Source organism: Notolepis coatsorum, assembly GCF_963971535.1.
Source record: "Notolepis coatsorum genome assembly, chromosome: 17".
Lineage (NCBI taxonomy): Eukaryota > Metazoa > Chordata > Actinopteri > Aulopiformes > Paralepididae > Notolepis > Notolepis coatsorum.
Genome location: NC_140181.1, coordinates 43,178,981 through 43,244,084, shown reverse-complemented (window position 1 = coordinate 43,244,084; position 65,104 = coordinate 43,178,981). Strand labels below are relative to the sequence as shown.

At 44.2% G+C, this 65,104-nt stretch overlaps 1 protein-coding gene across 3 annotated transcripts; it reads right to left on the bottom strand.

The window, feature by feature from the left end:
* Positions 1-4,524: 4,524 nt before the first annotated feature.
* LOC311243784 (mitochondrial carrier homolog 1-like) lies at positions 4,525-54,215 on the bottom strand. 3 transcript variants are annotated; one of them, XM_084333127.1, is made up of 12 exons: positions 54,025-54,215; positions 53,413-53,497; positions 53,210-53,316; positions 52,796-52,873; positions 43,452-43,509; positions 43,008-43,059; positions 42,503-42,562; positions 42,290-42,383; positions 32,836-32,883; positions 22,316-22,383; positions 8,955-9,030; positions 4,525-5,087 (listed from the first exon to the last, which is right to left on the bottom strand). In XM_084333127.1, the coding sequence occupies exons 1-12, from the start codon at positions 54,184-54,186 to the stop codon at positions 5,019-5,021; spliced, it is 957 nt and encodes a 318-aa protein (XP_084189253.1). In that variant the 5' UTR covers positions 54,187-54,215; the 3' UTR covers positions 4,525-5,018. The 3 variants fall into 3 exon arrangements, with proteins under 3 accessions (XP_084189253.1, XP_084189255.1, XP_084189254.1); XM_084333129.1 differs by lacking the exon at positions 22,316-22,383 and adding an exon at positions 22,048-22,115; XM_084333128.1 differs by having other exon boundaries at positions 53,231-53,316.
* Positions 54,216-65,104: the final 10,889 nt, after the last annotated feature.

Here is a 65,104-nt window from a genome sequence, read left to right as displayed (position 1 = left end):
TTGTCAATGGAAAAGGACTGGTAAAGGCTCCAGAAGGCTCCGCTTCACCCTCTTTTCAGAGATCACACGTTTACGGGGAGTTTGAGGCTCACAACAAACTCACAACAGAGAGGGAACACTCATGGTAACACGGGACACCATACTCATTCACCTTTTTAAAGTGCTTAAATAAGAAGAAAATAAAACATAAACACAAACGGTCATGTTTGACTGATTCATGCTTTACCCTCCAACATACTTGTTTCATTAAATAAATAAGTGGAATCTATACCATCAAAGACTGGCTGACAAGAGGCGTATGAACACATACACACACACACAGAGACAGCTCATAGCTAACAAAGATCACTTTGGGCATCAAGTCAACACTTGGGGGAAACACAGACGCTATGTTCTTTTAATATTCTCCACTATGCTGCTTTCAATGGTTTATGATCAGTCTTGGGGTTAGTTACGATCATTGATTCCTCTCATGGTAAAGGGCTCAGTGATCCAATTAATGACTGTCGACAAGTACGAGCTACTCAACCTTCTCTGTTGCAGGATAATGGAGTTAAGAGGTTTGACTTAAAATGCTCTATGTGAACTGTCCACAACAATGACGACATCATGCTATACCTGACAATAGGGCTGCGCTAGTATTGGGGTACATAGGAAGGCTCCTAAATGGCAAAAGAGAACTATTTTAAACGAACATCGGGCATATTGAAAAAAGCCATATATTGAACCCATCTATACCGTGTATAAAAATAAATGTAATATGAAGTTTGTAAATTTGGTAACACTCCTCAAACCATATAAGCTAAATGGATTAGAGTAGTTTGTGTGAGTCATTAAAAGCTAATATAGCAGTTTATAGCGCGTCATGTCATCTTCATCAGGGAAAATGGAATCTTATTATGGCTGTAATGTAGTCTGGCCGTTGACATGGCTCTTGGTTTTGGTACATTTCTACAATATAAGGTCCATGATGTTAAACCAGTTAACAGAGCCTTCTGCAAAACAGCCAGTTTCACTTCCAAAACTATCTTTATTAAATATATATATATATAGCCATTCAATTACACATGTCATCTATCAATGACATTATTATCAATTATTGTAATATTATATATTCAGTTATAATCACACAGGAGTAGCTACTAATGATAAAATGTCTCACAAAGTTCAGCAATCTTTTTTTCCATGAGCTGATATTTCATCTTTGTATCTGTAATGTTGTTCTTCATCCAAAACAGATTTATCAAAGCATACTAAAGAATATTACAGTGTGAAATATTTAATATTTCTAATCCCATTACTGCAATTCACTCTATCATGTACACTACACACAGTGGTCGTTTGTGGTGTTTGGTAATTTACATTTATGCATGTTTTACATCTCTGAGCAAGAAGGTAATTGAGGTATTGATTTCTGGGTGAAGAATATACCCTTTTACTGTTTGCAAACAATGGTGTCTTGGTCCCAAAGTCTCCAGGGACAGTCTGGATGAAACCATGCAACATCCAAATACCTGTCTTTGTGTATGATTACAAAAGACCTGTCTGTGTGTATGTTTTGAGTTAAAGACCTGTCTCTGTGTGTATGTTTACCAAATACCTGTCTCTGTGTATGGTTATTAAAGACCTGTCTCTGTGTATGGTTATTAAAGACCTGTCTCTGTGTGTATGTTTACCAAATACCTGTCTCTGTGTATGGTTATTAAAGACCTGTCTCTGTGTGTATGTTTACCAAATACCTGTCTCTGTGTATGGTTACCAAAGACCCGTCTCTGTGTTTGGTTATTAAAGACCTGTCTGTGTTTGGTTATTAAAGACCTGTGTCTGTGTTTGGTTATTAAAGACATGTCTTTGTGTTTGGTTATTAAAGACCTGTATGGTTATTAAAGACCCATCTCTGTGTTTGGTTATTAAAGACCTGTCTTTGTGTATGGTTACTGTCGCCTAGTTAAGTGCTTTCATCCAGAATGTCCCTGTGTGCAAACGATAAAAACGTACTATTCATTTAGCAATTGAGTCATTGAGTTTACATGACTGTGTTAACTGTTTTAAGGACCCTAAGAAATGTGCCAAAGCAAGAGAGGAACAACTGTAGGGTAAACATACCTATTAAGCTCATTATCACATTAAGGTCACTGCCTTGTCATTGACCTCAAACTAAATAAAGAAATACAACTTTTCTTCTGTTACGTGACATATTTTGCAGTGGATAAAATGGTTATTTCCATCCCCCATTCACATTTTTCCAATTTCAAAAATTGGAAATATCACTACTTAGATTAAGAATAGTTTAACTAAGAACTGTGATTTTAAGCACGGCTTACAGCCAAGTCAAAAGATTATTTTAGAAATTCTGAAAGCAGCACAGTAAATACATAATATAGACATTACTTATAAACATTTCTATATAAATTAACCATATATTAACTTAGATTAGCTGTATATTTCTTAATTCTTTATTAAATATGCAATATTTTCAAGCAAGCACACAGTAATATAAAATAAAGTGTGTACGATTATATTTAGAGCCAACTGCGCTTGAAAGGTAATATATCGCCTTGCCATTTTTATGTCTTTTTAAATCTGAAACAGCTGCTGCCCCTATTAAGATCAGCAAGCATACAGTACCTCCTGCATGCAATGCCAGTGTGTGTAAACCAAATAATGAAATGTTTTGATAGGAATCATATGGAGTTTATCTCATAGACGGTGAATATATTATGTTCCCTGTATTAAGATGAGCAAAACACAGAAGAAGAACATCACATCACCGTCCAATATGTTTGGAATGTACAAAGAAGGCTTTGAGCCAAATCGTCAGTCAGTGAAGTATGACATGTCAGAGAGTTCTCCTGTTCAATATCCCCATTAAATCCCATAGTCAAATTGGACAGGAAAAATATGTGATATTGCACTTTCCGTATTTTCACAATACAGACTTGACTGGACTTGGAATACCATCCATACAGGTAAGTCAACCACTCATCCCATATTGTGCTTGAGCATTCTGAAGTGTAGTTCACACTGTGCACCGTGGAGTCTAGTCCCACTAATGTACAGAGGGAACTCTCCGTCTTGGTTTTGTTGGCAATAAAGACAGAAATGAAACAAACTTGAAAAGCTAATTTAGTTCAAAACCCAACCTACAAATGATATTGAGTAATATATAATGTTGCAAACATTTTAAATGAATTTGACATAGTGAGCCGTGTCAAATGTTACCCACTATGCTTAAGCTAGACTTCACATATACTGTATATTAAAAAAGGGAAAATAAAAAACATTTGTAAAAAAAATATACTGTATATTTGTTTCAGATAATTATCGATTTTAGTGAGCTTAAAAAGGTACATTTACCCTATGTGTTGACATACATTTTTGGTGGCAGATTGTCTGTCCTATATTGTTAACTGCCAGCAACCTACTGATTATCTACTGGCTACTCGGCTACACACACACAAGCTGCCAGGCTGGGATTTGATCCCTCACAGAGAGGTGTACAAACTTCAAGCTGCAGTTGTTTGTGAAACAGGTGCTGTGTTAGAACAGAGCAGTGTCCTACAGAGACAGGCTCTTACCTTTAGATTCACTGCACAAGAACCTTTCAAAAGGATATTTCAATTATTATAATCTACATCCTAAAGGAACACGCCAACATTATAGGAAATGTGCTTACCGTCTTCTCCAGTGTCGGACAAGAAGACAGATACCAGATTCCTCTCTGTGCGTTTCCATTTGTGCTAAGCTAGGCTAGCTGGCAGCCGGATAGCTTTCTACTGAACGCACAGAGAGGACATTGGTATCTATTTTCTTGTCTGACACTGGAGAAGATGGTAAGTGCATTTCCCATAATGTTGGCGTGTTCCTTTAACTTACCCAAATGACCCAATACTACTTGTTGTTTGGCCAGTGGGGCGGCGTGGCTCAGGGGTAGAGCGGGTCGTCCAATGAGCGAAGGGTTGGTCGTTCGAATCCCGCTCAAGCCCATGTCCATCCCACTGCCGTTGTGTCCTTGGGCAAGACACTTAACCTACTTGCCTCGTATGAATGTGTATGCATGTGAATGAATGTTGGTGGGGGCCGTAGGCGATGATTATTCGCCACGCTTCCGTGAGTCTGCCTCAGGGCAGCTCTGGCTGCAATTGTAGCTTACCACCACCGGTATGACTGTGTATGAACGAATAATGGACTCTGTAAGCGCTCTGGGGTGTCATGAAGAGCGCTATATAAATCCAATCCATTATTATTATTATTAAGCTGTTGTTCAGAATTAGAGTTTGTAATGTCACAAGCGGGAAACAAGCAATAATTTATGTTTAATTAATCAATTATCTGCGCTTTATGGAGCCAGGAACACTGCCTACCTAATGTACTGCCCAGTCTGTAAACATTTCCTACTCTTACATCTATTGATTTAAAATGTAGTGTGAGCTACACACCAAACACAGCATGCTCAATACAAGGGCTGGAAAATAATTTATTCATATTCGATTCGAATTCGATATTCGAGTTAATGTTCCACAGATTCAAGTCAATAGAAAATAGTTGAAAAGCTACATAATACCTTTAAAAGATAAACAGAAGTGAATGGGTATTTTTACTTATATATGTTCTACTAGAATGAATTAATACAAAAGGTAGTGCAAACTTTGGGCTGGTAGAGTGAGATACTGGTAGAGTGAGATACTGTAAGTCATAAAGCACTCAGGGATAAAGCTTTTCATGTCAGAACGAGCATTTCTGATTTGCTCACACCAGATGGCACTCCAGGTTCTCCTTTTCTCAGCTACATTTCATCTATCTTTTGAGCAATGTTACATAACAATCCTTTCAGTAAAATAACAACAACTGTAAAAACACATTCAGTGGCTCTCTGAGATGTTGCTGTTCCTGCTACATCCACACGGGGGAAATAGAGGGAGGAAGCTCAATTCTGGGAGGCTGCTTGAGAGATACTTATCCGGAGGGAAGGAAGGGGGACAGTGGCACGGCTTGAGAGGCGGGTGGCGATGACAATGTTACTCCTCGGTGATGGCTGTCAGAGGCACACGGCGAAAGAAGAAGCTAGACCCTCGGAAGAGGTGACCCTAGGGTGGGGCAGGACTTAGGTCAAACATTTGAAAGGCCACACAAATAGATGCACACATGCACGCACACACACACACACACACACACACACACACACACACACACACACACACACACACACACACACACACACACACACACACACACACACACACACACACACACACACACACACACACACACACACACACACACACACACACACACACACACACACACACACACACACACACACACACACACACACACACACACACACACACACACAATAAATATTAGGCCTATCTGTGGAGCTACAGGAGTTTTATTGGTTGTTATGTTTTAAGTTATGACTGAGTATCTTATGCTGTCTTGTAACATTGTCTGTCTCCGTCTTTTGATGTCTTATTTTACATTGAGGACCATGCTGGAATTAAGTGTCTGAGGGCGTTTTCACACCTAGCTCGTTTGGAGCTGTTGTTCCGGTACCTGGAGCGTTTACCCCCTATTTCGGTTCATTTGGGCATATGTGAACACAGCAATCACATTCTGTTGCAGAACAAAACAAGCGGGCCGAGACCGCCTAGAGAGGGTGGTCTCGGTGCACTTCCAACCGAACTTGCCGTACTGTATACGCCTGCATGATGACGCTTTCGCATTGAATTGTGGGCGGGATCAGTTTGTAGTCTTTAGGCAGCTAGATCGGTAAAGTTAACGCACTATAGACCACTACACTTCCGCGTTACATTGAAATCGGGGAGGAGATAGCGGGGGGAGCAAATGAATGAATGTGGATGAGAGCTGTGATGTAAGTGGTTGCAGATACGGCTGTGGGGGTGCTGGAGACATGATCGAATAGACTTGTATGCGCCTGAATCTCCTGAACACGGCACAAGCCATTCCTAATCGATCAGAACTAAATCGGCAGCGAAAAAGCCCAGTTGTTAAGCAGCTATTCCCCATGCACATGCGCAGATTGCCCACGGATTGTGACGCAACGCACACGCGCCCTGGACTGTTCCATCAGAGGGGGGAGCTTCGGTGGCCAGTGTGAGTGGCTACAGACCACTGCACTTAAATATAAACATTAGTCTACCTGGAGACTCAATGAGGTAATTGTAGATGTCGCCATAAGACGTGTCTGGTCATGACTGTGACTGGTATGACTGTGTATGAACGAATAATGGACTCTGTGAAGCGCTCTGGGTGTCATGAAGAGCGCTATATAAATCCAAGTCATTATTATTATTATTATTATTATTATTATTATTATTATTATTATTATTATTATTTAGTGGGATCATTGTTTCATTATCCTGTTCGGCTGAAAGGACACTGGCCACCGAAGCTCCCCCCTCTGATGGAACAGTCCAGGGCGGGTGTGCGTTGCGTCACAATCCGTGGGCAATCTGCGCATGTGCATGGAGAATAGCTGCTTAAAAACACTTTTTCGCTGCCGATTTAGTTCTGATCGATTAGGAATGGCTCGCGCCGTGTTCAGGAGATTCAGGCGCATACAAGTCTATTCGATCATGTCTCCAGCACCCCCACAGCCGTATCTGCAACCACTTACATCACGGCGGCTCTCATCCACATTCATTAATTTGCTCCCCCCGCTATCTCCTCCCCGATTTCAATGTAACGCGGAGATTCAGGGTTAGGGGGGGGGGGGCACACCCCAAAATCTGACCAATGACAGTTTGCTCGCGCGTGCGTTTGTTTTGGTCCGCTGTTAACACAGCCATGTGAACACAAACAAACTAAGGGACAAGTGCAACATTGTATCATTATAGTGTCTCCCTGAATCGGAACAAAGCAAACGAACTACAGGTGTGAAAACGCCCTTATACTACTTCCGCATCTCGTCTTGTTTCTTTCTTTAAGGCCCCCCCTAAAAGGTTACTCCATGCAACTGAACAAAGCACCAAAATCAGGAGCAGTTAGGGGTTGGTTAACACATTCGGGGCTATTTCGATTAGACGGGCCCCCCTCTAGGACGCCAGCTTTTCATTACAACTTTTCACTGTGCGTGAGGTTGTTAAGCTAAATCTATATTTTATATTATTGCTATGTGTCCATTGTCATTGTCAATTGACAGTATAAACCTTTCCTTCAATATGCCATAAAGAATTTTTTTTTTCATCAATACGTTCCCGTTTTATAGCGTCGTGAATATGAATGTTATATCGGAATGGTCTGGGATAATTCCTGCAAGGCTAGTTATAGGGCACTAAGCTAATAACGTTAAATCGATTGGCGTTTCGGCCCTACACAAGCTAGAGTTAAAAATCAAAATGCATATGATCTGTATCATGTTCCACCATGAATGCATGAAAGGGGGGGGGGGGGGGGGGGGGCGGGGGAAGTCGTTTCTGATTATTGATTACCAATAACGGCATTCGTTATTGCAACAACATATGCTGACCGGGTGGATGGCCATGAGAACAAGGCCCGATCAGGCTGAAATTGACATCAAATCGGTCTTACCTGTGGCCGGTTGGATTCCAATAAGAATTTCCCAGTTATTTGATCGCCATCTGGTAGATCGATATGTCCATTGGCTGATGCTATATTCCTTTACTGCATACTGAATTCGGCGTCGCAAAAAGTATTCCAGGCGATCTGGTGAAGCCATAGCTTTAGGCTAACAGAAAAGTCCACCCGGAGCGAAAAGAAAGTGACACCCAGTCTGCAACAGGGGAAACGGCATTCTCGAGACAGCGCCAATACCAGGATCTGGCCGGTACTGCACTTTCGGAGTCCCAATATGCCTTTTCCAGCCAAAATACAGCTCTGTGACAACATCCGGGATATTAAAATGGAATAAAAGCAAAAACGAGTTTAACACGTATATATACGTGGTTGGCCTTCAAGCGACGGCTCCCAAACACGTATATATACGTGGTTGGCCCCGAACCAGTTAAGTGTCTTGCTCAAGGACACTTTGACAAGCTGCCGGGAGGAGCCGGAATCGAACCGGTAACCTTCTGATTACCAGACAACCGCTCTACCTCCTGAGCAATTGTCCCACTCCATTGGTACCCCCGCCCCCCCAAAAAACACACAAAACAAACACGTGCAGCCCCACAGTTACCATACTGACATATTGTGTGTTGTGTAGAGTGAGAGTGTGTGTTGTGAGGAGTGAGTGTGTTGTGAGGAGTGAGTGTAGAGTGAGAGTGTGTTGTGAGGAGTGAGTGTAGAGTGAGAGTGTGTTGTGTGGAGTGAGAGTGTGTTGTGAGGAGTGAGTGTAGAGTGAGAGTGTGTTGTGAGGAGTGAGTGTAGAGTGAGAGTGTGTTGTGTGGAGTGAGAGTGTGTTGTGTGGAGTGAGAGTGTGTTGTGCGCAGTGATAGTGTGTTGTGAGGAGTGATAGTGTGTTGTGATGAGTGAGAGTGTGTTGTGATGAGTGATAGTGTGTTGTGTGGAGTGATAGTGTGTTGTGTGGAGTGATAGTGTGTTGTGATGAGTGAGAGTGTGCTATGTGGAGTGAGAGTGTGTTGTGAGGAGTGAGTGTAGAGTGAGAGTGTGTTGTGAGGAGTGAGTGTAGAGTGAGAGTGTGTTGTGTGGAGTGATAGTGTGTTGTGAGGAGTGATAGTGTGTTGTGATGAGTGAGAGTGTGTTGTGATGAGTGATAGTGTGTTGTGTGGAGTGATAGTGTGTTGTGTGGAGTGATAGTGTGTTGTGATGAGTGAGAGTGTGCTATGTGGAGTGAGAGTGTGTTGTGAGGAGTGAGTGTTGTGAGGAGTGAGTGTAGAGTGAAAGTGTGTTGTGAGTGAGAGTGTGTTGTGTGGAGTGAGAGTGTGTTGTGCGCAGTGATAGTGTGTTGTGATGAGTGAGAGTGTGCTGTGTGGAGTGAGAGTGTGTTATGAGGAGTGAGAGTACTGTACCTTTTCACTAAGGTGGCTCCAGCAGTGCATCCAGGATTTGAAGACAGGTGAGTTTGGAGGAAGACCGGCCGCCAGCCTGTGAACATAATGAACATCAACACACCAGAGACCACACCCCCTCCACCAGAGACCACACCCCTCCACCAGAGACCACAAGCCCTCCACCAGAGACAACAACCCCCTCCACCAGAGACCACACCCCTCCACCAGAGACCACACCCCCCTCCACCAGAGACCACACCCCTCTCCACCAGAGACAACACACCCCCCTCCACCAGAGACCACACCCCCCTCCACCAGAGACCACACCCCCCTCCGCCTTTTTCTGTAAAAGTTGCATTTGCCTTTAAATTTATGAGGCTCTATTACTGGGCAGCACAACTCAGGGCAGCAATGTCACTGGCAGCAAGGCCACTGGCCATGACAACATCCCCTCCAAATTCCTCAGAGACTCAGCAGCAGCCATCACCCCAGTCATCACACAGATAATAAACCTCTCCATAAAACAGGGACACGTCCCCAAGGACTTCAAAATTGCGAGAGTAACACCCCTGCACAAAAAGGGCAGCAAATTAGACCCGGGCAACTACCGCCCTGTTTCTATCCTTACATCCATCTCGAAAGTCATGGAAAAAATAGTATACGAACAGATCGAAAAGTACCTTGCGGAAAAAAATCTAATCTACGAATTCCAATCTGGCTTCAGAACATCCCACTCCACTGACACATGCCTTCTCTACTTGAACGACCACATCAAACAAGAGGTGGACGCGGGCAAATACTGCGGCATGGTCATGCTGGACCTACAAAAGGCCTTCGACACTGTCAATCACACCATTCTGATTGACAAGCTAAAAGCAATTGGTTTTGATAGTTTATCAGTGAGCTGGATACAATCCTACCTGGAGGGGAGGGAACAGATGGTGGAGGTAAACGGTACCCTATCGACCCCCCTCACAGTGAGCTGCGGTGTTCCACAAGGAAGCATACTAGGACCGCTACTATTCCTAATTTATGCAAATGACATGTCGTCAGCTTGTGACTGCAACTTGTTCCTGTTTGCGGACGACTCAGCCCTGCTGGTCTCTGACAAGAACAAGTTACAGGTTGAAAAAGCCCTCAGCTCGGAACTAGGCAAAATCTGCATATGGCTCGCAGACAACAAACTATCATTACACATGGGCAAAACAGAGTCCATTCTCTTCGGTTCAAATAACAGACTCAGCAAGACCGACGGCTTCTCGGTTACAGTGGGTGACAATATTGTCACAAGGAAAGATGAAATTACCTACCTGGGTTCCATCCTAGAGGCTAATCTTTCCTGTGACAAAATGGCATCCAATGTAATAAAAAAAGTCAACCAACGAACTCGATTCTTGCACCGGATCTCCTCTCTGGTAAACAAGAATACCCTGAAGACTCTAGCAGGAGCACTCATTCAAGGGTACTACGACTATGCTTGCACCTCATGGTACCAAAGCACCTCAAAGGCACTAAAAAACAAATTACAAACATCTCAAAACAAGCTAGTCAGACTACTGCTTGACCTGACTCCTAGAACCCACCTCACCCCTGCCCACTTTGACAACCTAGGATGGCTTAGAGTAGACGACAGAGTACAGCAACTTGCAATGGGCCTGGTCTACAAGATACACTACGCGACCAAGGTACCCATGTACATGTCAAAATACTTCCCAAAGGTCAGTGAATACCACGATCACAACACCAGAGGGAGCTCCACAAATCATGTTAAACCCAGATTCGGCTCAAACAAGGTGTTGTGAAGGATCAGATTAAACCGAATATATATATTTATTTATGGATATATATTTAATAGTATTTGTATATCGTTTGATATCCCCTGTATATTCCTTGTACAATATGCACTGAATATCCCTTTAGTCTACTAAACAGCCCATAATAGTTTCATTCTACCATTGGACGAGAACCTGGCACCAGCAGCCATACCCCTAGGTTCAAGTTCAATCGTGCCGACCAACATGTCGTGGCAAGCCCGGTTCCGCGTAGGAATACGTCTGGCGAAATACGAATGGTACTATTTGTTCACAGCGCATATATATATGGCGCAAGTAAAGTAGAACTTTCTTTTAGTCCATTAGTTCTTTACCCTCCAACCTAGTAACAGACGCGAAGCCTCACCCACGACGCACGTGTGGTGCAGTAAGGCCTACTTGGCCTCAGAATAGGCATTGAGATATCGTGTGGATTAATAGTTGAATTGTCATAGTTTGGCACTATACCGTCGAGTTGGACGTATTTCTATTAAGCTAATAATAGTCTATTATGTATGGTGCATCGTTCGGTTAGAGTTATAAAGTGAGCAGCACCCCCATCGTTCCTGACGTTATCTGGAGTCTTAACCAGGCTGGGCAGACCACTTGTGGTGCTTGCATCCGAGGAGCTCCGGGCCAGGACGAGTGGACCTGTACATTGGATTACTTTACCCGGACGACGGCGAGCCTTCCACGGCTTGGATTATCTACATGCTTTGGGTGCTTTGATTATTCCATGGATAACGGCCAACACTGCTGAGTGTTGGAACTACCCCCCGGAGAGGAGTCCAGGTGAGACGGCGCTCTACACCAGTGAGGTCGCCTCACGTCTCTCCGTTGTGGACCGGCAGCTACCGTCCACCAGAGGGTCCAGCTGTATTCATCTGCGGACCGAGGTTCTGTGGGCATCGTGTTCAGGACTCTGAATTCTCCCAAGAAATCGTCGGCCAGATGGGATACCGCCAGCGGCTCTTCTAACCCCCCCTCCTACTGTCTTACAACCAGCGGGACCCCCCCCCCCTTAGTGTATCCAGCTATAATCATTTAAGTACCATCGCTATAGTTCCCTAAAGAACCGGGTTGTATACTTACTCCCTGCGTAACCAGAGATTGGACATTCAATGTTGATTTACCTACGAATACTCATTTGCCATACAAGTGCATTTCAAATCATAAATGTCATCAAGTGAACGTTGTATATACCCTTTGCTATATAAAATATTCGATTTGTACATTTGTGTGGACTTCGTTTCATCAGGTGGGAAAGTGTTCATCATATCTATATCATGTACTGGATGGCCAGAAGTTAAAGTACAAGAGGTAGTGGTTTAATAATACCATACTTATCAATACAGTCAGGGAATTGTACCCCTCAGTTACAATTGGTCCTTCGAGCCGGAGGGTAACTAGTGTAATATTAATATAGTGTTATTAATATTAAAATGGCCTATGATGAACACTCCACGAAACGGTCCTCCTAACGTAGAACGCCCGCAGCGCAGACGACAGCCACCTCAGTACTTAGAGGATTACGCTGTCAGTCAACTACCTAGCCTTCGACAAACGGTAAACGCGGTAAAAGTAGAAAGTAAAATTATGTCTGACCTTAACGACCAGGTTTCCCCGACCACAGAGGCCCTAGTAGGTTCTAATGTAACTGACCAAGCTCACGGTGGGGACCAGGAGAGAGCTGACATGCCTTTACCCCCCGCCAATACCGAAGAAGTAGTCCCCGACCAGCCCCGGGAGGAAGACAACCCCACAGAGAGAGAACTCTGCACGGAAGAAGAGGAGGAGAGCGCCGAGGAAATAGAGCTCCAGGACTCCCCAACGAGTACACCCAGGAGCGGCTCACCCAGGAGCGGCTCACCTCCACAACCGCCTTCCCCCAGCGAAGCGGAGAGGATGCTACAACAGGCGTTCCTCGTCAGCCTGACAGCCTCTACCGAACGCGATCGACTTCAGGGTGAACGCGATCGACTTCAGGGTGAACGCGATCGACTCCAAGCACAGCAACGGAGCGAAGAAGAGCGCATACGCCTGGAGATGAGACGCCTTCAGACGGAAGAGAATATGGCAAGAGACCGGGCCGACGCCCAGCGCGCCGCTGCCGGTGCCCAAAGAGAAGCAGATCTCACCAAGCGCGAAGTCGAGCGCGACAAGTTACAAGCGCAGCTAATGGAGCAGCTGATCCTCAAGGCAACACCCTCTCCCTCCGCCAGGGGTTCAAGGAACTCGTCGAGACAACAGTCAAGGGCAGCGTCTCCTAACCGAGCAAGCGACCCTGAACTTGACCAACAGACCAAGCCTATACCCCCCGCAGACCCCCTTCCCAGACCGGTCCAAGCGAGACCCAGCTACAAGGAAGGAGCGGCATACACTGCGGAGAAGCTAAATAAACGACTACAGGATCTGGAAGACCTGATAGAGGAAGAAGAGGGAGAGGAGGAGAACCAAGCCCGACGACAGCACAGTACTCCACCGGACCAGGAGGTCCAGTACAGCCCAGGCTATACCCCCGCGGCGCTGCGCTACAGACCCCCGACTCTATTCACGGGTGAGCACGACGCACGACCAGCCCCGAGGAATAGCACCTGGACCAGCGGGCCATGGTACCCTGTCGGTACCAGCCCACAGAGAGGCGCAAGAGGAGACTCGCCTAGGAGGTCTCTCCCCCAACGCTCGCCGATGTATCAGCCATCCACGGCGTCATACATTGCCACGCCGTCGTTTCCAGACTTCACCTATGAGAATCGAGCACAGTACACGGAGCTCCGGATGTGCTTAGAGACAATGATGGTGGATGTCGCTGATGAACGCCACAAGTATGCAATATTACTGAAGCACCTGAAAGTACCGCGAGCGCACAATATAGCGCTAGCCTATGCCACCTCTACGACCCCATACACCGCGGCCCTAGCAGCGCTGGACCAGAGATATGGACGTATATGGGATTACGTAATCCAAGAGATAAGGCATATTGATCGCCTACCCCCAGCAACAGACAATCGCTCATTAGACGACCTGTCAATCAAAGTGCAGTCCCTGGTAGGGATGCTGGGAGCGCAACGGGAAAAGGGCATGCATGAGCTATACGCGAACTCTAATGTCGAGAGGATTTTGGAGAAGCTGCCACCCGCAAGACAAGAGCGTTTTAGGCGGCAGAGGGACTACCGGGATCCTAACGGCCCCGAACCATCCCTCCTTGATCTAGCCGACTTCCTGGCGAGAGAAGTCAGCAGCCTACGACTGGATACGTTCGGGCGGAGCACGCCAAGCTCCAGAGAGGGACCCAGGAGAATAAATGATGGAAGAAGATCGGTGACTGTCATGCACCAATCAGAGTCAGTACCGAGCAGTAAGAGCCACAGTACCCCCTCGAGAAAAGAGAAGTGGAAGATGGTGTGCCCCTACTGTGAGAAAGAACACTGGCTGTCACAATGTGACCTGTTCACAAAGATGAATGCAGAAGAAGTGAGTCAATGGATAAAGTCCAACAGGCGCTGTTACCGATGTGCGCGCAGTCACATGGCAGCCGAATGCTGCCTAAAGAAAAGGTGCAGTCGGTGCGACGGAGCCCATCTAGATATACTACACGACAGTAACAGACGACGGCCTTCACCTGCACCATCGAGCGGCACCAAGGCAAGTGTCATGTACATTGACCCCGCCAGCAGCAGCGGCGCCCAAGTGCTCTTAAAGGTAGTCCGTGTGACATTGAGCTACCAAGATAAAGTCATGGACACTTACGCCGTCCTTGATGACGGGTCAGAGAAGACCCTTCTGCTCGCGTCCGCTGCGGCCCAGCTGGGACTGCGGGGGAGCGAGAACCAAATGACGATTCGGACAATAAGAAGAGATTTAAAGACGATAAAGGGCGAGAATGTCTCCTTCACTATCGCAGCAAACGGGCAGCCAGAGCGACGGTATAGGATTACAAATGCTTTCACCAGCCAAGAAATAGGACTATCGCAGTACACCTACCCCATCGCCAAGTTGATGGATAAATATGTGCACCTGCGTCAACTACCTATCCCGCTCATAGACGGCGCTACCCCGACCCTGCTGATAGGCTCCGACCATGCAGAACTCATAGTCCCGATTGACCGGGTCCATACAGGACCCCGAGGCTGTCCTGCAGCAGTCGAGACCCGCCTAGGGTGGACACTACAAGGCCCCCTCGCTAAATCTCTCAACCGAACAGCAGCCACTAGCTGCCTCCACTCCAGAACGACAGAAGAAGACACCACTCTCCTGCAGCATGTCGAGAGGCTATGGACACTAGAGACAATGCCCTTTAAGAACGAAAAGAAAGATATTCGTTCTAAAGAAGACATTTACGCCATCAACCTACTCGAGCAAGGGACAAAGAGAGTCACAGTCGGCGGAGTGATGAGATACGCAACTCCACTCCTGAGGCGAGAGGGAATGCCCACCTTTCACGCAAAGAAAGACGCCACGGAGCGCTATCTATTGAACACGGAGCGGCGCCTAGCCAAAGACCCCGCTCAAGAGGGTGTGTACCGCGCTGAGATTGAGAAGCTAATCACAGCGGGACACGTGACAAAGATTGACATTAAAGAGGCCGATCAGACGACCGAATCATGGTACGTGCCGCATCACAAGGTCCACCACAACGGCAAGGATCGCATTGTGTTTAACTGCAGCTACCAGATCGGATCCCAAAATCTGAATAAAGAGCTCTTGCCCGGCCCCACACTCGGCCCCTCCCTACTAGGCGTGCTACTGCGCTCCCGCCAGGACAAGGTGGCTATCAGCGGGGATATCAAAGGGATGTTCCTGCAGGTGAGACTAGTGGAGGAGGACAAGCCCCTGCTGCGGTTCCTATGGAGAGAGAGGATCGGAGATGAGAACCCAGCCATCTACCAGTGGGAAGTACTCCCCTTCGGAACCACATGCAGCCTGTGCTGTGCTACATTTGCACTACAGAAACACGTCGCAGAGGACCCAGCAGCAGATGAAGAGGTCCGACACAGTGTGAAGAACAGTTTCTACGTGGACAACTGTTTACAAAGCGTTTCGACTCAAGAAGAAGCCGAGGCTCTCCTAATCAAGCTACGCGCCTCCCTGATCAAAGGCGGCTTTGATCTCAGGCAGTGGGCCAGCAGTGACCCGCACGTATTGCGCAGCCTCTCCCCCGCGGACAAGGCTGCCAGCAGCGAGACCTGGATGGCGACCATCCCAGGAGAAGCCCAAGAAATGACACTAGGACTAGTCTGGCGCTTCAAAACAGACTCGCTCCACTATAGACACAAACCCCTGACTCCAGAGCAGGGAAGGTCGACGGCGACACCGACCACCAGACGGAGTGTGTACAGAACACTCGCCAGACAATATGACCCGTTGGGATGTATTCTACCTTACACCACCAGGGCAAAGATGATTGTACGAGCACTATGGGACAAGGACCAGGGCTGGGACGACCCCATACCCGCACACCTTGCCTCAACATGGAGAGAGTGGGAGACGGAACTCCGCTCACTCCCAGGCGTCAATATACGCCGCAGCTACTTCCCATCCACAGTGAGGCCAGAGACATGCAAGATTGATCTACACGTCTTCAGCGACGCCTCCGAAGTAGCCTATGGATCGGTGGCCTACTTGCGTGCCCAAGAGAAGGGAGGAAAGATACACACTGCTTTCATCCTGGCTCGCTCAAGAATAGCCCCACGAAAGCAACAATCTATCCCGCGTCTAGAGCTCTGCGCAGCCCTAGCAGGAGCGCATCTAGCCACGTTAATCCAACGTGAACTCACCATTCCGGTGCACAGAACAATCTTGTGGTCAGATTCCACGACAGTACTCACATGGATCAGGTCTGATTCATGCAGATACAAAGTCTTCGTGGGAGTCAGAGTCACCGAGATTCAAGAGTTAACAGAAGCAGCGAGCTGGCGGTATGTGGACACCAAACACAACCCAGCTGACGTCATCACCCGGGGAATGTCTCTGGATGACCTCACCCGTCGCAACATCTACAGTGACGGACCAGAATTCCTCAAGCTCCCGGAAGAAGAGTGGCCTACGCCCACCCCACGGGAAGCAAGTAACGAGGAGGCTGAGAACAAGAAACCTATGTTCTGTGGACTGAGCACAGTCGCCTCCACAGACTCCAACATAGATGACTGCATTACCCTAGAGAGTGCGCAGCAAAAGACATTCCTGTGGCACCACCCAGAGATTCAGTCCACCGTCTTCGCGGAGATCAGACGTCGCTATTGGATACTTCAAGGAAGAGAAGCGGTGCGACGCTTCCAGCGAACCTGTCTAGACTGCCGAAAGTGGCGCGCGCAGCCCAGCATACCACGGATGGCTGACTTACCCCCCTGTCGCCTCCGACTCGGCGACAAGCCATTCCACTCCACAGGCATGGACTGTTTTGGCTTGTTGTATATAAAGAGAGGAAGAGGAACCGAGAAGCGGTGGGGTATTGTATTCAAATGCATGACCACCAGAGCGATACATATCGAGCTCCTTCCGACCATGAGCACAGACTCATTCCTTATGGCCTTCCGAAGATTCACATCACGGAAAGGAAAACCGTCTACATTGTTGTCTGATCACGGGACAAACTTCAAAGGCGGAGAAAGAGAGCTGAGAGAGAGCTTCCAAGCTATGGGCCCAGAACTTAAGACCCACCTAGCTCCATCCCAGATTGACTTCCAGTTTAATCCCCCGAACGCACCCCACTTCGGTGGAACCTGGGAACGAGAAGTGCGTTCTATAAAGACAGCCCTGTACGCCGTGCTTGGGGCCCAGACTGTGGCGGAGGAAGTCCTAATGACAGTCCTCACGGAGATCGAGGGAGTATTGAACTCAAAACCCCTCGGTTACGTCTCCAGTGATGTAGCAGATGTCGACCCAGTCACCCCCAACACACTCTTAATGGGGCGGCTGGACCCCGCGCTACCCCAGACAATGTACAGGCTTGAAGAAGCGAACGGCCGAAGAATGTGGAGGTACAGTCAAGTACTAGCTGACAAGTTTTGGAGCAGCTTCCTACTCCACTACCTACCGTCTCTACAGACCCGCCAGAAGTGGGTAAAAGAGAGAGACAATTTGACAGAAGGAACAGTCGTCATGATTATCGACCAGTCACTACCCAGAGCTATGTGGCCGGCTGGCCGCGTAAGCAAAGTGATCACCGGTGCCGATGGCAAGGTCCGAGCAGCTGAAGTACTCGTCCAAGGGCGAACTTACACACGACCCGTGGCGAGGCTAATAGAACTGCCCCGACTCCCAGATACTATCGATGATGACCATGACCCCATGACTTTGTGAGTTGACTGACCCTTACAGCGGACCTTGAGTGGTAGACAGTGCGGTTAATCTGTCTCTGCTTAGCTAATTAGGTGGGACTAATTAGGGGGCGGCTGTTGTGAAGGATCAGATTAAACCGAATATATATATTTATTTATGGATATATATTTAATAGTATTTGTATATCGTTTGATATCCCCTGTATATTCCTTGTACAATATGCACTGAATATCCCTTTAGTCTACTAAACAGCCCATAATAGTTTCATTCTACCATTGGACGAGAACCTGGCACCAGCAGCCATACCCCTAGGTTCAAGTTCAATCGTGCCGACAAACATGTCGTGGCAAGCCCGGTTCCGCGTAGGAATACGTCTGGCGAAATACGAATGGTACTATTTGTTCACAGCGCATATATATATGGCGCAAGTAAAGTAGAACTTTCTTTTAGTCCATTAGTTCTTTACCCTCCAACCTAGTAACAGACGCGAAGCCTCACCCACGACGTGTGGTGCAGTAAGGCCTACTTGGCCTCAGAATAGGCATTGAGATATCGTGTGGATTAATAGTTGAATTGTCATAGTTTGGCACTATACCGTCGAGTTGGACGTATTTCTATTAAGCTAATAATAGTCTATTATGTATGGTGCATCGTTCGGTTAGAGTTATAAAGTGAGCAGCACCCCCATCGTTCCTGACGTTATCTGGAGTCTTAACCAGGCTGGGCAGACCACTTGTGGTGCTTGCATCCGAGGAGCTCCGGGCCAGGACGAGTGGACCTGTACATTGGATTACTTTACCCGGACGACGGCGAGCCTTCCACGGCTTGGATTATCTACATGCTTTGGGTGCTTTGATTATTCCATGGATAACGGCCAACACTGCTGAGTGTTGGAACTACCCCCCGGAGAGGAGTCCAGGTGAGACGGCGCTCTACACCAGTGAGGTCGCCTCACGTCTCTCCGTTGTGGACCGGCAGCTACCGTCCACCAGAGGGTCCAGCTGTATTCATCTGCGGACCGAGGTTCTGTGGGCATCGTGTTCAGGACTCTGAATTCTCCCAAGAAATCGTCGGCCAGATGGGATACCGCCAGCGGCTCTTCTAACCCCCCCTCCTACTGTCTTACAACCAGCGGGACCCCCCCCCCCCTTAGTGTATCCAGCTATAATCATTTAAGTACCATCGCTATAGTTCCCTAAAGAACCGGGTTGTATACTTACTCCCTGCGTAACCAGAGATTGGACATTCAATGTTGATTTACCTACGAATACTCATTTGCCATACAAGTGCATTTCAAATCATAAATGTCATCAAGTGAACGTTGTATATACCCTTTGCTATATAAAATATTCGATTTGTACATTTGTGTGGACTTCGTTTCATCAGGTGGGAAAGTGTTCATCATATCTATATCATGTACTGGATGGCCAGAAGTTAAAGTACAAGAGGTAGTGGTTTAATAATACCATACTTATCAATACAGTCAGGGAATTGTACCCCTCAGTTACACAAGGGACTAAACACGTTTCGCAATTATGCCACATTAATGTGGAACGCCCTACCCAAAGCTGTAAAGGAATGTGAATCACTACCCACTTTCAAAAACACTCTCAAAAAACACCTACGTGAGACAGCAATTCGAAACTGGCCCCTACAAATGTCCTAAACTAGTTGTACAGTAAATGACCAAGTAAGGCTTTGTCAGTATTCCAATGTACAGTGTAAAATGTGTGTGTCCCCCTTACCCAACCCCCCCCCCCCCACCTCCAATGTACAGCCCCCACCCACCCACCCACCCAACCCCACCCCACCCACCCAACCTCCTCCAATGTACAGTTTCTACGGCAAATGTATATACACTCTTTTTCTGGACACTTTTGTATCACAAACAGTACTGTATTTGCAAATCTGATATGTCATAAATGTATAGATGTAGCAGTACTGTCTATCTGTATGTCATGTATGTCATATATGTTATGATGAATTGAAAATGGGGGACCCTGATGTAAACAAGACGAAAGTCTTTCTCTGGTCTGCATCCCCTTAACAATTGTATGTATTGAGCTGTACTGTACTGTACCCATTCTGCAATCTGTTAATAAACTTTTCAATCAATCAATTCAATCAATCAATCTACTTTCTATATTCAGAGATACCAGCTTGGATGGAGATAAAAAAAAAAGAAGACACAAAGATCACACTAGATGCATATATGTTTTCACAACAGACTAAATTATTGATAAAACATACAAAAAAATACTTTCCTCAAAAATACAATAAGAATTTGGCACAAAGCACATTTATATTTCAATAAAAAATATAGATTATCGGGATATACACCAATCTGGGGGAATGAAGAATTTAAACCAGGAATAAATGATAAAGGATTTAAAATATGGGCAGAAAGAGGCTTAAGTAAAATTTAAAACCTATATATGGAGGGAGAATTGATGACCTTCGAACAGATAGTACTAAATAGATTTAAATACTTTCAAATCAGGAGCTACATAGTCTCACAAACCAAAAACGCAAGTGAACCACTCACATCCACAATAGAACAACTTACAAAAGATAATATGGAAGGAAGAGGACAATTATCCAAGTTTTATGATGTGTTGTTATCAGGATCGGAAGAGAGCTTGTTGAGCAGTTTGCAGGCATGGGAAAGAGACATGCAGGTGGACATAACAGAAGAGGGTTGGGAACAAATATGTGAAATATGTCACAGACCCTTTCAATTAATACGAGATGTAAACTTCTACAATACAAGTGGGTCCATAGAATATACATGACACCAGAGAAATTACACAGGTTTTATCCCATGATACCAGATGAAAGCACTAGGTGTGGAGTAGAGGTAGGAACCCTATACCACTGTATGTGGGAATGTGCAGGATGCAGGAGTATTGGAAAGAGATTCTGGAGCTTATCTCCGAGCTGACAGAGATAGAAGTCCCGATCTATCCTAAGTTATGTATACTACACATGTACCCAGAGAACTTTCCAGCTAACACTAGAAAGAGGAAATTGATAAATTTTTGTCTGTCACAAGCCAATAGAGTGGTTGCTCTAAATTGGAAGGAGATACAGAGACCAGGATCTAAACAATGGTTAAAGGAAGTGTCAGAGAATTTGGCAATGGAAAAGCTAACCTACATACAAAAGGGAAAAACAGAACAATTTGAAAGGACGTGGTCGACATTTATAAGGTTCTTGAAAGGTGTGAGAATTTAAAGGAAAGGGCTAGGAGGAACGTGAGGTTATGGATAGGAAAGAATAAAATATGGAGGTAGAGAGGCCGAAGAGGGTTTTTTATTTTTATTATTTATAATTCATTTTACTGTATTTTTTTTGTTTTTTGTTGAAGGTTTATGTCAATGTCAATTTAAATTATACTTAGGGAATGGAGGGGGTTGAATGTATTTTTTGTCATGTATTTCTGTCCTGTCTTATATGTATGAAAATAAGAAAAAACAATACAAATATTGTTTAGAATTATTATTTTTTTAATAAAGATGTGGAAGATGTTCTTAATAGCAACTCAAGAGACACATCGGCTTCAGTCTGTAGCTGTGGTTTTAAAATGACGGCACAGTTATGTTTGTACATACAGTAGCAGAGGCTTAGAGGAAAGAGCCTCCAATAGTGACGTTTAGTGAGACAGCTTTTCAACAGTGAGACAGCTTCTCAACAGCGGGACAGCTTTTCAACAGTGAGACAGCTTTTCAACAGCGAGACAGCTTTTCAACAGCGAGACAGCTTTTCAACAACGAGACAGCGTTTCAACGGTGAGACAGCTTCTCAACAGTGAGACGGCTTCTCAACAGCAAGACAGCGTTTCAACAGCTAGACAGCTTTTTTGTGCAACCCGGAGCAAACACCACGCTGTCTAAACTGTCTAAATGGTATCTACTCTGTCTCTTTCAGATTGCCAGAGACAACAAGGCAGTTCAGTCAACATTTTAGTTTTAAGACGGTCACACAAAGTCTCAAAGAATCACTTCACATAAATGACTTACCCACAGTTGTTAACCGCCATGAGGTCTGCCACCAGCATGAATGGATATGTCAAGACACTCACTCCAATCTAGGAAAAAATACTAATTAAAGGGATAGTTCAGATTTTTGGACATTAAGTTGTCCAAATAATCACTTCACATAAATGACTTACCCACAGTTGTTAACCGCCATGAGGTCTGCCACCAGCATGAAATACTAATTAAAGGGATAGTTCAGATTTTTGGACATTAAGTTGTCTCAAAGAATCACTTCACATAAATGACTTACCCACAGTTGTTAACCGCCATGAGGTCTGCCACCAGCATGAATGGATATGTCAAGACACTCACTCCAATCTAGGAAAAAATACTAATTAAAGGGATAGTTCAGATTTTTGGACATTAAGTTGTCCAAATAAGTATGAAATACAGTCAACTGTTTCAAAATGCCTTTGCCTGCATGGTGTGGTGTGTGACCCCGTTTGCTGCCGGTCTAAAGCTTCCCGCTCAGAACCCAGCGAGAACTCCGACCACGGGACTCGGTCAGTAAGCGAATAGCTTTGCTTCAACTACACTACTGGCAAGTATATTTCATACAACTTAACCTCTTAAAGCCCAACCTCCAGGTTAAACCCTACTCTGCAATTATGGGTAGTTTACATCATTGGTATCTAATTTAATTTTTTTTTTTTTCCATTTGACGCCGGAAATTTCACTCAGAAATGGTTAAAAAGGTCCATGCACGAATAACATGCACAAGCAAATCTAAAAGCTTATCAGACGCTAGCACGGCCGTGACGTCACTTCAGGAAACGTATGCCTTATGCCCGTCCGGGTCATAGTACTACTCGATATATGGCGCTGGCTAACGTTAGCATTATGTCTACTGTCGTGAACCATTTGAGATCGGGGCATGTAGAGGAGTTTGGGGAACGAGTAAAATCATGTGCAGGTCCTCTTCTCAGACCTGTGTGGCAAAGCACTGCACACGCATCATGCAAGCTACACGTCGCTGCATGTTGATCAATGGTGGCCCACTCGGTGCATCACAGTGGGCTACTATTGTGCTAACAACAACCGCGGTGTCCGGCTTGTCGGCCGGCATGAGTGCTCGATTTGGGGTGGTTCTCTCCTCTTTGTGTGCTCCCGTTCTCGCGGGTGTCCTGCCGGGGAGCTTGTGGACGCGACAACAGCGGCGGCCGTAGGGTGTTTGAGCCTGTAGCGTTAGTTAGCTCATAGCTATCGTGTACCACTAGAGTTACGGCGGGCTCGAGCACCCTACGGCTGCCGCCGTTGTCGCGTCCATGGGCTCCCCGGCAGGGTACCCGTGGGGACGGGGGTGTACAGAGAGGAGAGAACCATTTTGTGTCGGGCGTTCATGCCGGCCAGCGAGCCGGACGTCGGGATATGTTGTTAGCACAATAGCTACCAAGCTAAGCTATGTTAGCTTCTAACGGTGTATACACAATATGTACAACGACACAATGATTTACATTATTACAAATATGGTAACGTGGTTGTGGCTTTTACAAATAGTGGTTAGCTTTAGAGATGGATGGCTATGATCACGGCGCAATAGTGTTGTTAGGTGAAACAGATACATTTTCATTCGGCTAGTAGTAGCAAGGCTCTCTGCCTGCAGTGCCTGCCACTAGCTGTGTGTGACTCTCAGAGCCCCCTGGTGAGCCCCCTGGTGCCCTGCACCTGTTGTGACGACATCATTTCGATTACACGCGCACGTTATGAACCATTGATTAAAATATCCACGTGCGTGGTGATTGTGTTGGGCAGACAAAATGTTTGATAAAAACGCTAAAACTGGGTCAATTTCAATACTTTTTTTTCCTTCTTCATGAAAGTCACCGTTGGCCTAGTCCACATTGTTTATTGAACAAAAATACAACATGAAGGTTGGCCTTTAAGCCCTAGCCCATATTTTCAGAAAATCTTCCTAAAAGTACATACCAAAGTAAATGGAAGATTGCTCCACTTCTACAAGGGCCATTTGCATCTTCCTGGGCCCTCATTTATCAACAATTCTTAGAAAGTGTTCTATTTTCGTACGTAAGCACAGAATTTAGAATGTGTGTACGCACAGAAATATTGGGATTTATCAACCGTGCGTAGACGGGTCCTACGCACACTCAGTGTTGATAAATACTTCTTTGTTCTACCGTCAATGCTTGTGCATGATTATCCATATATGGTAATGAAACACCCCCCATGGGATGTGAAATAATGAGATTGTTCACGGAACCAAGAAGACACAACCCGTGTTATGGGATAAATAAAAGGCTGGCGGACTTGTACACGGTTATGTCAGATATCAACGACTCCCTAAGACCATTGCTGCAATTCTGCCTGGACAGCTCAAAATACTAATAAAGACCGTTCGTTAACCACTGTTTGCCGTTGGTGTGTCATTCTAACCATGCTGGAATATGAATGCCTTTATTCGTTTTTTTTGGATTCGCTACCGGGTATAATATGATTTGTACTAGAGGCATACAATCTATTTTGTTGTCGGTATTAGGTAGCCTATATGAATTACATATAATAGCAGCCATAGCCTACATTATGCAACAGTAACTTGCGCATATATAATAACACATGGCACAGCCCTGCGAAGCCTGCATACAGTAAACTAACTTGATCATTAATCTAGCTGTTGTATCTTTACGCTTATGAAAACATTAAATAATATGTATAGGCTATAGGCCGTCGCCTTGCATTAATAGCCTATATTCTCAAATGGCATTTAATGGCTATCCGCTGTGGGCTAAATCTCCTCGCTGACAGACCAGTATACCTTATATCATATCATATTCATATTCATATCATAGTTTACTCTATCAGCCTACCCAGCATGTAATACGTTCTTTGTTAGAACTCAACTCGTTATTATTTTGCGCATAGATTGCAGAAATACGGAAACGTTTTGATTTATATTAAAAGGCTTTGACATTGTAAAACTAAATACGTGGAATTCTGTAAGCAGAATACAAGACATATCACCCACACGATATATGCTACCTGTATCCAGAGCATGTATGCTTTTCATTAATTTAAGACACATTTATTGCAAGGGTTTTGTATACACATAAACTCAACAAATAACCTCTGTTCTCGTTGCAATGCGTTTTTTATTCTTTCTTATAGGAAGGGGGAGAACACTATATCGTGGGTGTTCATATGACTTGTAGTTGTATTCTGCTTACAGCTTCGAAAATTCCACTTATTACGTTTAACAATGGCAAAGCCTTTAAAATATAATCAAAACGTTCCCGTATTTCTGCAATCTATGCGCAAAATAATAACGAGTTGAGTTACGCGGAGCGCAGTCAGTACACCCCGTATATTCCGATAACGCTATATATAAACCATGCTGCATTCATTCAGAAGGAAAGACCTATTATTCCAAATGCTATTTATAGGGTTTTGACCATAATTACACTACTGTTGCTATTTTACAATTAACTATAATGAATTACGGGGGTCATACAGAACACGTCAGTCAAACTAATGAACGAGAGCTTATTTCCGCGTTGAAACTAATGCATGAAACTGATGAGAGCATATGCCGTCCGTCTGCAGTATAATATTCTACCGCCGGGCGCCAGGTATGCATGCCCTGAGCTGTGCGTAAATATACGCACAAAGTCAAGCACAAGTTCAAATTGATAAGTTACACACTTTGCTTAGAAATGATCGTACGCACGGGTTACGCACATATCTGTGCGTACGCAACGTTGATAAATGAGGGCCCTGGTATCTAGGGACATCTACGAACCGCAGGGAATGTATTCCCAGTGTCCGAAATATTGTGTCTGTTACTATGCTTGAGTAAATTGGACTTAAGACAAAAGATCAGACACATTTTTGTCCTAGCTCCATTTAGGACATTTTCAGGATTCACCAACGGTCCCTTCTCCTGGATTCTGTCTTAACTAAGAGCAGTAAGTCGTCGTAAGTTGGACAGACTGGTGTGCGCCGTGTTCGTAAGGGCTTTATTTGGGAGGAATCATGGTGATTTCGTTCATGTCAACTCTACAGGCATCCTTGGAATTAATTAATCATAATAATAAATATGACAATATTTGTATGATAAAACATTTTGTTTTCCATTTACAGTCATTCCTCAAGAGGCATTGTGATGTCAGAAAAAAAAAAAAAAAAAAAATGACAGTGGATAAATAAATAAGAACTAAAGCTAATCACGTGGATAGCCTACGTGTGTAATGAATGAACAGTAGGCTTATATTATTCTAATTACTTGTTTCATTAGGAGATAGTAGATACTGTATTGATTTGATCTTTATTTATCTCGAACATTTCAACCATAAAACAAATACAAATTAGTAATAATTTTTTTTTATTTTTTTAAATAAATTAAAAAAAATAAGAAAATACAAATTCAATAAAATATATCCTTCCTAGACATGGAAGCAATAATCAGCATAGCTCAAGACAAATGGTTTTGTTCGAGAAGGGACAGAAAGAAGCAAAGCTTATCTGGTCCTGCACCTTCCTTACAATATCATATTAATATATAATAAGTTATCTATCAATATAAAAAAAGAATATACCTATCCACTAGCCATGGCCGCCTAGTTATAGTTGAAAGTGGGGGTGCAATTATATATTTTTTTTCTTTCAATAGTTATATAGCAGATTTTTTTTTCATTTAATGAACCTGTACGTGCAATTTCCTGCAATATAGAGCCTTCAATCTTGACTAATAAAGCTGCTCTTTTCACTATAAAACTCAGTTTATATTGCAGTATGATAGCCAATTACTATAATAATAATATATTAATTATACTGTATATATACTGTATATTGATTTTTCGCTCTTTTATTTTTATTAAATCAATCTCCTTTCAAATAGGCCAAGTTTTTAATAAGAAAGAGAAAAAATACCAACAAGGAACAATAACAGGGTCTGCTGTAAATATAGCCTATTTTGTGTCTTAATTTGTTATGTTATCCTACACTTTAAGCTGTCTGATATTTCCATTACCTGTAACTCTTGGGTCTCTTTCTCTCCTTCCTGAGTCTGTACAGTCACCATATCATTCTACATTAAGGAGAGCAATACACGTATGAATACACTGAACATCATTATGAAACATTTCTATTGCACCCTTACTTACAATTCATTATGAATTGAAAATGGGGAACCCTGATGTAAACAAGACGAAAGTCTTTCTCTGGTCTGGATCCCCTTAACAATTGTGTGTATTGAGCCGTACTGTACTGTACCCATTCTGCAATCTGTTATTGATTGATAAAAAATGTTATTAACATATTGCAGAATGGGTACAATACAGTACGGCTCAATACACACAATTGTTAAGGGGATGCAGACCAGAGAAAGACTTTTGTTTTGTTTACATCAGGGTCCCCCATTTACAATTCATAATGAATTGTAAGTAAGGGTGCAATTAACACCGTGCAACCCATTATTTGTGGAGCCCGCCCTTTAAGTCTTTGAGCTATTAGGCTACTAGGGTTCTTACTTTACGTTTTGGTGTACTGAAAAATGCTCCGATGTCTGTATTCTTTCTTTTTTCTGCCATGTTACCTGGTTGGCTGGACACACACACACACACACATTTTCATTTCAGGTATTGTACCTTAAGATAATTGAACATCTTGATTTACCGTAAATCCTCAAATATAGGACGGGTCTTCTATTTACCTCAGCTGCAAAGAGCACCAGGCCTTTATTAGAGAGGCTTATATAAGAGGCAGGCCTTAATTTCAAAAAATGACACTCATGGACATAATCCCTTCATTTTCAGACTTTTATTGCATTATTATTATAATAATAATAAAAAAAAAAAAAAAAAAAAATTGGGGGGCCCTCGTCACTAAAGGCCCACGGGCCGCGGCCGTCGTTAATCCGGCCCTGCTCGTCTGCCATAGCGAACGTTAAAATTTGCAAACGAAGTCAACGTTATCCAGCTGACGACACCACATATCTAGATATATGACAACGTTAGCTAGCGGCTAGCACTAAAGCTAACGCCAACCAGAGGGAAACTTTGTTATTATTATTATTATTCGGACCGTGAAACAATTTTATTGTATTGCGTGGTAGAAGTTATACCACTCAATAGTAAAGATGATGTCTAACATAATAGTTTGTTCGAACAACTGAACTTACTTAGTGGAAGATCCTGCTGTTGACTTGTGAGTTGTGACTAAAGTGTTCACGCTGCCTGCCTGCGTACCAGTTTACACCTGGAGGCTGCCTGCAGCGCTGTGAGACTGGAGTGCGCGTCCGCTCTGTCTGCTGGGGGCTGGATCAAACCATATTGGGCAGGGGGGTGTCGCAATCTTTGGAAACTTAAAAACTTGCTATTAACACTTTGACTGCCAGGGGGCGTCTTTAGACGTCTTTGCTGGCCATGCTAAAGTTGCCGGGGGACGCTGTACGTCGTCTTTATATCAATATTTCAAAAATCTGCGATCGGATTCATAATGTCCCTCCGCTGGCCTGAGATTCACCAGCAGGACCCACTGAGCTCTCTGGCGGTTCAGGAGCGCCATCTGGTGGCCGATCGGCGCAAGCGCTTAACAGGAAGCGCACTAGAGGTTTTGCTAGACGTCCGTATTGCTTCCGGCCACTCGGTACATGTCCCGTGACTCTAGCTCGTCACTCTACATAGCGATCGATTGCCAATAACTCGATAAACAACATGATTTGGACGTATATACCATTATACAAGCTGGAGATGGACCGGGTAATAATATATCCCATAATGATAAAATTTCTACTCGACGATGATCGCCCAACGGCGCGCGGAGACTGGGGTGAGTTTCAGCGTGTAACGTTACCGTCTTCGATAATAACTGATATTATCAACATTTGACCCACATTAGATGATTGGTATAACGCTGCCCACGGAATTATAAACGCCCCCTCGCCCATCCGGTCAACATCAGATGACGTGTAGTAACTTCTAGAAGTAAGTCTAGTTGGAATTTTTTATATCGCGCTGATTGCCATCAAACTGTATTTCATCATCAATATAATGCATTTGGGGCTATATATCACGTTCTGGAGAAAGCTGCAGAAAGAGATGAAAACATACTTATACATTAGACCATACTTTACTATGAATATGTGAATGAAAAAGTTTAACGTTGCTACACAATGAACAATACATATAGGACTTTGAATGGGCCCTAATAATGGCAATGTAGCAATCGAATTTAAAAAGTTATAGCCCTGCAAAGAAGGGGACTTTCTCCATAGACAAATAGCGCTGGCAATCTATGGTATATCATTAATTTAACCTTAGGCAACCAAAGTGTTAAGTGTCATTGCGTATTATTAATTTGATTGAAATTACGTAGTTATGGTTAGATAATATTTATATATTGGGGGGGGGGGGGATATTATGATAAAAAAGTGAGGGAGCAAAGGGACAAGTTTGCTCCCCCAAGTTCAATACTGGTAGAGCACCCACTTCGCCTGCTCCATTACGTAGGCGCCTATGTCCACTACAGCAAAAGATAAATAAATAATTACAAAAATACTAGTTCACGTTATTTTCAAGCTCCTCTAACTTATACTTGTCCAAGAATTCCTGTTTATATCTGCATTTAAACATTTCAATAGTATTACTTGTTTTTATTGCTACATCAATGCCATTCCAAATGGATACCCCACAAACTGAGATGCACTTGCTTTTGAGAGTTGTACGGACAATATAGGTTGTTTTAAATTCAATTTCCCTCTTAGATTATAACCCCATCTCTGCCCATGAAAATGTTTTGTATGTTGCCAGGTATGTATGCGCTGCCCTATAGTAGTACGTACAGTACACATCTTTTAGCATGACATCTTAAGGCCGCCACAGAGTCGGGCATACTGTGAGCGGACCGGACCCTGCCCAGCATGTCCGCAATCATTTGAGGTTTCAGTCAAACATACCACCGCTTACCAATTTCCTACATTTCTCATGCCAGTTTACTACATTTAATGCAGGTCGATATCAACCAACACGCAGAGCAACCTTTTGTGCGACACTGGTCCGCTCACGCCCGACTCTGTGGCGGCCAAAATGTCACACTAAGATGTACTGTACTGTAATGTAGTAGAACTACAGTATGACTACTATAGGGCAGCGCAGTATCTGCGATCTCCTAATAAAATAATTGATACGAATATTTATAAGAATATTTAAAGAATAATATAAGCCTATTGTTCATTCATTCATTACGCACGTAGACTATACAGTACGTGTGTGTGCGTGTGCGTGCGCTGCGGCAGTTGGCCAGGAGCGCGCAACAAAACGGTATAAATATGGAATACAGTCTATTCCACTATATAGCTATAGTGTGCTGTTGATGACAATACATTTTAATCTGATCTCATTTTGATCCATCGCAAAGCGCTTCAGCTCTACTTGTTGAATACTCGTGCTTTGCACACGGCCCTCGCATTATGAGCTGGAGGGGTGTGTCTGTATGCAAATGAAGTAAACACGAACACGCACCCAGGGTTCGCAGCAGTGATCATTTGGCAAGTTAAGACAACCTCTCCACGCATTGGTGAATCCGGGGGTAATTGTCGTAGGCTTTCTCTTACGACCTTCCAAGGAGGTTGTCGTAAGAGAAATCTTAAGACAATGTTGGTGAATGAGGTCCATTGACCAGCCGTCAATGAGCTCATTCAGCACCTTCCTGAGATCAAGTGTACTAAAAATCTAAGCAAATTAATAAAAGGCAGATGATTTACAGGGCGTTTTGTAGATACAGTACTGAATTTTGCCATCCGGACACATGCAATTTGAAATATGAATATAGAATATAGAATACCAGGCCTATAAATCGCCTTATTATGGCCACATCATACATCTATCGATTGGGCCGAATCTCCTCTTTCCAATGGCAGAGTTAAATCTGGATTTAGTACCTCCAGGCGCCCGTTTGATTGATTGATTGATTGAAAACTTTATTAACAGATTGCAGAATGGGTACAGTACAGTACAGCTCAATACATACAATTGTTAAGGGGATGCAGACCAGAGAAAGACTTTCGTCTTGTTTACATCAGGGTCCCCCATTTTCAATTCATCGTAACATATATGACATACATGACATACAGATAGACAGTACTGCTACATCTATATATTTATGACATACCATATTTGTAAATACAGTACTGTTTGTGATACAAAGAGAGCCTAGAAAAAAAAAAGTATATACATTTGCCGTAGAAACTGTACATTGGATTGGGTAGGTGGGGGTGGGATGGGGGACTGTACATTGGAGGTGGTTGGGTGGGTGGGGGGGGGGGGGGTAGGAGTGGGGGGGGGGGGTTGGGTAGGAGGGGTGGGTGGGGGGACACTGTACACTGTACAACTGTACAAACAAAACTGTACATTGGAATATTGACAAGACCATACTTGGTAATTTACTGTACATTGGAGGGGGTTGTGTTAGGACATTTACAGGGGCCAGTTTCGAATTGCAGTCTCCCGTAGGTGTTTTTTGAGAGTGTTTTTGAAAGTGGGTAGTGATTCACATTCCTTTACAGCTTTGGGTAGGGCGTTCCACATTGATGTGGCATAATTGCGAAACGTGTTTAGTCCCTTGTTTGAGCCGAATCTGGGTTTAACATGATTTGTGGAGCTCCCTCTGGTGTTGTGATCGTGGTATTCACTGACCTTTGGGAAGTATTTTGACATGTACATGGGTACCTTGATCGTGTAGTGTATCTTGTAGACCAGGCCCATTGCAAGTTGCTGTACTCTGTCGTCTACTCTAAGCCATCCTAAGTTGCCAAAGTGGGCAGGGGTGAGGTGGGTTCTAGGAGTAAGGTCAAGCAGTAGTCTGACCAGTTTGTTTTGAGATGTTTGTAATTTTGTTTTTAGCGCCTTTGAGGTGCTTTGGTACCATGAGGTGCAAGCATAGTCGTAGTACCCTTGAATGAGTGCTCCTGCCAGAGTCTTCAGGGTATTCTTGTTTACCAGAGAGGAGATCCGGTACAAGAATCGAGTTCGTTGGTTGACTTTTTTTATTACATTGGATGCCATTTTGTCACAGGAAAGATTTGCCTCTAGGATGGAACCCAGGTAGGTTACGTTACAGGGCAGCAAAGTCCGTGAATGAAATCTGTACTGTAAGTACAGTTACTTTTGTATAATGTCCATAGCTCCGCCATTTTTCACAAGATTGCAACATGTTTTTTTTTCTTAGACGTTCACAGTAAGGTAAAGAAACAATATACGTTGTATTTTATGGCAATAACGTTCAGGTTTGTTCGACCCATGAGATATAATCACGAAAATGACTACGTCAGGCGGCTGTAGCTTTGACAGCGGCTGGTGTGAGCTGGGTAGTGTAGTTTTATGAAATCTCTACGTCCATCAAAAGCCCTGGGTCTCCTCTTTCTTAGGACTACAGCAATTTCATGACGGCGTAATTTCCTCACATCTAAATCATACGGTTTCCGATGCAATGCGCTGAGATTTTTATAAACTCATATTTTGTGTTTTATAAACACTTAAAATCATTGGTAAACAAACGTAGTGCTGGAAATATACACTTTGACTGCTGTTTTGATAGGGTTAGGGTCTTTACTCTTGGCTACATTTGAAAAAGAAACGCAACATTAATTAATACAGACTGTATTGATCTATTTATGATGTGAAATAAATCTCAACCCGGTACCGGGCCGATCTGGCCTTGGGTGAATGTCCAAAAATCGGAACTATCCCTTTAAATCAGAATTGTACTTACAGTAACATGTGATTCACGTTCCAACGCTTCAATCTTTGAGGTTCAACTTACCCCCATCACAAACTTAGTGTAGCTTCTCACTGCTGGGGCTTGGCTGAACTGCAAGATAAGCACAGGGAGAGAGCAATGAATACATTTATTATTACATATTGTGACGAACCTGGTAGGGTACAGGCTCGCCACGGTTCAAATACAAACAAATTCGAATTGATTGATTGATTGATTGAAAACTTTATTAACAGATTGCAGAATGGGTACAGTACAGTACAGCTCAATACATACAATTGTTAAGGGGATGCAGACCAGAGAAAGACTTTCGTCTTGTTTACATCAGGGTCCCCCATTTTCAATTCATCATACCATATATGACACACACGACATACAGATAGACAGTACTGCTACATCTATACATTTATGACATACCAGATTTGCAAATACAGTAGTTTGTGATACAAAAAGAGTCCAGAAAAGAGTCCAGAAAAGAGAGTATATACATTTGACATAAAAACTGTACATTGGAGGAGGTTGGGTAGGTGGGGTGGGGTTGGGTGGGTGGGGGGGGGGGGGCGGGGGGAACTATACATTGGAGGTGGTTGGGTGGGTGGGGGGGGGGTTGGGTAGGGGGTGGGTGGGGGACACTGTACACTGTACAATACAAGTATTTATTGAATTCAGGGCAGAATCAAGAGGGAAAAAGCAATAGAATGGTCGTGATCCGGTCCGGGGGTCAAAAACACAAAACAGGCTTGCCGACAGAAAAAGGGATTGTTCACAATTCAGGGTAGTCGTCCAGTCCAGGGTCAGTACACAGGGGGGACTCTCAGCCAGTCCAGGGTCCAGTACACAAAGAACACCTATCTCTCTTTCTCCTCACCTTTCACTACCTCTCACCGTCGCAACTCTGAATCTCAATCTCTCTCTCTCTCCAACTCCTTACTCTGCTCAACTCAACCCTCTCTAACCTAGTGTTAATGTAGTGTGTGGGACTGGGTGTGTGCACATGAGATGTGGCTGGACTAATGATGTGCAGGTGTGTCCTACAGTACTAATCAGCTACCTAATTGACTCTACTCCTTCCATGACGGACATATCTCCCATCCTTCACATATCCAAAGGAGGGGGGAGGAGATCGGTCACAATATATTAGTTAGAGTCAATCTATAATGACAAATGTTTTCACTGTAATTGGCAAAAGAAAATAAATATGCCTCGGCTAACCAGTAGCCAGTGGGGCTTAACACATCCTGCGCCAAAAACGTCGTACAACGGGTTCCATGGTCATGCTAATTCTGCCATTCCATGGCGTACAACGTTATTTCATTTTTTCGCCATGGTATTCAGAATGCCCTCACGGAGCCTGGTCTGATGCAGTGGGAGCCTGCACAACTCTGCAACGCTTCAATACTGCCGCCTGGTGGATGATCGGCGAGTTACAACCGGAAATGGATCTCTGGTGATCTCGGTGCACCGGGCAAATGCGTCCGGCACTCACATATTGTTGCGGGACTCTAGACACACATCGTGTATATGGATCGCTGCCATAACTCAATAATCGATATGATTTGGGCGTTTATTATTATTATACAAACCGGAAATGGATCGAGTAGATCACGTCAAATAAGTGGGATATTTTTCCTCCAGTCTCATCGGCGAATGGTAAGAGGACGCTGACGTCATTTTCAGCATGAGTGTTTATTATTAATAATGCAAACTGCTCTGATCAATGTATCACCCATACTACATAAAGCATTTACTGACGATCACGGAATTATAAATGACCCCCCCCCCCCCCCCCCCCGTTCATCCGCGCATGATCAGACATAACGTTTAGGATCATATACAGTTAACATTTTTAATATAACATGTATCGGCAACAAACGGCAGTTGATAATCTATATATGCGTTTATGCCTATAACTCACGTTCTAGGAATTACTGCAGAAAACGATAAAAACATATTTATATTCTAGACGGTATTTTCGAATGAATCTATGAATGAAAAAGTATAACGTTCCTACATCCTGAACGATAGATAATCGATGTTGAATGGGCCATAGTAATGTCAATTTAGCAATACAATTAAAAAAGTTATAGCCCTGCAAAGAAGGTGAACATCTCCATAGGCTTAGAGTGGTGGCAGAGAGTGGTATGAGACGGGCAAACTGCGTGGCAGTTAATGTGTTAAGAGTAGGAGATTTATGGGGTCTATATTCTAGCATTATATTCTAGCATTGATAGGTCTTATCCAGAATTATAATAAAATGTGGGTGCAAGATCTCACAAACATTATATATGGTTATATGGCCTTATAGAGTCAGAACTCTCTTCTTCTCAGAGTGTGTGAGGTTGGCAGTAAAATAAGAATGTTCTGTCTCTCAAAGCGAGATCAAAGCGATGATTTGTAATTGATATGTAATTTGATACCCAGATTTTTATACAGGTGTCAATTCTATACTGGTTTAAATAAACAATTTGATAGTATTTCCCATCTTTGCTGAGCAAGAGTTTTGTGCAAAAGGAATTAAAGGCCGGCCACTTATAGACGCAAAATATAGGCCAGTTGTATTCAATGATTGAAGCAAATAAAAGCCTGGGCTATTCTTTAAATGGGTGCCATTCCCCTTTAACTCATTGAGCGCCACGCCCTTTTTCCATCTTTACTCAATGGCGCCATCGTTATTGACCATTTTAGCGATGTTTGCAGACCCATCGTGTGTTCTGTATTATAGCTATGGAGACAATAGTATGGCTCATTTGACAGGCATTGTTCATAGTCCATCACTGACTAACGAGTTCATTTCTACATACTGTAGTTTGTGCACTATTACACGCTAAACATAGCAAAATAATCCAGTCTTTTTTCATAGATCGCAAGATATGGCACGTTATATGCAATATGCCCAAATCGTTCTGGTTGCTCGCCCGAAACCCCAAATACTTCCAAATCAAAAGGTATATACCATGTACATACATGGCCGCCTAGTTATAGTTGAAAGTGGGGGTGCAAGATTTTTTTTTTCTTTAATTTTTTTTTAATTTTTTTTTTAAATTCTTTTTGACAGGCAAGGTGTGGTTTGGAGGGGGTCCGGCACGACCCCCTCCATGGCAGATTTTTTTTTAAATTTAATGAACCTGTACGTGCAATTTCCTGCAATATAGAGCCACCACTAGACCCCTGGCCCTTCTATCCTCTTTGTTTTACTGTGTCCTACCAGTTTTTATTACTTTCATTGCTTTATTATGTTTTTAATCCTATATCTTGCACCATACTGTTTGTTTTTGTTGCTTTCATTGCTTTGCTATGTTTTTTTTCTTTCTTTTAATCTTATACCTTGCCTCACACTAATTTGTTTTTATCAACTTGCTTGTGAAGCACTTTGGTGTCAGCTGCCGCTGCCTGGAAATGTGCTATACAAATAAAACTGACTTGACTTGACTTCAATCTTGACCAATAAAGCTGCTCTTTTCACTATAAAACTCAGTTTATATTGCAGTATGATAGCCAATTACTATAATAATAATATATTAATATATATATATACTGTATATACACTGTATATTGATTTTTCGCTCATTCATTTTTATTAAATCAATCTCCTTTCAAATAGGCCAAGTTTTAATAAGAAAGAGAAAAAAGATATATTTCCATTACCTGTAAATCTTGTGTCTCTTTCTATCCTTCTCTGCCTCCTCCCTGAGTCTGCAGTGCACAATCATGACATCGATAAAAAAAAAAAAAAAAAAAGTAAAAAAAAAAAAAAAAAAAAAAAAAATGAGGCCCCTCGTCACTATAGGCCCACGGGCCGCGGCCGTCGTTAATCCGGCCCTGCTCGTCTGCCATATAGATAGCGTTAACGTTTGCAAATAAAGTCAACGTCATCCAGCTCACACCACATATCTAGATAACGTTAGCTAGCGGCTAGCACTAAAGCTAACGCCAACCAGAGAGGGAAACGTTATTATTATTTATTCGAGGAAACCGTATGACCAGATCGCAATTCGGGACCGTGAAACACTTTTATTGTATTGCGTGGTAGAACCATAGAAGTTCTACTACCACTCAATAGTAACTTATGTCTAACATAATCCTTTTATTTGAACAACTTACTGGAAAAGCCTGCCTGCCTGCCTGCCTGCCACCAATATTATGACACACTCTGTGCGCTTTGATTTACACTCAGCCTACCTGCAGCCAGACTGCAGTGCTGTGAGCCAAGGTCTACGCGCTGGAGATGGGAGGCACTGGATCAAACCATAATGGGGCAGGGGGGGGGGGTTCGCAATCTTTGGAAACTTAAAAACTTGTTATTAAGTGTCATTGCGTATTATTAATTTGATTGAAATTACGTAGATAGGTTAGATAATATTTATATATTGGGGGGGGGGGGATATATCAATGATCAAAAAGTGAGGGAGCAAAGAGACAAGTTTGCTCCACCAAGTTCAATACTGGTAGAGCACCCGCTTCGTCTGCTCAATTACGTGGGCGCCTATGTGTACATATGTGTCTTCACAAATTTATCAAGGGGGGTTTTAACTCAAAACTGTGATCGTTACCAAAAGCAAGTTTTACGTCCGGTAAACTACGACACTGATCGGTACAGAAGCATGTTTTACGTATAAAAAAAAAAACAGCAGGTTACCTAAGATAGACCTTACCTCAGTCAGAAAGTACTCCAAAATGAATAAATCCCAGTCTATCCCATGGCGATCGCAATTACTTGTGTATATTGGGCATGGCTACCATACGGGAAATAATAGCTTTGAGGCACCAAATCTTCCACCGATTGCTATGTTGTGATCCACTCCTAGGCGGAAACAGCCGGAGTGGATCACAAGACAAGTGATATTCCCAGTTCCCAGTTCAGAAGGTAGGTGATACTGCCACCTGGTGAGATTCGATCGAAAGATTCGGGGATCAAAGAACAAAGATCAAAGGATCCAAAAACGAGTATATTCGTTATTGGCGCTCAACGCATGACGGCGAAACACGGGGCGGGCGGAGCTAACAATATACTCGTTATCACCATACATAACGCTTATATTGAAACACGTTGACATTAGGGCCGTTCTTTCAACCTAAAAGTGCACTTTCTTCAACCTCGAACCTAAATTCCTTAGCAACCCGTGTTACCAAGTAAACAAATTACAGAACGATAGCCACGTTAGTTAGCCAGCGCCAGCCAGGTACCAACGCTAGCTCTCAGAACGATAGCCAGTTAGCCAGCGCCAGCCAGGTACCAACGTTAGCTCTCAGAACGATAGCCAGTTAGCCAGCACCAGCCTAGTACTAATGTTAGCTCTCAGAACGATAGCCAGTTAGCCAGCACCAGCCTAGTACTAACGTTAGCTCTCAGAACGATAGCCAGTTAGCCAGCACCAGCCTAGTACTAACGTTAGCTCTCAGAACAATAGCCAGTTAGCCAGCGCCAGCCAGGTACCAACGTTAGCTCTCAGAACGATAGCCAGTTAGCCAGCACCAGCCTAGTACTAACGTTAGCTCTCAGAACGATAGCCAGTTAGCCAGCCTAGTACTAACGTTAGCTCTCAGAATGATAGCCAGTTAGCCAGCACCAGCCAGGTACTAACGCTAGCTCTCAGAACGATAGCCACGTAACCCTCTGCTGGCGTGTGCTGTGCACTACAATCAACTCTGTGTCAGTGTAATAGCAGTCTGTGACGTCACAGTATTGAGAATCATACCGGCGGGATTTCGAAATATCCTGGTATACCGTAATACTGTCATACCGCCCGAGCCTAATAGAGAGGGAGAGAGAGGAATACGGAGCATTTACACACACATTTACACACACTAGCATCGATCACTTGTAGGCTACCATAGCGCAGGCTCATGACAGCAACGTTACATTAGTGACTTGGTTGAAACGGGATTCCGGAGTGATATCAATTAAAGTGGAAGGCAAATGCATCCTCGCTATCTCCTCTGACTGCGAGCAGTGCTCTGCATGTCCGGCTGCACTGCCACTGTCTGTCTGTGTCTGTGTACGGGTCTGGTCCAATCACATTCAGCGTCCCGTCAGTGTTTTCCCCCCTCACCCACATTCTGCGAATCAGAGGCAGAGTAGGGCAGGTCTTAAACAGTCTGAGTCAGAGCAGAGTTGACAGCGCATATACAGTAAACTCGCTCCCAGTTTTATCGCCGTGAGATAAATGTAGCTACTAGCCTAGTTTCGCCAGCAGGTAGCCAGCAGAAAAATATGGCATTTTCAAAGATGGTCAGTAAAAGAAAAGTCGACTGTAATTCAAAGGTGAATGGACTGAAAAATATGCGTTCATCCTGAGTCCCAGCACCAAACCAATGTGACTATATGCCAAGAAACGGTAGCTCTTGTGAAGGGTGGCAATTTGAAAATAATGTATGACTGAAGTGATGGAGACCATGTTTGAAGGCAAACAAAAGCAAATCCCCCTCAGATAGCACAGCAACCAGAATAACTGAAATACTGGCTGGTGATTTGATTAAACAGCTTTGTGATAGAATAAAAAAAAAAAAGCAGTGCATTTCCATAGCTGTGGATGAGTCCACTGACACCACTGAGAAGCCTATGTTCTGAAGAACCATTCATGTTCTGAAGAACTGTTCATGTTCTGAAATGTTATTGCTAAAGATTGGATCAGTTGTACTTTTTTTTTTGAATACTTGAAACCCTTTTTTTGTGGAATATTTGATGCGGCCCAGCCTCACCCAGACTCTACCTCCAGCGGCCCCCAGGTAAATTGAGTTTGAGACCCCTGACCTAGGTAAATGGAATATTGCTCCACTTCTACAAGGCTATTTGCATATTCTTGGTATCTAGGGACATCTATGGACCTCAGGGAATGTATTCACAGTGTCAGAAATATTGTGTCTATTACTAGGCTTGCTTAAATTGTGATGAAACAAAGGAGAATATGAATTATGATTTTTCTTTGCATCTTTGACAGTGAATAACACCATGCTAATAATGACCAAACATAAACTGCCACTGATCCCGTTCAGTACCTTATTGAGATCATGTGTACAAAAAAATCGAAGGAAATTAATAAAGGGAAGATGATTAAACAGAAGGTTCTGTAGATACAGTACTGAATTCTCCCATCCGGAGAACAGATAATGATATCTACTGTAATTTACTGTACATTTTAATTTTCACCACAGTGCAACCATTTTGAAACTAATTTCAAACAATATTTGTCAAAAACGTTACCTTTTGTGGCTTATTATCCTGAATAATAACAGTTATTGATATAATTCATACAGAACTCTGAACTTCGAACCCCCATAGAATCTTCCAGGAAGTGTAGTTCGGAAAAATTTATCAACAGCTATAGACCACTGCAACACTTCCGGGATTCTGAAATCGGGGAGGAGATTGCAGGGGGGGGCAAATGAATGAATGTGGACGAGAGCCTTGACATTAAGTGATTGCAGATACGGCTGTGGGGGTCCTAGCGACATGATCGAATAGACTTGTATGCGCCTGACTCTCCTGAACACGGCGCGAGACATTCCTAATCGATCAGAACTAAATTGGCAGCGAAAAAGACCGTTTTTAAGCATCGATTCCCCAAGCACATGCGCAGATTGGCCACAGAGTGTGACGCAACGCACATCCACACTGGAATGTTCCATTAGAGGGGCATTAGAGGGGGTGTTGTGTTGTGAGAATGATAAGATAGAATTAAATATACAGTAAAAGGAATACAGTACAAATATACAGAAGTCTACAGTAAGTGTAATATTGCACAGTGTTGTGCATTTATAATCAGCAGCTTAGGCTACATAGTAGGCTAATGACAGCCTATTCTAGTCTAGCAGGTGCTGGTATAGACTAGTAATGTTGATTTTCAGTCATCTATGACATTTTTTGCCTAGATATACCGTATATCTAGGCAAAAAATTTCATATATGTCATATATGTCATATATTATACGTCTATACCAGCACCTGCTAGACTAGAATAGGCTGTCATTAGCCTACTATGTAGCCTAAGCTACTGATTATAAATGCACAACACTGTGCAATATTACACTTACTGTAGACTTCTGTATATTTGTACTGTATTCCTTTTACTGTATATTTAATTCTATCTTATCATTCTCACAACACAACACCCCCTCTAATGCCCCTCTAATGGAACATTCCAGGGTGGATGTGCGTTGCGTCACACTCTGTGGCCAATCTGCGCATGTGCATGGGGAATCGATGCTTAAAAACGGTATTTTTCGCTGCCAATTTAGTTCTGATCGATTAGGAATGTCTCGCGCCGTGTTCAGGAGAGTCAGGCGCATGCATACAAGTCTATTCGATCATGTCTCTAGCACCCCCACAGCCGTATCTGCAATCACTTAATGTCAAGGCTCTCGTCCACATTCATTCATTTGCCCCCCCCCCCCCGCAATCTCCTCCCCGATTTCAATGTAACGCGGAAGTGTAGTGGTCTATGCATGTCCTCTACAAAATGGCCACAAAAAGACTACAATTCCCATGGTTAAAAATGTCCAAAATGGTCGCCCTCTCGGAATAGACTTGGCCAAATCGAAAAGTTTAATCTATCTAATGACACTTTTAACCTATTGCTAAACTAACGTATTGATGATAATATACATTCTACATGGTGTTGTGACATGTTAGTGATGTTAATACTTGAATACGGTTTAAATTTAAATCGCACATTTTATACAACAGTCAAAAAAAGATTGATTAATGACCAGATGGCATTTCGGGACCGGTACTGGCGATCAGGAATTGGATTAATCTTTTTGCAGAACATCTGATGTGAGGTAAGGACTCTATTTTACCAGTCTTGGGTTAATCAGATGTTTTTTTCTCTGCCATCGCAGCGTGTGTGTGTGTGTGTGCGTAACGTTAGCGCTGACCACGGCATGGATAATCGATTTTTCAGCCCGCTTCTCTAGCGTGCATAAGTACACATATACTATCGATAATCTAGCGTTTATTTGAAAACGATTCATAAATCAGCCGGAAAATGACAACGTGTTGTGTGTATTACACTAAAGGGCGATTCCTGCGTAATCTTTTTCTTTTTCTAGAAATTTCCAAAAACTTCTGTTTTTCAAAACGTTATATAAAACGGAAATGTACCAATGAAGAAACAATCCGTTTTGTACATGTTGACTGCAAGCAAGTCATTGATAAGCGACGGGCGTATTAGACACATAGCCATAATATAGAATATAGAAATAGCTCCACGAAAATCATGAAATATCGGAAAATCTGTCCCAAAAGCGATAAATCGTGTGCTTTCGTGACTTTTTATTTAATTTTTTTTATAATATGTTTTTGGTAGATTTTTATGGGTTTATTGGACAAGCCCGGCAGAGAGGAAGGATGGGAGAAGATATGGGGGGAGGACATGCGGCCAAGGTCGCCGGGTCCGGGAGTCGAACCCGGGATGGCCGCATTGCACTGCAGTGCATTACGTGGTGCGCCATCCTGGACTAACTGTTAATGATGAAGGTTGTGTTGACAACGTCTAACTTACATTGTCGTCTACAGCGTAGGTGTTGATGAAGTGAGCCAGGAGGTTACAACACCACAGGAAGATGAGTTCACCCAACACATGGGGCACCACTCCCCTGAAAACAGTGTAGGGTCAGAGGTCAATATAAGATAAAAGTGAAAATGCAATTGGCATTGCTGGGTCTCATTGTTTTACTGATACAATTGTGAAATTCTGAAGAAAAAGATGACTCACACGAAGAATCCTCCTATGCCTTCCTCCTTGAAGATCTTGGTGATGCAGCTGAACAGCCCACTGTGTTGCAGACAAACCCCACAAGTATACAACACAAAGAATAGATGTAGTACTGTAGCTGGTCTTCTCTGTTTGAGTGACGTATTTGTTTATGTACAAAGCGCTCATTGGACATTTGTCACCATCACCAATGATGTCACCATCATACATCACTATGTTGGACTAGTCGGCTGGTTCCTATCACACAAACTACAGTGCCTGGCTCAAGTTACAGGGTCAAAATACACTTGGGCCCAAACGTTTCCCTAGCAACAGAATTCCATCCAGTGAAACCAAACCATCTATAGCACAGGGGATAATAATTACATCATAGCCTGTGTATTGGTAAATAAACATATTATAATTTTACAGTTTATCGCTTAATGTTGACAGACCAAGACAGGACTGTCCACCAAGGGTTTGTAGTTTGTCATATGGAGCTCTGTTGTGTCATACTGTGTCTTACCTGTACTTGACCTCTTGACCTACGAACTGAGCCATGCAACGCACCGAGACGACTGGAAATGAAAGGAGGAAGAAAAGACATGTGACCAGTACAAGCACCAAGTCTACCAGCCCAGAGTAATATCCTGTCGCCACAACATTATAGAATTAACAAGGAAACCACTGACCGTTAACAAAATCACAAACGGTTCAAAATTGTTAACCCCATAAAGTACAAAATTTTATGACAAAAAGTCCCACGTTTTGAGAAGACAGAAACTCCCAGAAATAGACTGCAACCATTTTATCTTGTCTCAATGCATAGTGTTGTTTTATTAATTAAACAAAACAGTTAAGCCTGACTGTTACAACATGGTGTCCTTGTCTAAAATACTGATGTTATAACAGGTGTGAGTAAACAGGACAGACAAATCCAGAGAGGAAAGAAAACAGTGTTCTGACGTACCATGGAAAGGATGAGTGGCTATTCTGGACAGGCACTGGATGACCATCTCATGCGAGGTCTTGAATGATGAAACAGAAACGGGAGGTTAGCCTGTGATGTTTTGCAAACATTTTGGTTGCGTTAGAAAATAGAATGCTAGGTGACACACTGACACCTGCCTCCAAAGGACTCATGGCAGCATGACGACTGAATTGCGATAAATTCCATTAGGCCTCACTAAAAATAGAAAAGGGGTTTTGAAAACATGATACATAATCATAATTGAAAACATAATCATGGTTCTCCAAGCCATGTTAGTAAAAAAAAATATATATCAAGTTTAGACATGGAAGGAAAACATATTATCCCCAATGGCCCACCAGGCCTGTAACGTACTGGGAGAAACACTGGAGTCTGATATTAACATCAGACCACTGGTTTTAGTCCTAATGAAGGGTGATTGTTCATTGAGAATGCTTGTGCTTCATATGGTCTAACAGACATCATTCGTCGCTTTCACCTTATTCAGTCTACTCTAAACAATAGGACAGGGATATGCAACTAGATTAGCAAGTGGGCCACTTTGAGAAAGCTATTGATGTCAGGGGACAGAGCATAGACTGATGGGGGAGGGTCTGTGTACAGTATGTGTGCTTGTTTTATGCTATATCCTGTCTTTTTTTTAGCCGAACTGTGACTTTAAGGCTGAGTGTAGTTTAGTTTATTAGGATCCCCAATTAGCTATAGCATTGCAGTAGTTATACTTCCTGGGGTCCACAAAAAACCTACATTGTGACCGTGCAACATAATACTTTGGATTATTCTCTTGGGTCTCCACGCCCCAGTCAAAACAAGAACGGTTACTTTTTCACACTCAGCCCTGTGGTTCACCTGCGAGCTGCAAAAAATTAAGACAACTGGGCGTGTCTTTGAGCGACGCCTCAAGGCCACAGGCCTCACTGTCCACAAAATGGCCTACAAAGACCACCAAAAGGCCTACTCAAAATCCCTCAGAGATGCACAGTCAGTTTTACTCCAACATAATTAACAACAGCCCTGGCAACTCCAAGCAGCTATTTTCCACCATAAAACAACTTCTCAAACCGCAAACTCTCACACACACAGACTGTAGACATCACAGAGGAACAGTGCAATAACTTCATTACCTTTTTCAGAACCAAAGTCGACACCATCCGGTCCCTTCTCACCAGCCCCTCCACTCCACCTGCCCCCACGGCCTTCCCACAGCCAGGGATCTCCCAGCCTCTCTGCTGTTTCTCCAACATCACACAGCGAGAGGTTGAGGATACCATCAACACGATGAAACCCTCCACCTGTGCCCTGGACCCCTTTCCCACCGCCCTGGTTAAATCAAACATTTGTGCCATAAGTCCCCTGATCACTAGAGATGTTCCGATACCATTTTTTCCTTCCTGATCCGATTCCGATACCTAAGCTTTGGGTATCGGCCGATACCGATACTGATCCGATACCAGTGCATACATTATTTTTTATTTTTTTCAGCTACTGTTTTATATATACTGTTTTTTAGTAATAACTATAAAGTAATGGTATTTATTCAACAACAGGTGATTGTATAGATTAGTATTAGTATCATTAATTGACAACTAAATGAGTTCACCCACGGAAAGGATGTTGGGACATTGATTCCGCACGGACGTTATATGTTGTTGAACGTTGTTGCCAGATGGCTCCGTTTAGGTTAGCTAGTAGTAGAGGCTCTGTTGTGATTTTTAATGCACAATAAATATTCAACATTCTCTTTTGAGACTCCGCCTCAGACTCTTATCATTTGGCACTAAAAGCTAAACATTGTCACCGGTATGGCTGTCCGCAACATGTCATTAATTGCATTAAAAGCTAAAACTAGCTTTTCGGTTAGCTGATGCTAATAACACCAGCAAGCGAACCCATCAGAGCTCCCTGTCACACTGCTCTGTCGGGGCGATGGCATTTAAGAAAGTATCTGCTGTTAAAATGACAAACAGCATTGACACTTTAATTCACGGTTGATTAAAACACGTTTGTTTTATAATGCTCACTCTCAGCAGGAGAATACCGCACGTGTTGTTGATAAATGACGTCATATGGTATCGGAGGCTAGCCTTTCAGCGTACTCGCAGATACCGATACCAACATTTTAGGCAGTATCGGAGGCATTTCCGATACTGGTATCGGTATCGGAACAACTCTACTGATCAACAAAACCATAAACCTTTCCCTCCAGTCTGGCCACGTTCCCTCTGCTCTAAAAACCGCCATCATCACACCCCTCCTCAAAAAACCCACCTTGGACCCGGCAGTCCTTGCCAACTACAGACCCATCTCAAACCTCTCCTTCCTTTCCAAGGTCCTGGAAAAAGCGGTAGCTAGCCTGCACAGATCCAGGACCATCTCCAACGCAATAAAATCACAGAGAAGTTCCAGTCTGGCTTCCGCACCGCCCACAGCACTGAAACAGCGCTCGTCAGGGTCAAAAACTACCTGTTGATGGTGGCTGATGCTGGCTCCCCTTCACTCCTCATCCTGCTTGACTTAACCGCAGCATTTGACACTAGGGCTGGGCGATATGGCCTAAATATGATATCACGATATTTTCTGACCTTTCGGCGATACACGATACACATCACAATGTTTTTCTTTTTTTCCCCAAACAATTCATTATGAGGCTTACCAAGACAGTATTTGAGTTTGCAAGCTAACATTAAAGACTAAATAAAATACCCATGCATTTAGCATTTTTATATTATATATTAGATTTAGATTATTAGATTATATATTGCATATATTTAGCAATGAGATATTATATGATTTAGATATGAAATATGATTAATTGAAAATGGGGGACCCTGATGTAAACAAGACGAAAGACTTTCTCTGGTCTGCATCCCCTTAACAATTGTATGTATTGAGCTGTACTGTACCCATTCTGCAATATGTTAATAAAGTTTTAAATCAATCAATCAATCAATAAATAGCATTTTAGCATTTTTATGAAACTACTGTATATTTGTATGTCTCTAAATGTTTTGATGAATTGAAAATGGAGGACCCTTATGTAAAAAAGCCGAAAGTCTTTTTCTGGTCTTCATCCCCCAGTCCACTGTTGTTGTATTGAGCTGTACTGTATTGTACCCATTCTGCAATCGTTAATAACGTTTTCATTCATTCGATCATTCAGCCGGCAACAGAATAATTTTGATTGACAGTCGAGTCTGCCAATTACGTCACACCGATTGAACCCGCCCTGCTGTTCTTAGCACCAATCGGCAAGCTCTATGCGTTTTTTACTTCCGCAATTGATTTTGACGAGAGCTGAGCTCAGCTCAACGACAACAACAGCTCCCTGCGGCAGACGAGTGATTACCAGCGCACCGCAGCATGACTAAACAAGCCATAATGATTTTATTGCAACGAATGTTATAATAAAAGCCTTTCCATACATCTGTCTGATTGAAAACTTTATTAACAGACCGCAGAATGGGCATGCACAACTCCGCACGGGCTGAGATATGAACAGTAACGCTTGCTATCTATGTCGTCATTGGACATTGCTATGTTTGGGTAAATACGCTAATGTTATTGAACGTGTAACTATATAACGTTAATGCCACAAAACGAATGCCTTTGTTAATAATAATTAGTAACTTTGATGCAGTGTGTGGGGCGGCGTTGTTCAAAAGTTTGAACGGGTGTGGACCAGATTGACGCGACACAATCCTCTTGGGCAAAACATCACGATATCCACAATACGTTAAAAAAGTGTATCGTTAATGAACTGTACCCGATATTTATATAATATCGTCATATCGCCCAGCCCTATTTGACACTATTGACCATCACATCCTCCTCAACCGTCTACACTCCATCAGTCTTTCTGACTCTGCCCTCAACTGGTTCCAATCATACCTCTCCGACAGAACTGAGTATGTCTCCTTGGGAGGGAAAAAATCCACAGAACCTTCCGGTCACCTGTGGTGTCCCCCAAGGATCCGTTCTTGGCCCCGCCCTCTTTACCCTTTACTTTCTCCCCCTCGGCCGTGTCATCAGCCAGCATGGAATCTCCTTCCATTGCTACGCTGATGACACACAACTGTACCTTAACACTTTGAGTGCCACAGACGTGTTATGTCGTCATTTCATGCCCCCTGTTGAGTGCCACCGACGCGAATTGTCGTTTGATTTTTTTATTAGCGATCTGAATTCATATTTCATCAACAGAGTCTCCCGTTGGTACAGCAGCCCCTCTAGGAGCTCCGATGGGAAAATACCGCCCCCTATCGTCTATCTCTGTGTAACTGCAGGCCATTCGATTATACTTGTGGATCTGTGGAGGGGGAGCCTCCTCGCTCCACTATGTTGGCGAGGGATCTGATGAACAGGGAAGTGATCGCGAGATGGAAAGCAGCCTGGAATATATATTTACAGCAGCCAATAATCAATCAATAAACGCGATCGATATTTGGAATGGCGATCAGGAATTGGAATAATCTTTTTGGAGAACATCTGATCTAAGGTAAGGAGTCTATGTTACCAGTTTTAGGATAATCAGAGCTGTATTCACTGAGATAACAGCGTGTCCCGTATGTGTATATGTGTGTGTGTGTGTGTGTGTGCTGTTGAGGAAATGAGAGAATCGATTTCTCAGCTCGCTTCTATAGCGTGCATAAGTACACATATACCATCGATAATCTAGCGTTTATTTGAAAATGATTCATAAATAGGCAGACAAATGACAACGTGTCTAGTGTATTCGAGAATATTCCAATAAATGCCGTTTATGAGGGAATCTTTCTATTTTCCGGAACTTTGAGAAAACGATAGCTTTTCGAAATGCTATAAAAAGGATATGAACCGATTAAAAAACTATCCGTTTTGACAATGTTGACTGCAAACAAGTCATTGATAAGCGACGGGCAGATTAGACACATAGCCATAATTTAAAACACAGATTCTGCGTTTTTAACGCTATCATTGAAGTGGATGATGGCACTCAAGGACATTAATCAACGTTATGGCTGGCACTGAAAGTGTTAAGACTGACTCACCCCCCTCTGCAGCCCTGCCATCACCATCCCCATCATCTGCAGCCCTGCCATCACCATCCCCATCATCCACACTCACTACCTGCCTGGAGGAGATAAAGACGTGGATGAAATTAAACGTCCTACAAATGGTAAATGGCTGCTTTTTTATATAGCGCTTTTATCCAAAGCGCTTTACAATTTGTTACTCACATTTTACCCATTCACTCACACATTCACTCACACACCGACGGCGGAGGCAACCATGCAAGGTGCCAACCTGCTCAACGGGAGCAATTAGGGGTTATGTGTCTTGCTCAAGGACACATCGACATGCTGCCCGGGAGGAGCGGGAATCGAACCGGGAACCTCCGGATTGCCAGACGACTGCTCTGCCTCCCGAGCCACTGTCGCCCCAGACAGTACAACTCAACAGCTCCAAAACCGAAGCCCTCCTAATTGGCACCCCCCACCAGGTCCAATCATCCCCCATAACCAGCATCTCCTTCTCCAGCCAAGACCTTCCCCTCTCATCCATAGTCACCAACCTGGGTGTGAAAATTTACCCTCACCTAAACTTTGAGGCCCACATTAAACACCTGTGCAAAACCTCCTTTTTCCACCTCAGGAACATTGCCAAATTCCGTCCCACACCCACCCTCCCAGATGCTGAAAAACGTGTCCACGCCTTTGTCTCCTCCAGGCTGGATTACTGTAACGCACTTCTCATCTGGATTCCTAGCAAGAGCCTCCAGAGGCTCCAATACATCCAGAACAGCGCTGCTAAGATCCTGATGAGAGTGCGTAAGTACGACCACATCACACCCATCCTCCACTCACTTCACTGGCTCCCCATCACCGCCCGGACTGAATACAAAATATCCCTTCTGACCCATCAGTGCATCCACGGAAATGCCCCCCACCCCCCCTACCTCAAAGATCTCCTCACCCCACAACCCTCCACTCGTAACCTTCGCTCTGCCAACACCAAACGCCTCTGTCCCCGCAGGACCAAGCTCCGCACCATGGGCGACCGGGCCTTCTGCTCGGCTGCTCCTCGCCTGTGGAATGCCCTCCCTGACTACCTGAGAGCACCACAGACCACTGATTCTTTTAATAAAAGAGGACTAAAAAACATACCTCTTCACCAAAGCTTTTTTTTTGTTTCAACCTTTTATACATGCCTTGGTGTGTTTTATCCCTTTTTTGTATGTTTTTATGCCTTGTTTTTTAAATGCCTATGTTTTTACCCTGTAGCACTTTGAGATTTGTAAAGTGCACTACAAATTAACATTTATTATTATTACTTACATCATTGCTTTTTTTCCCCCAATAACTAAAGGTGTGCCACAGGGTTTAATTATAGGTGTTTCTTCACTGAATGGTTGTCAAGCCCATCTGTATGCAGATGATACTGTTGTGTATTGTATTGCTGACTCTATACAATTGGCCATTGAGAACTTACAACTTTCCTTTATTACCCTCCAGGAAGCTCTTAAACTTAAACTGGCATAGTGCCTCGCACACCTATGCGGCCGTCCCGGGTTCGCCTCCCGCTCCCGGTGACATTTGTCGCAGACTCGCATGTCTTCCCCGCCTCTTCTCCCGTTCATCCTCTCCTCCTCTGTCGGTCATGTCTGACCATGAAAAGCAATAAATGCTAAAAAATCTAAAAAAAGAGCCAGAAACATTGAATATGATGGTTTAGACATTAAGTGGTTCTAGCATTGAGAGTCCCTAAATATAAATATCTTGGTGTGTGGCTCGATGAGAAATTTACATTTAAATTCCATGTGGACAAACTTGCCTTGGACATGCAAACGTAATCATTCGATAATAGAACGTTGCTGTTTTACACCAGTGTAACCATGGCCTTAGTCTTGGACTATGGTGATGTAATTCATAGGAATTCTGCGGCCTCATCCCTTAAATCCTTGGACTCTGTATATCACTCTGCCCCAGTGGTGCAGTGGCAAATTGACAGTAGGTCAAACGCTCCACGCGCGTGCGCGCGCATGCACAGTTTTTTTTGGCTGCTCTCGTCCTGCAGCTGGATACTATTGCCTCACAGCGCGGCCGTCAGCGCGCGGCCCAGAGAGCGCCGCTGGCTCTGCGGCTCTGCAGCTGCATGCTTCTCCGGGAGTCCGGTTGGATAATGCCATGTAAAAAGCGATTGCGCGTACTTCAGCCTCAGTGACCGAGGTATAACGCCGTTATACCGAGTTATACCAGCACTGCACCACTGCTCTGCCCTCAGATTCATCACTAATGATTAGGGGTGTAACGGTACACAAAAACCATGGTACGGTACGTACCTCGGTTTTGTAGTCAAGGTTCGGTATGGGTCTTCGGTACAGTGGGGGAAAGTTTGGCTTTCCATGTTCCACTCAGGGGTGATGTAGTGTGCAGTAACTAATTGTACTTGTAGGGCTGTCAACGTATATTCTATATTGAAATTAATAATAGACTTGTAAAAAAAAAAGATTATAATAATAATAATTATATTAGATTGTGAAAAAAACAGCCGACGGTGGGCGGTCGTTGGTGGTTAACATACCGTTGTATTCGTTCGGTACACTACACAGCCGTTCGGTACGGTACGGTACACACTGAAACAGTTCAGTTCAGTATGGATACGTGTACCTTTACACCCCTACTAATGATAGATACGACACTCATCAGTGTGTCCTTTATGAGAAGGTTGGTTTGTCCTCGCTGATGGAGAGGCACAACAAACACTGGTATTTGTTCATTTTTAAATCCCTTTCAAGAATCAAGATTCAATTATTGGGGGCGGTTGGGTGGCGTAGCGGAGATTGCGCTCGTCACCAATGCAAGAGGCTGCGGTCTCGACTCCCGGAGTCAGCATTGCCTGCGGCTTGGGCCAGTCGTCATACTACCCGTAATTCCTCTAATAGTAACCCCGGCTTGTATTTGTTTCAACTGTAGCGGGTACCAGGCTTGTATCAGGAGGAGGCCTGTATAAGAGGGGGGCCTATATTTCAAATTTTCAAACGGATCATAATGAATAAATCAACATTTTGTGTCAGTTTGAACCCAGTAAAATGTACTGGGTTCATTTATTGAAACCAAGTACTGTATGAAATAGTAAACAGTGCAATTACAGGTGGTCACTGGTCATTTCAACGTTTTCAAAGTGAAATCAAGTAACTAGCTCAGTATGCAGCTCAGTATATTAGTAACCCGGCTTGTATTAGGAGGCCGGCTTATAATTGCTTAGCTCAAGAGCGCACCCGGCCATTAATAGAGACCCGGCTTGTATTTGAGACCCGGTTACTATTAGAGGAATTACGGTATCTCAATTGGCAGAGGTAGCGGGTGGAAAGTCGATGGGTGGGGATTGGACGTTGTGGACAGCGACTCCTACAGGTCGGTTGGGTGACGGTTGTACAGCAGAGTCAGGAAGTATCGGGGGCAGCGTGAGCCTCCCACGCGTTACTCCTCGCCACTGAGAGACCGCGCCGTCTAGTGAAAAGATGCGACAGGCTGCCTCCTCGTGTACCGGAGGGGACACGTGATGCAAGGCTTCTATCCTCACTACAGCCGACCAGTGGGAGGCATAGTCTAGCAACGTTCAAGATAGGGGAGGGGAGAATTGAAGGGGAAAATAATTGGCGTTACGAAATTGGGATGGGAAAACATTTTTAAATAAGGAGAAAAAGTGGATACAAAAAAATAAAATCAATTATTGGTAAGCTACCTCCTTATAGTACATCATTATTGGAATGGAATTTTGGAACCCGTTCTAGTGACCCCGTTCTAGTTCTAGTAGTCCTTAACACTATCAGTGCCGACCTTGTTTACCTTTTTACCCCGTTGAATGCCATCATCCACTTCAATATTAGCGTTAAAAACGCCTAATCTATGTTTTAAATGATGGCTATGTGTCTAATCTGCCCGTCGCTTATCAATGACTTGTTTGCAGTCAACATTGTTGAAACGGATTTTACATCGACAAGACGAGATCAAATGCAGACGCAGTTCTGTTCTGTCGCTCCCGCTGTCATCGTCACACACTCCGCTGTCAGTGCAGCCGGCAGGTGTGTCTGATTGGCTGCACTGATGCAGTGTGTCAGTGGGCTTGATTGCGAACAGCTGCGCACAGCGGCCATTATTGTTCGGCAGAGGTCCGTTATCGAGTAATAACGGACCTCTGACGAGCGCTATTGACCAATCACAAGCAAGCATTTCGGCGAATGTGAAAACGCCATGTATAATAACTTAAGATAATTCCTAGGTGGTTCTGTGGTTAGATGTCTTCATGTGAGATTTGAGTATCACTGCTGTAGCACTGCTCACCTCTTTGACCACTTTCCTGAGTGAAGTCTTCAGGTCGTCTCGGTTGGACACGTGCTCTACCTGCTCCTGTGGAATCACCTGGAGAGAGGAGTCACACAACAGCTGCAATTCACAAATAGGTACTTTTATGTTAATTCCAGTCACACTGATACATTCTACATATCAGATAAATAGATTAGATTAGATTAAAATGTATTATTATTATTATACAGCACAAGTACAGTATGACAAAAATAAATGTGGCATCCAGCCAGAGTGCAAATGTAACAGTAATATACAATGTACAGGTGATTTAAAGTATATACATTAGTACTATTGGGTGTAGTGCTAATCAGATGTATGTACCGAGTTACTTGTAATACCAATATGTACAGTGATACAGCCGGTATAAAGACACAGTATGGTCATGGCCACCTGTTTGACTCTGCTTCTGACCATGGTAGTGATGGCACTGGACATGATGCGAGGAGACAGACCACGAAAGAGTCCTCTCTTTCCATCCACTCTCACGATATGCTGTGCTGAGGACACACAGAACAATCTCTCGTCTTCTCTCCCCTTCCCTCACATGTGTTGCTACACGTTAAGGTCAGCCACCACGACGAGACCCTACTTACCATAGGAAAAGAACCCAGGCAGGTACAAGACTTTCCTCCCAAACATAGTGGAGCCCACAGTCGGGGCGAGGGGCTCATGTCCCATCTGTAAAAACACAAGCATGCAAAAAGCACATGAGCACATGATTTGCTCTGTGACAGAGCAACTTGTGTAGTAATAATAATAGGAGGGGAGGTGTGGTGGTTGGCAGAATCTCTCTTCACCTGTTGAGCATCCTCAGCCCTCACCAAAAAGACATGTTGTACCTAACCTTAGGCTGATTGGCGCTGGCAGGACAAGGAATAATTTGACACAAATAAAAACAATGCACGATAAGGTGCTAGGAAAACTGCTGGCCAAGGAAAAATATAGAGCTATATTTGTCAGTTTCATTTACATGATGATGTGATGCCGTGCAGTGACAGGAGATGATGACAGTGATGATAGTCTGCCATTAGCTAGTTAGCCAGCGAGCTATCCTCTCGTAGCTTCTAAATGTAATACAAGCTAGCTGTTTTGTAACTGTCTAGAAAAGCAGTGTTGAAGGTGGCATGTGATTTATACTGAACGCTACAATAAAACACAGAGAGATAACATGGCACACAAGCCAGTTAGCGAGCCAACGCAGATACCTGAATGAGCAATTTAACGTAGAGGAGCGGGTGCGTGATCGCTGTCACCCCGGCTCCAAGTAGTACAATTGCGGTGTCCATGTCCACGGGTGTCGGTGACGCATCCCGGTCGAACTGGGGGTCTCTTCGCCCCGGCGACAAGTCTTCTGGGGTCATCATCATGACGGCGGAGTTGAGAGAAGAGGACCCCTCCTTCCTCCGGTCTGTCAAAAGCAGTGCAGGGATGCGCCAACAACACGTGTCACGTGACCGATGGAACCAAAACATAGGGGCGGAGCTTACCCCTAGCACCGCATGCGCATGTAGGAACATGTAGGAGCATACTACAAAAACCTAGGGGTCCACAAAGATGACTTCAAACTGGAAATGGTAACAACAGATGAGGTACTCAAAAAACTGAGCGCCCTCCAACCTAACAAGGCCACTAGCCATGACAACATCCCCCCCAAATTCCTCAGAGACTCAGCAGCCGCCATCACCCCAGTCATCACACACATAATAAACCTCTCCATAAAACAGGGACACGTCCCCAAGGACTTCAAAATTGCGAGAGTGACCTCCCTGCACAAAAAGGGCAGCAAATTAGACCCAGGCAACTACCGCCCTGTTTCTATTCTTACCTCCATCTCGAAAGTCATGGAAAAAATTTTCTACGAACAGGTTGAAAAGTACCTAGCGGAAAAAATCTAATCTACGAATTCCAATCTGGCTTCAGAACATCCCACTCCACTGACACATGCCTTCTCTACTTGAACGACCACATCAAACAAAAGGTGGACGCGGGCAAATACTGCGGCATGGTCATGCTGGGCCTACAAAAGGCCTTTGACACTGTCAATCACTCCATTCTGATTGACAAGCTAAAAGCAATTGGTTTTGATAGTCTATCAGTGAGCTGGATGCAATCCTACCTTGAGGGGAGAGAACAGATAGTGGAGGTAAACGGTATCCTCCCCCCCCCCCCCCCCTCACAGTGAGCTGTGGTGTTCCACAAGGAAGCATACTAGGACCGCTACTGTTCCTAATTTATGCAAATGACATGTCGTCAGCTTGTGACTGCAACTTGTTCTTGTTTGCGGACAACTCAGCCCTGCTGGTCTCTGACAAGAACAAGTTACAGGTTGAAAAAACCTGTCCATTCTCTTCGGATCAAATAACAAACTCAGCAAGACCGACGGCTTCTCAGTTACAGTGGGTGACAATATTGGCTTACATCCAAGGGGCTAAACGCCTTAACGCTCTCCAGGCCAGGTGGGCGTTATTCTTCACTCGATTTCGATTTTCCATCTCCTATCGGCCCGGTTCCAAGAACGTCAAACCTGACGCTCTGTCACGCCAGTAGGAGTAGGAGGTTGGCCTGGGCAGAGTACACGCATAATACCCTCCTCTCCACCTCTACTGGTATGTCTCCCTTTCAGTGTCAATATGTTTTTCAACCTCCTGATTGTGGACTTCAGGAGGTCGGGGGTCAAGGACTACAGCCCCCTCAGCATCGACGGGGCACCAGTTGAGAGAGTGAACAGTTTCAAGTACCTCGGAGCCCACATATCCGAGGACTTGTCATGGACCACACACATTGACAGTGTTGTGAAGAAGGCACGACAACGCCTCTACTTCCTCAGGCGCCTAAGGAAGTTCCAAGTCAGCCAGAAGATCCTTAGGAACTTCTACTCATGTACAATAGAGAGCATCCTGACCGGCAACATCACCTCCTGGTTTGGGAATAGCACTGCACAAGACCGTAGCAGACTACAAAGAGTGACACGTTCAGCCGAACGCACAATTAGAGGGGGGCTTCCCACCCTCCAGAACATTTACAACAAGCGGTGCAAGGGGAAGGCTAAGAGAATTATTAAGGACTCGAGCCACCCGAACAACTGCCTCTTTGAACTGCTGCCGTCAGGCAAGCGATACCGGAGTCTTATGGCGAGCACAGAAAGACTCAGAAGGAGCTTCTATCCCCAGGCCATCAGGCTGCTAAACGAACAATAATCGCTAAACGAACAATAATCACTATGCAACAACCATCAAATGCACACAGCACACACACCCACACGCACACACACACTCACTCAAACAAACAACACACTGCAGCACCCACTCTCCACACTTAGATCACACAAACACACTTACACTTTATATTTATTGATAAAGGATTTGCACTACAACTCGTACACCTACTGTGAATTGTACCTAAACTGCACCTCGTCCATTTATGCCTTGCACTATATAGTATTGTATATTAGTACACTGCACAGTATTGTATATTGTATGGTAACTACGTCTACGAACATTGTACATATGTCTAAACTGAACACTGTGACCTCTTTTTTTTCTTCTAATTTTTACTATGTTTTTATTTCATACTTATCTTGTCATGCACAGTCTCTGGAGCGCAACAGTAAGAAGCATTTTGTACAAAAGTATTCTGTACTTCTGTATGACAACTATTAAAGAAACTTGAACTTGAAAACTTGAAACTTTGTTCCCCGAACAGGAGCAGGAGGCTGAGGTACCATCGGCCCAGGCACATGTGGCTCGCTGTCGCAGGACGGGGAACCGGGTTCGAGCGGCGCTGCAGAAGGCCTCTGTTAAGGCTCAGCGGCAGGCTAACTGCAACCGCTGTCCGGCTCCGGTTTTCCATCCCGGGCAGCGGGTTTGGCTTTCCACCCGTGATCTCCCTCTCCGGGTGGAATCCAGGAAGCTGGCTCCTCGCTTCATAGGCCCCTTTAAAGTGGTCCGTCGGGTGAACCCTGTGGCTTACAGGCTGCTGCTTCCGGCCTCTATGAGGGTTCATCCGACGTTTCATGTGTCCCTGTTGAAGCCATTCCGCTCATCGCCCTTGTCCCCGCCACTTCCTGCGGTTCCTCCGCCTCACATTATTGATGGTCAGACTGTCTACACTGTGTGGAGGATCCTGAGTTGTAGGCGGAGGGGTAGGGGCTTTCAGTTCTTGGTGGATTGGGAGGGGTACAGGGTAGAAGAGCATTCCTGGGTGCCTCAAAGGGATATCTCAAAGGGATATCTTTTGATCCCAGCCTGATCGATGATTTCCGGCGGCTGCATCCCAAGGCCCCTAGGTGAACGTCTGGTGCCGTTCGTCGGGGGGAGGTACTGTAACGTTCTGGGTTCTCTGGCCTGTTGGCCTGAGAATTCTACCACCATTCTGACGTCTGTCACTTGCTCCCTAATTGTCACTGATTGTCTGTGTTCCCTGATTTGCTGTCACTCTGTGGTGCATGTGGAATGTGTGGAATGCAACCTCAAATAACCCCTGTTTCCTTATGTTTCCCGTTGGTTCTTCACACTCTCTCCAGTACCTGTACGCAGCGGTACCCTGGACATTCGGACGATCCCTTGCCCTGATCGTCTTGTGACTTTATTTATTTTTCTTATTTTTGTTCATTCTCTCTGTTGACGCCCGGCGTTGTATACTGTTCTCCTGTTGCTCTAGTGCTGTTCCTAGCATTAAAGGATCCACTTTGGTAAAGAGCAAACAATCTCTCCGCCTCATTATTGCCTACCACAATTGGTACTATTAAAGCACTTACCTTTCGCCGTAACACCTGGTGGCGTGCAGGATGCACGTCCGAGTAGTCGCAGGCCCTTCTATGCGAAGGTAAGTCCCACGGTCTGCTCACCCTGTGCGTTTGAGGTACTGTTCCCTCTTTGCACAGTTCGGGTCCGGTCTCCCTCCCGCCCCTCGCTAGGGGGGGCAGGGGGGCCCGGATCCTCCCCGGTATTCTGATGGTTGTAGGGGACCTCAGCGGGTACATCTGTCAGGCTTTCCGCTTTGCTCCACTCTTGTGTTCCAATAGAGCAGAGCGCAAAGCTATACGAAAAATAACGAAGGTTATCCTATAACCCTAGTTATATGAGTATAGCGAGCGCTCTGCTCTGACTCACTGAGGACCCCACGTGTCTTCCGTTTCGGCGGTGAAAGACTGGGGAAGGAGCTGGTAGTATGGCCATGGCCCCGCTTATGTGTGAGCGGATGTGGGCATGGCCAGGCAGCTGAGGAGCGTGCATGTGGTTGAAAGTTTTCATGATAGTATATGATTAAAGGGACAGTTCCAATAGAGCAGAGCGCTCGCTATACTCATATAACTAGGGTTATAGGATAACCTTCGTTTTGCCCACATTCATATAACTGGAGTTATAAAGGACTAAGAACCCTGCCAAGACCTAAAAAGGAAAAACAAGGGGAAGGAGTTCATACAGTAAAAAACAAAAAGGTTTTAAAATACACACTTACCCAAAACTAGGGAAAGGAGACCTTGGCAGTATAAGTTAACCTTATAAAGGGTCTGGGGTCCCCAGTGTGTAACAATGCATGCACCATATATCAGAACTGAGGATAAGGACAGAATGAGAATGACTAACCAGAAAAGCAGGTTACAAATTGTAACAGGAAAAAGGAGGAAAAACTGCTTTCCCTATGTGTAAAAACACTTATCCCTGAGAAGAAAAAATGCTATCCCGCCTGAGAAGAGAGAAGCAAGTAACAGTGGGATAGAAAAAATACTATCTCTCCTAAGAAGGCCCGAGGACGCAGTGTGGGAGTTATGAATTGTAACCACAAAGGGGAGAAGACATTTCAGTGTATAAAATGCATAAATAACGCCAAATAGAGCAGACTAGAGCTTCACACAGGACTCCTCCCTCCCAAAAATGGCTCCTGTCCCATCTCATTCACGTTTCTTTTTTTTTCTTTTTTCTTTTTTTTAAAGGGGTACGTCCTGCGTGAGACAATGCTCATTGGTTCTGGCCACAATTATGTTCATAAAAATATATAGCTATATATAGAAATTCACTTGATTTTTATTCCCATCTGCTCACGTGATTGATCATGAAAGTGACTCCCATCCCGTGGGAATCCTGTGACCCATGGTATTCCTGACCAAATGTCAGGCTCCCAAGTTGAGGATGAAAATGAGAGAGAGACTTCTCTGACACATACAGCAGATATAATCTGATAAAGGGGCATGGGCTCAGCCTTTCAGAAACCAGGCCATCAGCCACTGTCTGAGGATGAAAAGCTCCACTGTGCACCTGGGACAGAGCCTCGTGGGACCATGGAATGGGCTGTGGAGGAGTCACTAGATTTGGAGCCAAATCCGTCTGACAATGTCGGGATGCACCACTCTTCCCCTTCTGGAGGTATGCTCTCACATTGTCCACGCCCGCAATGTGGAGAGCTCTGAGACTGCGCAGGTGGACTGAGGCCCATAACCACAGTTCTTCTGTTGTTTGATGAAGGAGGGGGTACTCCGTGTGTAGGCTGTGGAAGTGCTTGAGCACTAGCAACGCTGCTCTGAGCTCCAGCACATTGATGTTGGGGGCAAAGGTCTCTGTCCACCTGACCCCTAGGTGTAGTGGTTACGTCATTGTTGTTTCCGGCCGATCCACCTCGCTTGAAATCGCAATGTATTTCCTTATTGCCCATTTCTAAATCGTCTCGTTTAAAACAAATAAAGCATGAACATTTGCATGGTGTACCTTTCTGTGGGTATTCATCCACAATCTATAGCTCAACATGAAAATATTCACAATTAATTGTAAAATAATTACGTCAAATTTTATTTCAACCAAAAACGCTTAAACAATAATGTTAGTGATAGAAGGGAACTCATTTTGTGCAAAAATGGAAAGCTTGCCAATGTTCATGAGGCAGAATTGTTACAATAGCCGATAATCCATTTTCCCAATGATAAATCCCTAAATGGGTGGACCTCGCGGGCGGTCCAAAGTGACGTCAGACTACACCTCCCTATTGCATGAGACTGTCATGTCCCTCCCCAGGCTATCAGGGAGGCATCCATGAAAACTGTCACATGGAATGGGATGCTCCCCATGGGAACCCCCCTCAACAGGATTTGAGGGTTTCTTCAGTGGTCCAGGTTGCTCATAACAAATTAGTTAATGGTAATGTGTTACGTTCCAAGGCCCGGTCCTGGCTGGACCGGGCATGAGAATAACATAGGACAGTGCTCTCCTCCTGACATTGGCTCCCTACCTCCCTCTGGTGACCTAAGCCCGATGGTGCGGTCTGCCATTTTATGTTGGTTGCACATTATTGATTTGATTTCTAATATTCTGTTATCCTGGGCCATCTCATGTCTGTGTTTGATGTCACCCCCCTGTTGAGTTGTTGTGTGTCATTGCCTTAGTGTCTAGTTGTGTTTAGTGTGTCATTGCCTTAGTGTCTAGTTGTGTTTATGGTGTCATTGCTTTTGTGTCTAGGTTGTGTTTGTGATTCTGTGTTTTGGCCAGGTGTTGATCATTGTTAATTCGTGTGGGTATTTAGGTGTCTGTCTGTCCTCATTTCCTGGTGGTGTCATTTCCTCCAGTACCCCGTGTTGTCCCCGTGTCGTGCCTGCCTTCCCCGTTGATGTCTAGTGAGTCCTTGCCTGTATACTCCTGTCGTTTTCTTGTTTTCCTTCGTTGTTTTGTTAGTAGTAGTGTCTTTTATTTGTATTGTATATTGGATCATTAGTAAACACCCCTTCTTCAAGCATCGCTCCTCGTCTCTGCCTCCGTTCCTTCTCCCTTGTCTGCAAACTGTGTTCTCACCTTCATCATCACCCCTAATCGTTACAGTAATGGTAGTTTCCCTTTCTGGCACACTGGGTCAACGACTCTGAGGTGAACAAACCACCTCTTATGTAGTGTCATGTCATTTTATTTTACTTATTTGATTTATTACATTTTTTATTTAGAATGATTTCATATTGCCTAAACATAAAATCCGGGCCACTTATTTGTCAAACACTTACCCCAAAGTTGTTGAAATGGTCCTACTTCTCAAAATGTCAATGGAGAGTCTGTTTACTGGAGGCTGACATCTTGATTAGAATGTAAAATTTATTATTTTCACTCCAAGTCACATTTTATTCATCATGGCAGCACCCAATAAACAGAAAGAGAAAATGTTTAAAACTTGGACCATTTCAACTACTTCTGGGTATCTGTAGTATCTTATGTTTAGGTAATATAAATCACATAACAAATCATCACCCTACTGGTTATCTAAAGTTAATTTCAGTCTATATTAATTTGCCCGGCCGCTATGATATGAAGCAAGCAAAGCATATACAGCCTTCACTGAGAAGACTCCCTCAGACAGCCATGTGTGCCTCTTGGGACCCATAGGACTGGCTTCAGGTAGGAGCCAACAACTTGGCATGTTGCTTTGCCAAAGCTCGATCTCTTGGCAGGAGGCTGAGGAGCAGGAGTGTGCTGGTTGGCAGCGCTGGCCAGAATCACGGTGGCAGAGGCAGCTGCTGCTGGAGGGACACTTTGTTTACCTGACCTGGAAGCAGACCAGTGGGTAACCCTTGGAGGAGAATGGTACTGACCAAGGTGCAGTCTGCAGGACTCCAGAGGCTTGAGGAAATAATGGGAGAGATGGCGGGAGACATGGCATCCTCGTCAAAAGAGGCTTTCACTAGAGAGGGGGCCAAGGAGGAGGTGGGCTTTCTGGGGTTCAGAGGGGGAGGTGTAGGACAGCCAGATGTGACGCTGGGTGAGGATGGAAAAGAACATCACCCTGCCTGCAGAGACAACCAGAGCCAGTGTGAAGGATGGCACCAGAGGTCTTGGCGATGACAGGTTCTCAATTTCTTCATGGTTGAGTATCTCTTTTCTCACCACCAAGGATGACAGGTAGGAGGAGAGAAGCGATATGTTGCTTGGTTGGTGATAGGTGCATTGGTAAAATTATTTCAGCTTCAAGATACAAAGCCCACATGAAATCTCTCTCTCTCTCTCTCTCTCTCTCTCTCTCTCTCTCTCTCTCTCTCTCTCTCTCTCTCTCTCTCTCTCTCTCTCTCTCTCTCTCTCTATCTCTCTCTATCTCTGGAGCTGGATGCAATCCTACCTTGAGGGGAGGGAACAGATGGTGGAGGTAAACGGTACCCTATCCTCCCCCCTCACAGTGAGCTGTGGTGTTCCACAAGGAAGCATACTAGGACCGCTACTGTTCCTAATTTATGCAAATGACATGTCGTCAGCTTGTGACTGCAACTTGTTCCTGTTTGCGGACGACTCAGCCCTGCTGGTCTCTGACAAGAACAAGTTACAGGTTGAAAAAACCCTCAGCTCGGAACTAGGCAGAATCTGCATATGGCTCGCTGATAACAAACTATCATTACACATGGGCAAAACGGAGTCCATTCTCTTCGGTTCAAATAACAAACTCAGCAAGACCGACGGCTTCTCAGTTACAGTGGGTGACAATATTGTCACAAGGAAAGATGAAATTACCTACCTGGGTTCCATCCTAGAGGCTAATCTCTCCTGTGACAAAATGGCATCCAATGTAATAAAAAAAGTCAACCAAAGAACTCGATTCTTGTACCGGATCTCCTCTCTGGTAAACAGGAATACCCTGAAGACTCTGGCAGGAGCACTCATTCAAGGGTACTACGACTATGCTTGCACCTCATGGTACCAAAGCACCTCAAAGGCGCTAAAAACAAAATTACAAACATAACTTGCAATGGGCCTGGTCTACAAGATACACTACATGACCAAGGTACCCATGTACATGTCAAAATACTTCCCAAAGGTCAGTGAATACCACGATCACAACACCAGAGGGAGCTCCACAAATCATGTTAAACCCAGATTCGGCTCAAATAAGGGACTAAACACGTTTCGCAATTATGCCACATCAATGTGGAACGCCCTACCCAAAGCTGTAGAGGAATGTGGATCACTACCCACTTTCAAAACCAATCTCAAGGGACACCTACGGGAGACTGCAATTCAAAACTGGCCCCTGTAAATGTCCTAACCCAACCCCCTCCAATGTACAGTAATTTACCTAGTATGGTTTTGTCAATAGTCCAATGTACAATTTTGCTTGTTTGTACAGTGTCTCTCCCCCCCCCCCCCCCCCCCCAATGTACAGTTTTGCTTGTTTATACAGTGTTTCTCCCCCCCCCCCCCAACCACCTCCAATGTAAATTACCCAGTATGGTTGTCAATATCCCAATGTACCCAACCCCCCCCCCACACAACCCCACCCAACCTCCTCCAATGTACAGTTTCTACGTCAAATGTATATACTCCCTTTTCTTGACTCCTTTTGTATCACAAACAGTACTGTATTTGCAAATCTGGTATGTCATAAATGTATAGATGTAGCAGTACTGACTATCTGTATGTCATGTATGTCATATATCACATCCATCATCCATCCATCATCCATCACCCTCAACATAGGGGCCCCCCAGGGCTGTGTTCTGAGTCCCCTCCTCTACTCCCTGTACACACACGACTGTGTGGCTCAGCGGAGTAGCAATACAATCATCAAATTTGCTGACGACACAGTGGTGGTGGGCCTGATCTCTGTCAACGACGAGAGGGCCTACCTGGAAGGAAAACATTTTGTGCCAGGAAAACAGCCTCTTCCTGAACGTCAGCAAAACAAAGGAGATGATTGTGGACTTCAGGAGGTCGGGGGTCAAGGACTACAGCCCCCTCAGCATCGACGGGGCACCGGTTGAGAGAGTCAACAGCTTTAAGTACCTCGGAGCCTACATATCCGAGGACTTGACATGGACCACACACATTGACAGTGTTGTGAAGAAGGCACGACAACGCCTCTACTTCATCAGGCGCCTAAGGAAGTTCCAAGTCAGTCAGAAGATCCTTAAGAACTTCTACTCATGTACAATAGAGAGCATCTTGACCGGCAACATCACCTCCTGGTTTGGGAATAGCACTGCACAAGACCGAAGCAGACTACAAAGAGTGACACGTTCAGCCGAACGCACAATTGGAGGGGGGCTCCCCACCCTCCAGAACATTTACAACAAGCGTTGCAAGGGCAAGGCTAAGAGAATCATTAAAGACTCCAGTCGCCCGAACAACTGCCTCTTTGAACTGCTGCGGTCAGGCAAGCGATACCGGAGTCACAAGGCGAGCACAGAAAGACTCAGAAGAAGCTTCTATCCCCAGGCCATCAGGCTGCTAAACGAACAATGAATGAACACTACACAACAACAACCACCAAACGCACATAGCACACACATCCACACGCACACACTCACTTTAAACAAACACACTGTAGCACCCACTCCACACACTTTATAGCACACACCCACTTTAAACAAACACACTGTAGCACCCACTCCCCACACTTTATATTTATTGATGAAGGATTGCACTACAACTCGTACACCTTACTGTAAATTGTACCTAAATTGTACCTCATCCCATTTCTGCGTTGCACTATATAGTACTGTACATTAGTACACTGCATAGTATTGTATATTATATGGTAACTCAGAACATTGTACATATGTCTATACCGAACACTGTGACCTCATTTTCTTCTTCTAAATTACATGCTATACTATGTTATTTGATACTATCTTGTCTAGCACAGTCTCTGGAGCGTAACAGTAAGAAGCATTTTGTATGAAAGTATTCTGTACTTCTGTATGACAACTATTAAAGAAACTTGAAATATATGTCCTGATGAATTGAAAATGGGGGACCCTGATGTAAACAAGACGAAAGTCTTTCTCTGGTCTGCATCCCCTTAACAATTGTGTGTATTGAGTAGGGTGACCAGATGCAAAAAGTCCAAAAGTGGGACAACAGTAAGATTTTGGTGGGACAAAGTGGGACAACAGTAAGATTTTGGTGGGACAAAGTGGGACAAAGTGGGACAGATAGATAATGTAAATTTTTTTATTAGAATAACTGCCATGGTCTTCACTGAATAGATTTAAATCAAAGGTTAAAGGTTAAATCAAAATAAATACAAATTAAATACCACCTAACATCTGTTTTAAATATTCAAACGTCATCACTTGACAGGAATGTCTTGTGTTTGATATTCCTTGTTAACACAGAACTAGGGAAAACAGTGTAGTATAATACAAAAATAATAATACAAATAAATTGTGTTTCTATATTAGAATAACTGCCATGGTCTTCACCGAATAGATTTAAATCAAAGGTTAAAGGTTACCACAGTCGGCTGACCTGTATGAATGGGAGTGTTGTACTGTGTGATAGACACTTGTTATCTCAGCTGCAGTGACATTGTCCGTCTGGCTATCAT

Excerpts from the sequence above, each read along its gene's own strand:
- LOC311243784 (XM_084333127.1), bottom strand. The coding sequence starts at position 54,186 with ATGATGATGACCCCAGAAGACTTGTCGCCGGGGCGAAGAGACCCCCAG. Across the intron at positions 43,510-52,795 it reads TCAGGAAAGTGGTCAAAGAG|ACCTCGCATGAGATGGTCAT; the intron begins GTGAGCAGTGCT and ends TCATCATTCAAG. Across the intron at positions 22,384-32,835 it reads ACACTAAGTTTGTGATGGGG|ATTGGAGTGAGTGTCTTGAC; the intron begins GTAAGTTGAACC and ends ATTTTTTCCTAG.